At 43.1% G+C, this 70,231-nt stretch overlaps 1 protein-coding gene and 1 long non-coding RNA gene across 5 annotated transcripts; one reads left to right on the top strand and one right to left on the bottom strand.

Moving 5' to 3' along the window:
- Positions 1–25,042: 25,042 nt before the first annotated feature.
- clmna (calmin a) lies at positions 25,043–68,061 on the bottom strand. Of its 4 annotated transcripts, none has more exons than XM_024437008.2 (14): positions 68,011–68,061; positions 67,082–67,184; positions 41,710–41,771; positions 38,928–39,023; positions 38,566–38,649; positions 38,264–38,356; positions 37,966–38,159; positions 37,593–37,786; positions 37,206–37,288; positions 34,268–36,736; positions 30,755–30,954; positions 28,611–28,701; positions 28,402–28,460; positions 25,043–26,293 (listed from the first exon to the last, which is right to left on the bottom strand). In XM_024437008.2, exons 2-14 carry the CDS (start codon positions 67,170–67,172, stop codon positions 26,152–26,154), a joined length of 3,858 nt encoding a protein of 1,285 aa, XP_024292776.1. In that variant the 5' UTR covers positions 67,173–67,184; positions 68,011–68,061; the 3' UTR covers positions 25,043–26,151. The 4 variants fall into 4 exon arrangements, with proteins under 4 accessions (XP_024292776.1, XP_024292772.1, XP_024292774.1 ...); XM_024437004.1 differs by having other exon boundaries at positions 67,943–68,030; XM_024437006.1 differs by having other exon boundaries at positions 25,043–26,287; positions 67,943–68,030.
- Positions 41,440–46,086, top strand: LOC112261569. Its single transcript, XR_002955180.2, has 3 exons — positions 41,440–41,877; positions 45,435–45,637; positions 45,906–46,086. It is a non-coding gene; the product is annotated as an uncharacterized LOC112261569 (long non-coding RNA).
- Positions 68,062–70,231: the final 2,170 nt, after the last annotated feature.

Genomic DNA, 70,231 nt, shown 5'->3' with positions numbered 1-70,231 from the left:
AAAGAAAAAACAGGTTTTTGAAATGTTAGCAAATGTATTAAAACTAAAAAACAGAAAAACCTTATGTAAATAAGTATGCAGACCCTTTGCTATGAGACTCGAAATTGAGCTCAGGTGCATCCTGTTTCCATTGATCATCCTTGATTGGAGTCCACCTGTGGAAAATTCAATTGACTGAACATGATTTGGAAAATAGTCCTATAATTCCTATAATAACTACAACCTAAAACTTCTTACCTGGGAATATTGAAGACTCCTGTTAAAAGGAACCACTAGCTTTCATATGTTCTCATGTTCTGAGCAAGGAACTTAAACGTTAGCTCTCTTACATGGCACATATTTCACTTTTACTTTCTTCTCCAACACTTTGTTTTTGCATTATTTAAACCAAATTGAACATGTTTCATTATTTATTTGAGGCTAAATTGATTTTATTGATGTATTATATTAAGTTAAAATAAGTGTTCATTCAGTATTGGAACAGGATGTGAGGACGACGGTCCGATGTCAGAATGGTTCAGATAATAACTACAGAACGAAGCCAACATCAGCGTGAGCTTTGGTTGTGAATGGTATGAACTTTGAACTCTTATTCACTACAGAAGTGATACCTCCTAGCCGTTGAGTTAGCAACAGCAGCTGCAAACGAGGGTTAGGAAGGAACAGACAGAGTATACCGTCTATCACACAACAACGTTACTACAACGTATTCAATTGACAACAAGAGACATTCTTTTTATTTTATTTACCTTTATTTAACTAGGCAAGTCAGTAAAGAACAAATTCTTATTTTCAATGACGGCCTAGGAACAGTGGGTTAACTGCCTGTTCAGGGGCAGAACGACAGATTTGTACCTTGTCAGCTCGGGGATTTGAACTTGCAACCTTCCGGTTACTAGTCCAATGCTCTAACCACTAGGCTACCCTGCCTCCCCAGTGTTGGCAATTTCCGCTGTTTTTTCACTAATGGTATAATTAGGATTGGTATCGCTGCTGAGGTCAGAGATTAATCCTTTTATGGGTGGAGGTTCACTAATTAGCAGAGGAGTGGTGACCACCTTTGATAGCTTGCACATTATTAGACAGATTTACAGGAAAATGTTCCTATTCTAATTTTTTTTTCAAAGTTTGGGTTTGGAATTCATTGGAAGCTGCAAAGACAAGTTTAATCTATTTATAGATGTTGACGAACCATCAGTACCGTACCAGTAATGTGGAAGTTGGACGTGAATGAATTTGCAAAAGCAAATTGAATTAATTGATCAATGCCAATGATTAATCCTACCTGGGTAGGCTATCTGGGTATTAAACTTTAATTAACCTGAGATGTTGCTTCATCCAGGTTAATATGAGAAGTTTAAAAGTGTCTAATTTGATTTGAAGAACATTAATTAACTTCTTGACGCTTACCCATCCCTTAAGCGGGATAATTGTCATCAGCAACCGCTGAATAGCATAGCGCCACAGTCAAATAATATTACTAAAAAATATTAATATTCATGAAATCACAAGTGCAAAACACAGTTTAGCCTTTTGTCAAATCCACCTGTCATCTCAGATTTTGAAATGATGCTTTACAGCGAAAGCAATCCAAGCGTTTGTGTAAGTTTATCGATAGCATAACAAAACATTATGTACACTAAGCATTAAGTAGCTAGGTCACGAAAATCAGAAAAGCAATCAAATTAATCGTTTACCTTTGATGATCTTCGGATGTTTTCACTCACAAGACTCCCAGTTACACAACAAATTATCCTTTTGTTCCATAAAGATTATTTTTATTCCCAAATACCTCCGTTTGTTTGTCGCGTTATGTTCAGAAATCCACAGGAAAGAGTGGTCACGACAACGCAGATGAAAATTCCAAATAATATCCATAATGTCCACAGAAACATGTCAAACGTTTTTTATAATCAATCCTCAGGTTGTTTTTAAAATATATAATCGATAATATATCAACCGCAAATGTCTTTCACAGTAGGAGAGGGAAGAACAATAGCTGTACAAATTCTATTGCGCAAGCAAAACTCATGTGACCACTTGACGCGATGTTATCGTTCTGGCTCATTTTTCAAAATAAAAGCATGAAACTATGTCTGAAGACTGTTGGCACCTTGAGGAAGCGATAGGAAAAGGAATCTGGTTGATATCCCTTTAAATGGAGCAATGGGAGGCTATGGAACATGGAGTTTCAAAATAGAGGCCACTTCATGGTTTGATTTTTCTCAGGGTTTCGCCTGCAATATCAGTTCTGTTATACTCACAGACAATATTGTGACCGTTTTGGAAACTTTAGAGTGTTTTCTATCCCATTCTGTCAATTATATGCATATTCTAGCATCTGGTCCTGAGAAATAGGGAGACAAAGAGAGAGAGGGAGATGGAGTTAAAACGTGCGATTCCTAGATGTATGATCAGGGGCAACTCTATTCAAGGTAAGGGGGTTCAGAGGCGATGAAACACGCAACGGGACAGTTTTGGCAGGAGAGCATCCAGGAGAGAGAAGTCAGCATCAGGTGTCCCTTATGGGGCTCAGTAACAATCATCATCAGTTCTTATTTGTCAGATCTTATCACTTCTAGGACAAGCATAGAAAAATAAAGAGTAGAATGAGAGACAGAGAGCACCAGGGCTGTTACTCTGTGGGTAAAAAGACAGGGGAGAAGGGACATATCAAGCTGGTGTCGTGTATGTGTGTACTTACCTCACACGAGGTCTTCATTCAAGCTCAGTGAGCTCTTGGAATAATGGGACAATGTAGGGGTTAAGAACAAACAGCTGGCTTTCTCTGGGTCTGCTTGTCATGCACTTTGCCCCATCTTCAGGGCATCATCTTGGGTTGATTCAAACCTACAACATGTAGCCAATACAGTTTATGAAATCAATTGTGGCATTGAACAAATACAAATAAGACAGATAGATACACCTACTTAAAACCCTAGCTAACTAATACAACACTGCATTAGTTAGCTAGAACCGAATCACACAGGGTTGTGACAGCTAAATGGTGTCAGTACGGCATGGCGCCAGACCAAACTCGGCTAGCCCAAAAAAACAAACGAGAAACAAGCTGCAATATTACTGTTTGTCCATTTTGAGACACCGTAGCCAGTATTCACTTCCTCAAAATAGTCTGAATTAATCTAATTTAATTTATGACAGATTTCTGAGTTTTTACGTTTTTGCAGAGGAGATCTTAATCAAGCAATTTTACATCTAACTATGATGTTTGGTGCAGTATTTCTCAATGAAAAAATGTGCATGAAAACAAGTCATCTCTTGCTGAATGACAACAAAGACTTTATTGAAGAATCCCTGTTGACCAATCTTTGATGAAGGGGCTTAGACTTCGGCTTGCGTCCAGAAAATGTTATGGGTTGCCCGAACAGCCGAAAAAACCCTTGCCGAAGTCCAAAACAAACAAAAACATCGCAAAATGTCACAAAATGTTGTCATACTAAACTCAGCAAAAACATAAACGTCCTCTCACTGTAAACTGCGTTTATTTTCAGCAAACTTAACATGTGTAAATACTTGTATGAACATAACAAGATTCAACAACTGAGACATAAACTGAACAAGTTCCACAGACATGTAACTAACAGAAAAGGAATAATGTGTCCCTGAACAAACAGTCAGTATCTGGTGTGGCCACCAACTGCATTAAGTACTGCAGTGCATCTCCTCCTCATGCTTGTTCTTGCTGTGAGATGTTACCCCACTCTTCCAACAAGGCACCTACAAGTTCCCAGACATTTCTGGGGGGAATGGCCCTAGCCCTCACCCTCTGATCCAACAGGTCCCAGACGTGCTCAATGGGATTGAGATCCGGGCTCTTCGCTGGCCATGGCAGAACACTGGCATTCCTGTCTTGCAGGAAATCATGCACAGAACGAGCAGTATGGCTGGTGGCATTGTTATGCTGGAGCGTCATGCAGGAAGGGTACCACATGATGGAGGAGGATGTCTTCCCTGTAACACACAGTGTTGAGATTGCCTCCAATGACAACAAGCTCAGTCCGATGATGCTGTGACACACCACCCCAGACCATGACGGACTCTCCACCTCGATCCCGCTCCAGAGTACAGGCCTCGGTGTAACGCGCATTCCTTCGATGATAAATGCAAATCCGATCATCACCCCTGGTTAGACAAAACCGCGACTAGTCAGTGAAGAGCACTTTTTGCCAGTCCTGTCTGGCTCAGCGACGGTGGGTTTGTGCCCATTGGCGACGTTGTTGCCGGTGATGTCTGATGAGGACCTGCCTTATAACAGGCCTACAAGCCCTCAGTCCAGCCTCTCTCAGCCTATTGCGGACAGTCTGAGCACTGATGGAGGGATTGTGCATTGCTGGTATAACTCGGGCAGTTGTTTCCATCCTGTACCTGTCCGCAGGTGTGATGTTCAGATGTACCGATCCTGTGCAGGTGTTGTTACACATGGTCTGCCACTGCGAGGATGATCAGCTGTCCGTCCTGTCTCCCTGTAGCGCTGTCTTAGGCGTCTCACAGTACGGACATTGCCCTGGCCACATCTGCAGTCCTCATGCCTCCTTGCAGCATGCCTAAGGCAGGGATCCTGGGCATCTTTCTTTTGGTCTTTTTCAGAGTCAGTAGAAAAGCCTCTTTAGTGTCCTAAGTTTTCATAACTGTGACCTTAATTGCCTTCCATCTGTAAGCTGTTAGTGTCTTAACGACCGTTCCACAGGTGCATATTCATTTAATTGTTTATGGTTCATTGAACAAGCACGTGAAACAGTGTTTAAACCCTTTATAATGAAGATCTGTGAAGTTATTTGGATTTTTTTCTAATTATCTTTGAAAGACAGGGTCCTGAAAAAGGGACTTTTTTTCTGCTGAGTTTATATGCACGAACTCAGCCAAACTGTTTAGGCAGGGAAGCATGCAGACACCTTTAAGGAGGACATTGTGTCCCAGTGTTTTGCCGTTCATGCTCTCCCCATTGAGTAGACTATATCACAGTGACATCTAGATAACTACCAATATTAGTTATTTCTTGTGTAGGATGCTATTCTACTTAATAACTGGCCACATTACTAGCTATGCCGGCGTACTTCCGGCGCCGACAGACATGGCCGCCTCGCTTCGCGTTCCTAGGAAACTATGCAGTTTTTTGTTTTTTTACGTGTTATTTCTTACACTAGTACCCCAGGTCATCTTAGGTTTCTTTACATACACCCGAGAAGAACTACTGAATATAAGATCAGCGTCAACTCACCATCAGTACGACCAAGAATATGTTTTTCGCGATGCGGATCCTGAGTTCTGCCTTACAACCAGTGTAACTGAGTGGATTCCATGCAGCGACCAAAAAAAAAAAACGACTCAGAAAAAGAGGGAAACGAAGCGGTCTTCTGGTCAGACTCCGGAGACGGGCACATCGTGCACCACTCCCCAGCATTCTTCTTGCCAATGTCCAGTCTCTTGACAACAAGGTTGATGAAATCCGAGCAAGGGTAGCATTCCAGAGGGACATCAGAGACTGTAACGTTCTCTGCTTCACGGAAACATGGCTCACTGGAGAGACGCAATCCGAAGCGGTGCAGCCAGCGGGTTTCTCCACGCATCGCGCTGACAGAAACAAACATCTCTCTGGTAAGAAGACGGGCGGGGGCGTATGCCTTATGGCCAACGTGACATGGTGTGATGAAGGAAACATACAGGAACTCAAATCCTTCTGTTCACCTGATTTAGAATTCCTCACAATCAAATGTAGACCGCATTATCTACCAAGAGAATTCTCTTCGATTATAATCACAGCCGTATATATCCCCCCCAAGCAGACACATCGATGGCTCTGAACGAACTTTATTTAACTCTCTGCAAACTGGAAACGATTTATCCGGAGGCTGCATTCATTGTAGCTGGGGATTTTAACAAGGCTAATCTGAAAACAAGACTCCCTAAATTTTATCAGCATATTGATTGCGCAACCAGGGGTGGAAAGACCCTGGATCATTGTTACTCTAACTTCCGCGACGCATATAAGGCCCTGCCCCGCCCCCTTTCGGAAAAGCTGACCACGACTCCATTTTGTTGATCCCTGCCTACAGACAGAAACTAAAACAAGAAGCTCCCACGCTGAGGTCTGTCCAACGCTGGTCCGACCAAGCTGACTCCACACTCCAAGACTGCTTCCATCACGTGGACTGGGAGATGTTTCGTATTGCGTCAGACAACAACATTGACGAATACGCTGATACGGTGTGCGAGTTCATTAGAACGTGCGTTGAAGATGTCGTTCCCATAGCAACGATTAAAACATTCCCTAACCAGAAACCGTGGATTGATGGCAGCATTCGTGTGAAACTGAAGGCACGAACCACTGCTTTTAATCAGGGCAAGGTGTCTGGTAACATGACTGAATACAAACAGTGCAGCTATTCCCTCCGCAAGGCTATCAAACAAGCTAAGCGCCAGTACAGAGACAAAGTAGAATCTCAATTCAACGGCTCAGACACAAGAGGTATGTGGCAGGGTCTACAGTCAATCACGGACTACAGGAAGAAACCCAGCCCAGTCACGGACCAGGATGTCTTGCTCCCAGGCAGACTAAATAACTTTTTGCCCGCTTTGAGGACAATACAGTGCCACTGACACGGCCTGCAACGGAATCATGCGGTCTCTCCTTCACTGCAGCCGAAGTGAGTAAGACATTTAAACGTGTTAACCCTCGCAAGGCTGCAGGCCCAGACGGCATCCCCAGCCGCGCCCTCAGAGCATGCGCAGACCAGCTGGCCGGTGTGTTTACGGACATATTCAACCAATCCCTATACCAGTCTGCTGTTCCCACATGCTTCAAGAGGGCCACCATTGTTCCTGTTCCCAAGAAAGCTAAGGTAACTGAGCTAAACGACTACCGCCCGTAGCACTCACATCCGTCATCATGAAGTGCTTTGAGAGACTAGTCAAGGACCATATCACCTCCACCCTACCTGACACCCTTGACCCACTCCAATTTGCTTACCGCCCAAATAAGTCCACAGACGATGCAATCTCAACCACACTGCACACTGCCCTAACCCATCTGGACAAGAGGAATACCTATGTGAGAATGCTGTTCATCGACTACAGCTCGGCATTCAACACCATAGTACCCTCCAAGCTCGTCATCAAGCTCGAGACCCTGGGTCTCGACCCCGCCCTGTGCAACTGGGTACTGGACTTCCTGACGGGCCGCCCCCAGGTGGTGAGGGTAGGCAACAACATCTCCTCCCCGCTGATCCTCAACACTGGGGCCCCACAAGGGTGCGTTCTGAGCCCCCTCCTGTACTCCCTGTTCACCCACGACTGCGTGGCCATGCACGCCTCCAACTCAATCATCAAGTTTGCGGACGACACAACAGTGGTAGGCTTGATTACCAACAACGACGAGACGGCCTACAGGGAGGAGGTGAGGGCCCTCGGAGTGTGGTGTCAGGAAAATAACCTCACACTCAACGTCAACAAAACTAAGGAGATGATTGTGGACTTCAGGAAACAGCAGAGGGAACACCCCCATCCACATCGATGGAACAGTAGTGGAGAGGGTAGCAAGTTTTAAGTTCCTCGGCATACACATCACAGACAAACTGAATTGGTCCACTCACACAGACAGCATCGTGAGGAAGGCGCAGCAGCGCCTCTTCAACCTCAGGAGGCTGAAGAAATTCGGCTTGTCACCAAAAGCACTCACAAACTTCTACAGATGCACAATCGAGAGCATCCTGGCGGGCTGTATCACCGCCTGGTATGGCAACTGCACCGCCCTCAACCGTAAGGCTCTCCAGAGGGTAGTGAGGTCTGCACAACGCATCACCGGGGGCAAACTACCTGCCCTCCAGGACACCTACACCACCCGATGCTACAGGAAGGCCATAAAGATCATCAAGGACATCAACCACCCGAGCCACTGCCTGTTCACCCCGCTGTCATCCAGAAGGCGAGGTCAGTACAGGTGCATCAAAGCTGGGACCGAGAGACTGAAAAACAGCTTCTATCTCAAGGCCATCAGACTGTTAAACAGCCACCACTAACATTGAGTGGCTACTGCCAACACACTGTCAATGACACTGACTCTACTCCAGCCACTTTAATCATGGGAATTGATGGGAAATGATGTAAATATATCACTAGCCACTTTAAACAATGCTACCTTATATAATGTTACTTACCCTACATTGTTCATCTCATATGCATACGTTGATACTGTACTCTATATCATCGACTGCATCCTTATGTAATACATGTATCACTAGCCACTTTAACTATGCCACTTGGTTTACATACTTATCTCATATGTATATACTGTACTCGATATCATCTACTGTATCTTGCCTATGCTGCTCTGTACCATCACTCATTCATATATCCTTATGTACATATTCTTTATCCCCTTACACTGTGTATAAGACAGTAGTTTTTTTGGAATTGTTAGTTAGATTACTTGCTCGTTATTACTGCATTGTCGGAACTAGAAGCACAAGCATTTCGCTACACTCGCATTAACATCTGCTAACCATGTGTATGTGACAAATAAAATTTGATTTGATTTGATTTGATTTGACACTGAGTGTGAATAGGCTACAGCTGCCCAGTGGCACTGTACCTTCTTAAATCGGCAGGCATCTCAATAAAAATCAGTGTTCTTGTCATTCGCATTATCGGATTTAGCAGCTCGCAGCGACGTGGTTTATGTTTAATATGCGGCCCGTTAAGCCCCCCAAAAAACATTGCGCCGGTAATATCTTTTGAACTGCTATAAACATCTAATTTTCAAGTATTGGTAGCTAAAAACATAATGGTCACGAATCTGCACTTATCTTATTCTCTCTGGCACTCAGGGGCTGCGATACAGGCTATCGTAACGTCTGTTTCCAACTCACTCTCAAACACATAGATCACCTGAATACAATTCACTCTCCAGATCCCAATCACGTGAATTCTGATCACCTGGTCACACACCTACATGTCATTATCACACACTATTTAGTTCAGTTCTTTGCACCCCGTCATTGTAAGGTATTGTTTGTTTTGCGACACACTTTGGAGTGTTGCTTTTACCGTAATTTAATCCTCAGTGTATGATAGTTTTGGTCTGTCCCACTAATGACGCCTTTTGCCTATTCCCTGCCTGTACCTTAGCCAATCGGATTTCTTGTTATTAACCTATTGCCGGATCTCCCGGACGACGTTACTAGCCTTTTCCCTGCCTGTACTTTTGCCTTTTTGGACCCCCTGTGTATGACATTCTGCCTGCCCCTGGACCCAGCTACCTTCCTCCTCCTGTGGTCCTTTACAAATAAACACCTGCTGCGCCCTGCGCTTGAAAACAGCTCTGTCTCCCATCGTGTTCATTACACCTATCATCACAATAATTCATCTCTGGGTAATGTTTGGAAGCTAGCTAGCTACCAAACGTTAGCCAGATACCTAGCTAAGAAAACATGCTACTAGCAATAAACATTCTAACTTTGCTAGAAATGAAGTAACTTATAAACATGCCGAGGTACCTACCCAGCAGCTGCTGAAAATATTCTTACAGTTCACAGCCACTTTAATATATTTTACTAAAATTCTATATAAGTTCTGCTGGACATTAAGGAATGTTCTCCTAACTTTAACACCAAAACATTCTAAAAAGGTTCTCAGAAAGTTTTTGCTAACATAGGTGGAATGTTCCCATAACTAACGTAAAACTGGACACTCAAACATTACGGGGAGCATTATAAAAACGTTATCTTTCCCTAGAATTGTTAGCTGAGTATATAGTGCACTACTTTTGACCAGAACCCTACAGTATGAGTCTCGGTCAAAATAAATGTACTAAATAGAATCCCATTTGGGACATAGAGAGTAGTAAAGTTCCTACAGTATGGCCCAGGTGGAGAGCCACAGGAAGATGGTCTGGGAGGGCAACATGCGATTCATCGACCAACACAACCTGGAGGCAGCAGAGGGCAAGCACACCTACACCTTGAGAATGAAGCACCTTGGAGACATGGTAAATCCTGTATCTATGCTTATGTCCCAAATGGCACCCTATTCAATGTGTTGCACTAGTGTTGCAGTGTTGCACTAGTAAATAGCATTACCAAAAGTAGGCTCTGTTTATTGATGTGTTGGACAGGTCGTCATTGTAAATAAGAATTTGGTCTTAATTGGCATACCTGTATAAATAAAGGTGAAATAAAATTAAACAACCTAGCCAACATGGTGCTATTGGGGATGCATATCTACTTACATTATTTACCATGTAAATAAATACACAGATATTGTGCCACAATTTATAGTTGGACTTACAGTGCCTATAATAAGTATTCACCCCCTTGGATTGCTTCACTTTTTATTCTGTTATAAAGGGGGATTCAAATGTATTTAATATGTATTAAAATGTATTTAATTTAATGGCTCATATTTAACATGTTACAAATTGTAAAAAATACAGTGAAAAGTACAGGCAAATAATTAAAACATTTTAGAAATCCAACTTGGTAGGTTTGGCACTAATCTGTCATTTGTGCATGGCTACAGAAGCCTAAGGCCAGCATATCATAAACTTCACTGTAGAAAAGGTGATATGTCGATATGCTTCAGTATGCTGCCATATTTGTCTCCAGCAGTCCTAAGGCTAAAATACATTTAAAACAATTGTATATTTATGTTTACAATCGCCTTATCCAAATGGCTCACTCATTTACCTAGCTCTTATCAATAGCTCTTCTCAATTTGTAAATTACAGTGCATGGAGAATGGTGTTATTTCTATTGGAAAAAATAAAGTAGATGTTGTTCCACTTGGTACCGACAGGTAGCTCAACCTTATTCATTGTTTCATTGCACTTAAAGGTGGTGGAATTATGAGGGAATTAATTCAGAATACGATGTATCTGGATGTATTTACATGGCTCTCTTTAATTGATCTCTAATATACTGAACCATATTGTATTCTAGTGAGTCTGTCGAGAAAATACTCATTAAGTTACACCAAATTTAAAGGGATAGCTTTAGATAAATGTACTGTAAACCCCGTTCAATGAAAACTCTATGAGAAAATCTGTTGGCCAGCAAGTGGGAGGGTTTTTACAGTGTTGAATTGTATGTATTCAGCTTGCGCAAGGGAACCAAGCCTGCAAAGCCCATTACACACCTGCGTAAGGTAAGTCTGAATATCAACTACTGAGAAGTGTACAGGAAAGGCGTACGTAAGAAAGGCATACATTTCCTGTGTCTGAATCGGGCCCCAAGATCGATTCACACCTAGACTGTGCAATATTTTCCCCATTATTCTTTTCAAAATTCTTCAAGCTCTGTCAAGGTGTTGGGGATCATGGTTAGACAGCAATTTTCAAGTCTTGCGATACATTTTCAAGCAAATGTAAGTCAAAACGGTAACTTGACCACTCAGGAACATTCACTGTCTTCTTGGTAAGCAACTCCAGTGTAGATGTGTCTCAGTGTCTTGTGTAAAGCAGACTGAAGCAGGTTTTCCTCTAGGATTTTGCCAGTGCTTAGCTCCATCCCATTTCGTTTTATTTGGAAAAACTCCCGTCTTTGCCAATGTCAAGCATACCCATATCATGATGCAGCCACCACCAAAAAAAGTGTATTCCTTTGCTGTGTTTTTTTGCAGTATTACTTTAATGCCTTGTAGCAAACAGGATGCATGTTTTGGAATATTTTGTATTTTTCTATTCACTCATTTAGGTCATTATTATGGTGTCACTACAATGCTGTTGATCCATCCTCAGTTTTCTCCCATCATAGCCATTGAACTCTGTAGCTGATTTAAAATCCCCAATGGCTTAATTGGGACATCCCTCAGCAGTTTCCTTCCAGTACTGCAGCTCAGTTCAGAAGGACTGTATCTTTGATGTGTTGGTGTGGTTTAATAGATCATCCACATCGTAATTATTAACTTGACCGTGCTAAAAGAGATATTCAATGTCTGATGTGTTATTGTTACCCATCTACCAATCACTGCCCTTTTTTTTACAAGGCTTTTGAAAAGTTCTGTGGTCTTTGTAGTTTAATCTGTGCTTGAAATTCAAAACTTGACTGAGGGACCTTTACAGATGTTATATGTACAGGGGACAGAGGAAGGGGTAGTCATTCAAAAAAATCACGTGAACCCCTATTATGTAATTTATTTGATTTATTAAGGTACGGGGAGTCAACATTTAATCAGGAACAAACAGGTAACAAGACAGGCACAGCGTCGGCACACGGGTAAACAAGGACATACGGCAATCAATGCTGAAGCAGGGAACAGAGCGGGGAACCAGGCATACTGTATAGGGAAGGTAATGACAGATGTGATTGAGTCCAGGTGAGTCCAATAATCGTTGATGCGCGTGACGGGGGAAAGGCAAGTGTACGTAATGGTGGTGGCAGGAGTGCGCAATGCTGGGGAGCCTGGCGCACCCTCGATCACCAGGGGGGAAGAGCGGAAGCAGGCGTGACAATTTTGTATAGATCAATGACAAGACATCGAAATTAAATATATTTCAATCTGACTTTGTAACACAAAGTGGGACAAAAAAATGTGAAAAAAATCCAAAAGGAGTGAATACTTATGATACCCACTGTATTGTCAAAGTCGTGTCATCATGGGACTGGTATAATTACGAATATGTGACCTTAGAAGAACACAACAAATATTTCCTTAATTTCACACACAATACTTCCTTTAGTATCTCATATGTAATAGACACTGATGATGTAGCTGGAGAAAAGTGCAGCAAGGTAACCTTCCAAAACTTCATCCCCCGTATTTGCTCTTGCTTTATAGATGAGAGGGAATCGGACAATTGACACATGCTGTACAAAGCCTGCTCCCCCCCAAGGTAAAGTGTCAGAAAAGCTACACAATGGTGTCATGGTGTAGTAGTACATTATTATTTATGCATGACTAATATTCATAGGAACTTCCTTCATTTTCTTTTTTTTGTGTCAAGGGATACTAGAGATTTCCTGTTGACAACGAAAGAGCACATGTGTGACGGTCTGCACAATGTGGGCCCAGTCACTGTGCACATGAATTTAAGCTCTCAGACCTTCCAGGTGAGCATTTTCTCGATTCCTCGCATCCTCCCTCTCCTCACCTACTTCTCAAAACACATTAGAGAAGAAGGTCTGAGGGGAGGGACCTTACATTTAATGTTGGTTTTACATTTCATTGCATTGCTGAATTATAGCACAAGTGTATTAAAACAACCACAATAATTACTTTGAGGAGTCCTCTATAACCCAGCATGCTCCAAAAATTATAATCATAATGTTTTGGCTGTTGGGTATGGCAGACGCAACATTGGCTACTGAATTGTAAAGAACAGGTCAGTCACCAAAATTTAATAAAACATTACATGCAAGTGATATACACATTTTGGCCGGTTGTCAGAGTGTGAAGTTTGTTGTCATGACATCAGTATCCAAGACAGGCATGGCATGATAATGGAAACTTTATCTAATATTTTTTATCTGTATATGTTTTAAGACAACAAATTCCATGAAGTAAAATCAGCGACAAACAAATATTATTCAGGTGATTAAAGGGTAACTTCATTGTGTTGTAATTGAAAGTCTGTGTTGTCTTTACATTTCACAGCTGGGGTACCACTTGGGGAGATAAAGATATCTCCTCAAAATCAAATCAAATCAAAATGTATTTGTCACATACACATGGTTAGCAGATGTTAATGTGAGTGTAGCGAAATGCTTGTGCTTCTAATTCCGACCATTCAGTAATATCTAACAAGTAATCTAACAATTTCACAACAACTACCTTATACACACAAGTGTAAAGGAATGAATAACAATATGTACATAAAAATATATGGAACAAAAATATACATCACCAGGCGGTGATGGCCGAACGGCATAGGCAAGATGCAGTAGATGGTATAGAGTACAGTATATACATATGAGATGAGGAATGTAGCGTATGTAAATATTATATAAAGTGGCATTGTTTAAAGTGACTAGTGATACATTTATTACATCCAATTTTTTATTATTAAAGTGGCTAGAGATGAGTCAGTATGTTGGCAGAAGCCACTCAATGTTAGTGATCGCTGTTTAACAGTCTGATGGCCTTGAGATAGAAGCTGTTTTTCAGTCTCATGGTCCCAGCTTTGATGCTCCTGTACTGACCTCGCCTTCTGGATGACAGTGGGGTGAACAGGCAGTGGCTCGGGTGGTTGTTGTCCTTCATGATCTTTTTGGCTTTCCTGTGACATCGGGTGGTGTAGGTGTCCTGGAGAGCAGGTAGTTTGCCCCCGGTGATGCGTTGTGCAGACCTCACTACCTTCTGGAGAGCCTTACGGTTGTGGGCGGAGCAGTTGCCGTACCAGGCATCTGTAGAAGTTTGTGAGTGTTTTTGGTGACAAGCCTTCTTCACCATACTGTCTGTGTGGGTGGACCATTTCAGTTTGTCCGTGATGTGTACGCCGAGGAAACTTAAAACGTTCCACCTTCTCCACTACTGTCCCGTCGATGTGGATAGGGAGCTGCTCCCTCTGCTGTTTCCTGTAGTCCACGATAATATCCTTCATTTTGTTGAAATTGAGTGTGAGGTTATTTTCCTGACACCACACTCCGAGGGCCCTCACTTGCTCCCTGTAGGCCGTTGGTAATTAAGCCTACCACTGTAGTGTCGTCTGCAAACTGGATGATTGAGTTGGAGGCGTGCATGGCCATGCAGTCATGGGTGAACAGAGAGTACAGGAGAGGGCTGAGAACGCACCCTTGTGGGGACCCAGTGTTGAGGATCAGCAGATGTTGTTTCCTAACCTCACCACCTGGGGGCGGCCCAGCAGGAAGTCCAGGACCAGGTTGCATAGGGCGGGGTCGACACCCATGGTCTCGAGCTTAATGACGAGTTTGGAGGGTACTATGGTGTTAAATGCTGCGCTGTAGTCGATGAACAGCATTCTTACATAGGCATTCCTCTTGTCCAGATGGGTTAGGGCAGTGTGCAGCATGATTGCGATTGCGTCGTCTGTGGACCTATTGGGGCGGTAAGCAAATTGGAGTGGTTCTAGGGTGTCAGGTAGGGTGGAGGTGATATGGCCATTGACTAGTCTCTCAAAGCACTTCATGATGACGGAGGTGAGTGCTACGGGGCGATAGTCATTTAGCTCAGTTACCTTAGCTTTCTTGGGAACAGGAACAATGGTGGCCCTCTTGAAGCATGTGGGAACAGTAGACTGGGATAAGGATTAATTGAATATGTCCGTAAACACACCAGCCAGCTGGTCAGCGCATGCTCTGAGGACGCGGCAAGGGATGCTGTCTGGGCCGGCAGCCTTGCAAGGGTTAACACGTTTAAATGTTTTACTCACATTGGCTGAAGTGGAGGAGAGCCCGCAGGTTTTGGTAGCAGGCTGTGTCGGTGGCACTGTATTGTCCTCAAAGCGAGCAAAGAAGTTGTTTAGTTTGTCTTGGAGCAAGACATCGTGGTCCACAACGGGGCTGATTTTCTTTTTGTAGTCCGTGATTGACTGTAGACCCTGCCACATACCTCTCGTGTCTGAGCTGTTGAATTGCGACTCTACTTTGTCCCTATACTGACGCTTTGCTTGTTTGATTTTTTGATCATCGCTCGAGGATACAACCAGTGTGGAATCGCAGGCCGTTCCATCTACCCTCTTGTGTGAGACTTTCCTCTGCAGAGTTGGTGTCAATCTCATTTCTATTCTAGGCAGTTAAATAAGGCAAGGTTTTTCATCATAAGAATACAATTACATAGTTGAAGTATCTGGTAGTGGGTGGTGGCCATCAGTAAATACTATTCAAATGGTTACGTATTAACATATTTGAAAGACAACCTACCATTTTTATTTGCTCAAAGTGGTGTTACTGACAATGGAAGGTTGTCAACAATACCACTTAGGAGACAACACAAATAGACACAACAATGATTGATACTTTGATTACTATAATATACAGTACTTCATCATTGAGAAAATATTTTCTTCCTTCAGTAAGGTTGTGTCCAGTGGACTACCATAATTTTTTCTCTTGTAACAATGTGGATGGACAATTTTTATGTTTAGCTTGTTAGCATGATGTTCTCTTTAGAAAGTGACAACACCGTCATCCATTGGACACAATGTGTGAAGTGTTAATCTGTCATTAGTGACATTGAATTCCTTGCTTTCTGGATTCTTCTTATATTCCAATAAAGCAGTATTCAAAGACATCTGTGACTCATATCCTATCTACCTCCCTTATGGTTTCAAAAGGGACACTGATGCCTCTATATCAACACAATAAATTATGTAACCATAGACAAATCTAGGCTTTTCTCAAGCCTTATGATGGTTCATGACTGATGTTGTCCTTTAGATGGCAGTATGCACAAGGTAACTGAGGCAGAGTGGCCATACAGATCAACTTTGGTGGCCATATGTATCAAGCTTCTCAGAGTAGGAGTGCTGATCTAGGATCAGATCCCCACTGTCCATATATTCTTATTAATAGTGACCAAACGGCTAAATTGATCCCAAATCAGCACTTCTAATCTAAGACGCTTGACACTCGCTCTCCGTAGCCGATGTAAGACCTTTAAACAGGTTAACATTCATCAGGCCGCTGGGCCAGACAGATTACCATTACGCGTACTCGGAGTATGCGCTGAAAAGCTGGTATCTTCACTGACATGTTCAACCTCTCCCTGACCCATGCTGCAATACCTACATGTTTCAAGCAGAATACCATAGTCCTTGTGCCCAAGAACCAGTGGCAACCCATCATTCAGGGCAGGTGGGGCAGAGCTCGTTTTGCATGTTATTTTGACATTAATGCATGTCACGTATCAGTTTGCAAACAATGTAAAAAAACTGTAATATTGAGTTAATAAAGTCGCATACAAACAGGGTTTCTTTTTTACTTCTTGAGTAAGGCAGCTCCAAAATGCAGGGGTTTCAGCCTAGCTCAGTGCTTTCTGTGGTGGTGGGGCAGCCAGCGGGAAAATACGAGGTATAAGGGTTGGTAATGTTCTCTAGTTGCGCCGTCATTGGCTCAGTGTTCTGTCAGTCATGGGGAAACTACGTCACCACAAAATTTACAGGGGAGAGCTCAAATATTCAAGGCCCTTGGGTGCTGTCAAAGATTTACTCTAGAACTGCCCATATAAGAAGGCTCAAGGTCATTGGACAGGGATAAAATTACATTAAATCCCGATATATCTAGCGTATTTTTGATTGCACTGATCATGTCAACCTCATACCTTCAAAATCTTAGCTAGCAAGCTAGACAAGCAGTCATCCTCATGAATCAAGTCAAAAATCTACTGGCAAATCCTTTTCAATCCCTGTCATATGAAGATAAATTATAGATAAAACGTATTGGCGCTCATTGGACATAAACATTACGCAACAAGTTGGAAATGGCAAATTCAACAATGAGTGGTTTGGAACAAATCAGTGGCCAACTGTAAGTGTTGCAAGGCAATCATTAGCCTGCTATTCATTGGAGAGCGTATGCAGTCCAAGTGTGGGTTTAACGGTCTCTTATCCAAGCTTAATAGGATACACATTCACATGCAACACCATGGGCCAGAAAAGGGTGAAAACATTAGCCATGCAATCAGTCCATCATGACTTCTGACAAATTCAAGGCAACTAGGAACTCGGGGGGAAAAAAATGAGCAACGACTGGGAAAATAAATTTTGAACGGTCATCAAACTCGGAATTCCAAGTCTGGAATTCGGGCTTCTTTCTAGAGTGCAGACCTTGAAGATTACTGATGTTTTTCCCCTAAGTTCCCAGTTGTCTTGACAGAGCCATAAATCCAGAGAAAACCAGACATTGATGACAAAGTTTGATGAAAACATTTGCCCACAAGAAGGAGCACTGCGTCACCTTCCTGTTCAAGTGAGCACAACAAGATGAGTCCAAAAATGTATTGTGGGCTGCTGTATAAATTATGTAATATGCCAGGGAGATACTGTATGCATACTGTAGCTAAGAAGTAATATCTTGTGTAGTAAGCTGTAGCCATGTGCCTCACCCTAATACTTTGGTCCCTTTTACTCCTCTTAACTTAACCTACCTTTCTGACTTGGTGGTGCACATGTAGCCTAATGCCTGTTTGAGAGAAATGTCATCAAATATTTTAAGAGCTTTTGTTGCCTGCTTATATGCAGCCTTTATTTTCCTACAGTCCTGACTTGGTGTACGTGGATAATACTGTAAGAACAGCCCATGTTCTGAATTCTGTCGCTGTACATTTCAAAAGTGCTTAACAAATAGTTATACTGACTACATTCGTCTTAGCTCGCTCATTGATATCATAATGGAAATTACAGATTGATGCTTATCCGCTCATCGTTCCTTATGCCATAGTGTCACACCCTGGTCTGTTTCACCTGTCTTTGTGCTTGTCTCCACCCCCCTCCAAGTGTCGCCAATCTTCCCCATTATCCGCAGTGTATTTATACCTGTGTTCTCTGTTTGTCTGTTGCCAATTCATTTTGTTTCGTGAAACCTACCAGCATTTTTTCCCTTGCTCCTGTTTGTTTTAGTTCCTGTTTTCTAGTTTTTCCCGGTTTTGACCATTCTGCCTATCCTGACCCTGAGCCTACCTTCCGTTCTGTACCTTGCCACACCACACTGGATTATTGACCCCTGCCTGCTCTGACCCTGAAACTGCCTGCCGTTCTGGACTTTTTGCACCCTATCTGGATTACTGACCTCTGCCTGCCCTTGACCTGTCGTTTTGCCTGCCCTTGTACTAGTAATAAACTTTTGTTACTTCGACACTGTCTGCATCTGGGTCTTACCTGCAACATGATACAAAGTTTGTACATCTCAATTGTCAGTAGAAACCACATTTGTTCAAGCATGTCAGCCATATCAGCTATCTTTTTTTTTTAAAAGACAGTAAATGACACTGAATTAACTGTTTCCCTGCCAGACAAGGCTCCGCTGATAGCCAGATGTAGCAGTGGTAAGGATTCACTCCATGGTGTGGAGAAAAAAAGCTCTGGTGTTGGGACAGTTTAATGTACTCCTGAACAGTTTGTGGGAACCGTTTGTCGCCGTTATAGTACAATTAATGTATTGTTTACTGTTGTGTAGTGGCTTTGCTGGCATGCATCCCATATTTTCTTTTATTGTTTGCCCCACCAAGGTTTACATGCTAAAATTGCCACGGCCAAGAACGCCAAGGTAACCTGTCTAAATGACTACCTCCCTGTAGCTCTCACATCTGTAGCCACTAAATTCTTTGAAAGGCTGGTCATGGCTCACATCAACACCATCATCCCAGACACCCTGGACCAACTCCAATTCACATACCGCCCCAACAGATCCACAGATCTCTGTTGCACTCCACACTGCCCTCTCCCACCTGGACAAGAGGAAAACCTATGTGAGAATGCTTTTCATTGCCTACAGCTCAGCGTTCAACACCATAGTGCCCTCTAAACTCATCACTAAGCTCAGGTCCCTGGGACTGAACACCTCCCTCTGCAACTGGATTCTGAACTTCCTGACGGGCCGCACACAGGTGGTGGGTGTAGGCAACAACACATCCCCCACGCTGAGCCTCAAAACTGGGGCCCCTCAGGAGTGGGTGCTTAGTCCCCTCCTGTACTCCCTACACCCACAACTGTGTGGTTGCTTGCGACTCCAACAACTTTAATTTTCAAGACATGTGCAAGACAAAGGAGATGATTTTGGACTACAGGAAAAGGAGGACTGAGCACGCCCCCATTCTCATCGACAGGGCTATAGTGGAGCGGGTTGAGAGCTTCAAGTTCCATGGTGTCCACATCACCAACAAACTATCATGATCCAAACACACCAAGACAGTCGTGGAGAAGGCACGACAAAAGCTATTCCCCCTCAGAGACTAAAAGATTTGGCATGGGTCCTCAGATCATCAAAAAGTTATACAGTTGCACCATCGAGAGCATCCTGACTGGTTGCATCACTGCCTGGTATGGCAACTGCTCAGCCTCTGACCGCAAAGCACTACAGAGGGTACGGAGTACGACCTAGTACATCACTGGGGCAGAGCCCCCTGCCACTCAGGACCTCTATACCTGGCAGTGTCAGAGGAAGGCCCTAAAAATTGTCAAAGACTCCAGCCACCCAAGTCATAGACTGTTCTCTCTGCTACCGCACGGTAAGCAGGACTGATGCACCAAGTCTGGAACCAACAGGATCTTGAACAGCTCCCAGGGTCCTTGATCACGTTGAGGGAGAGGATGTTGTCCTGGCACCACACGGCCAGGTCTCTGACCTCCTCCCTATAAGCTGTCTCATCATTGTCGGGGATTAGGCCTACGCCCAAGCTATAAAACTGCTAAATAGTTAACTAAATACAGTTGAAGTCGGAAGTTTACATACACTTAGGTTGGAGTCAATAAAATTTGGAGTGGTTGAAAAACCACTCCACACATTTCTTGATAACAAACTATAGTTTTGGCAAGTCGGTTAGGACATCTACTTTGTGCATGACACAAGTCATTTATCCAAACATTGTTTACAGACAGATTATTTCACTTATAATTCACTGTATCACAATTCTAGTGGGTCAGAAGTTTACATACACTAAGTTGACTGTGCCTTTAAACAGCTTGGAAAATTCCATAAAATGATGTCATGGCTTTAGAAGCTTCTGATAGGCTAATTGACATAATTTAAGTCAATTGGAGTTGTACTTGTTGATGTATTTCAAGGCCTACCTTCAAACTCAGTGCCTCTTTGCTTGACATCATGGGAAATTGCAAAGACATCAGCCAAATCTCAGAAAAAAAATTGTAGACCTCCAGAAGTCTGGTTCTTCCTTGGGAGCAATTTCCAAACACCTGAAGGCATGACGTTCATCTGTACAAACAATAGTACGCAAGTATAAACACCATGGGACCACGTAGCCGTCATACCGCTCAGGAAGAAGACGCACTCTGTCTCCTAGAGATGAACGTACTTTGGTGCGAAAAGTGCAAATCAACCCCAGAACAACAGCAAAGGACCTTGTGAAGATGCTGGGGGAAACAGGTACAAAAGTATCTATATCCACAGTAAAAGGAGTCTTATATCAACATAACCTGAAAGACCGCTCAGCAAGGAAGAAGCCACTGCTCCAATTACGGTATGGAACCGCACATGGGGACAAAGATCGTACTTTTTGGAGAAATGTCCTCTGGTCTGATGAAACAAAAATAGAACTGTTTGACCATAATGACCATTGTTATGTTTTGGAGGAAAAAGGGGGAGGCAAAGTTGTGGCAAAATGGCTTAAGGACAACAAAGTCAAGGTATTGGAGTGGCCATCACAAAGCCCTAACCTCAATCCCATATGACATTTGTGGGCAGAACGGAAAAAGCGTGTGCAAGCAAGGAGGCCTACAAACCTGACTCAGTTACACTCAGTTCACCCAACTTATTGTAGGAAGCTTGTGGAAGGCTACCCGAAACGTTTGACCCAAGTTAAACAATTTAAAGGCAATGCTACCAAATACTAATTGAGTGTATGTAAACTTCTGATTCACTGGGAATGTGATGAAAGAAATAAAATCTGAAATAAGTCATTCTCTCAACTATTATTCTGACATTTCACATTCTTAAAATAAAGTGGTGATCCTAACTGACGTAAAACAGGGAATTCTTACTAGGATTAAATGTCAGGAATTGTGAAAAACTGAGTTTAAATGTACTTGGCTAAACTGTATGTAAACTTCCGACTACAAGTGTTGCTACCTGGAATATCCACATTGACCCCCTTTTACACTAACTAAATCACATACACTGCCACTACTGTTTATTATCAATTATGTTGCCTAATCACCTTACCTATATATTCATACAGTATCTACCTCCATTACCTCATACTCCTGCACATCAAGTCAGTAATGGCACCCCGTGTACAGTATACAGCCAAGTTGTCATTACTCATTGTGTATTTATTCCTCATGTTGTTATTTTTCTATATTTCACTCTGCAATGTTGAGAAGGGCCCGTAAGTAAGCATTTCACTGTTAGTCTACACCCGTTGTTTATGAAGCATGTGACAAATACAATTGGATTAGATTATTATGGCCCTGGGTCATTTCCTGCAACCGGGGCATTCAGTAGACTATGGCATTTTGGCAATTTATCTTACAACATTAGTATGAACCGAAAATGATTGATAAATCATCCCAGATTAACTCTGACTATAGTTGCTAACAAAAAGGACTCAGGAAATGTGCTATTTGCTTCCAAGGGAAGGCACTAGGCACTGTATGGTACTTGTCATTTTACCCAGTCAGTTTTATAATATTTCTTACTTCTGGGGCTATAATGTTTATAATGTTTCCCAAACCATATCTCCAAATGGGAATACTCACCATAAACTAGAAGAAAATGCTGTGAGTTGAAACTAATACTCATGCATCAGGCATGAAATCAATCTGGATTAACCAATCAAATAATTGATACAACAAAGGGCAAAACATGTCATTTCACCAATTCAGTGCCATTTGAGAAGTGTAAGTTCCTCAAAAAGTAACTTTAGATTTGACCTAATTTGAACATTCTGTCATAGAGCTTCATAAGAAAAGTTTTCCTATCTCAAGAGGTTGAATTAAAAAAAACGACTATATTAAGTGCCTATTAAGTGCCAAATAAAGTAACAGGGTTGACTAACAGAGTTGACGATACATCCCCTTGTGACAGGGAGAATAGAAGCTACAGGGAGTGACAATTGAATGCAAGCATCACAAAAACATGTTTAATTCTTAAAACATTTTTAGCCTGTCTATCTATGGGTAACAGGGTTGAAGTTTCATGCTCAACCCACTCAGTTTTCCACCACAAAACAACAGAAACTGTCCAGAAAGAGTAGAACTAGCTCATCTGCTTTTACACTATGATTTCACTATTAGGTGTTTAATGTTTCTTTAGATTTTTATTTTATGAATAGTTTCACCATATTAAAATGAGAGTTCACAATTTCTACTTAAAATATCAAAGGGAAGCAAAAGGCACTCTTTTTGTGGAATGACCCGTTGCACTTGACTGGTGCTTTTGAACAGAATGGGTTCCAATACAAAAGCAAGGTGACCTCTCCGAGGCCGTACTAGGTCACTTCATTCACAATTAGATAGGCAGTATGTTTTGTGTCCCTTGGGCATAATCATGCAGACCTCCACACAGCCCATATAGATCTCATTAACATATGCAGTGTCTGTATAGGCAATCTATTTAAACAGAATTCATATGAACAGCTGCTGGACATGAAGTCATGTAAAAGTATGGCTTTTGCACATAACTACACACACTTTATACAGTGGGGCAAAAAAGTATTTAGTCAGCCACCAATTGTGCAAGTTCGCCCACTTAAAAATATGATAGAGGCCTGTAATTGTCATCATAGGTACACTTCAACTATGACAGACGAAATGCGGAAAAGAAATCCAGAAAATCACATTGTAGGATTTTTAATGAATTTATTTGCAAATTATGGAAAATAAGTATTTGGTCACCTACAAACAAGCAAGATTTCTGGCTCTCACAGACCTGTAACTTCTTTAAGAGGCTCCTCTGTCCTCCACTCGTTACCTGTATTAATGGCACCTGTTTGAACTTGTTATCAGTATAAAAGACACCTGTCCACAACCTCAAACAGTCACACTCCAAACTCCACTATGGCCAAGATCAAAGAGCTGTCAAAAGACACCAGAAACAAAATTGTAGACCTGCACCAGGCTGGGAAGACTGAATCTGCAATAGATAAGCAGCTTGGTTTGAAGAAATCAACTGTGAGAACAATTATTAGGAAATGGAAGACATACAAGACCACTGATAATCTCGCTCGATCTGGGGCTCCACGCAAGATCTCACCCCATGGGGTCAAAATGATGACAAGAACGGTGAGCAAAAATCCCAGAACCACATGGGGGGACCTAGTGAATGACCTGCAGACAGCTGGGACCAAAGTAACAAAGCCTACCATCAGTAACACACTACGCCGCCAGGGACTCAAATCCTGCAGTGCCAGACGTGTCCCCCTGCTTAAGCCAGTACATGTCCAGGCCCGTCTGAAGTTTGCTAGAGCATTTGGATGATACAGAATAAGATTGGGAGAATGTCACATGGTCAGATGAAACCAAAATATAACTTCTTGGTAAAAACTCAACTCGTCGTGTTTGGAGGACAAAGAATGCTGAGTTGCATCCAAAGAACACCATACCTACTGTGAAGCATGGGGGTGGAAACATCATGCTTTGGGGCTGTTTTTCTGCAAAGGGACCAGGATGACTGATCCGTGTAAAGGAAAGATTGAATGGGGCCATGTATCGTGAGATTTTGAGTGAAAACCTCCTTCCATCAGCAAGGGAGATGAAACATGGCTGGGTCTTTCAGCATGATAATGATCCCAAATACACCGCCCGGGCAATGAAGGAGTGGCTTCGTAAGAAGCATTTCAAGGTCCTGGAGTGGCCTAGCCAGTCTCCAGATCTCAACCACATAGAAAATCTTTGGAGGGAGTTGAAAGTGCGTGTTGCCCAGCAACAGCCCCAAAACATCACTGCTCTAGAGATCTGCATGGAGGAATGGGCCAAAATACCAGCAACAGTGTGTGAAAACCTTGTGAAGACTTACAGAAAACATTTGACCTCTGTCATTGCCAACAAAGGGTATATAACAAAGTTTTGAGATAAACTTTTGTTATTGACCAAATACTTATTTTCCACCATAATTTGCAAATAAATTCATGAAAAATCCTACAATGTGATTTTCTGGATTTTATTTTCTTATTTTGTCTGTCATAGTTGAAGTGTACCTATGATGACAATTACAGGCCTCTCTCATCTTTAAGTGGGAGAACTTGCACAATTGATGGCTGACTAAATACTTTTTTGCCCCACTGTAAATCCAGTTTGGTTTATCCATGTGTAGGAATTCTGTGCTTGTTGTTAGGGGAATTATGGCTGTAAACTAAGCTGATTAAAATGATTAAAAACGCAACAGCAAAAAATGATGATAGTACTGTACTTAATTACAGATGTTGTTTAAAAATAAAAGGTATTTTATAAATAAACATTTAATCATAAAGCATTCTCTTTTTATTGAAAGGCTCTAACAAGTTCAAGCACGGCTGAATCAATAACAGCAGTTTAAAAAAAACAACCCACAGGCATACAAACATAGCATTTAATAAAGGAATTAATAATCACACTGTAAAAATCCATTCATATACTGTATTTTCAACTGATCCATAGACATTTACTCCAGCATTCTTAAAATATTCTTAAAATAAAACCAACATTATTAGTAAATCAGTATTGTCACTTCAAAACTATTTCAACTGTGTTACACTTATATTTCATACTTTGCTAATGGTGAGTTTGTTTTGTATTTTCTATCCAGCATTCCAAACACTGTATCTTTGGCAGTTCACATACTCTGGTTCAAAAGTGCAACTGACACTCCCAAGCCTGTACAGAATCCACTGAGCTTGTAAGACAAGTACCTTCAAGAGAATGCAGGACCTTAATAAGTTAAATCGCTCAATGTTGTGCATTATCTTAAATGTGTAAATATTTCTGCATAACTCATTGGCCACACTTTTTCTTATCAAATTCCATGTAAATTCAAAAAGGACATTGGGGACGTTTCTGAAACATACATGTTATTCCACTCACCAAATTGCCATTTATGTAAATGGGCCACTGCAACGCTTCATGGACTGTAATACCTACAAAAACATTTTTTATAATTGTGCACCGTGCAATCCTACATTCTTAGGGCTGGATTCAATCCGTATTGCCAAAGTATCGCTGACGATCCGCGTACATATGCAGCATTTACCGTGAATGCAGTCTCCGCGACCGCGGGAACATTGACTTTAATTGTCAATCTCGCTATATAGAGGATCTTCAGCGCTACGGATTTAAATAGCCCTCAGTGTGCTTCTTTCTTTGTGCATCAATAAACTCAGAAAAACATACAAAGTTATAGGTTTGTCTTTACAATTTAAGCATATCAATGCAAGCCACATTAAAAGCCAAAGAGCAGAATCTCTAAACAGCTTTATAAATTATTCTGGAAAAAAAAAAACGTGTTGTGTGTACATGCGTGTGTATGTGTCGTGTGTGTGTGACATGTTTGTTATGTGTGTATCAGTATGTACATGTGTCGCAGTATGTGTGTGTATTCATTTTTCCAGGTTGAGCAGAAGGCTTGGCAGGTTCCTGTAGTCGATCTGTGGCAACACCAACAGGCAGTAGAGGAGCAGCCACAGCAGTAGGAGAATGTAGTACTCTGTCAATGAAGTAGGAGTCCTCATCTCCCTCCAGCTACACACACACACACACACACACACACACACACACACACACACACACACAGAGAGAGAGAAAACCGGGTTCAGCAGAAGGTCGACAGAACCAAACAGACTTTAAACCCAGCTAACACATTTGGTTCCTTGGAAATTGTGTGAATGTACATTTTTGGTTTCCACTTTGCCTGTTCTGAGAACTTGAATTTTTAGGTTGCAGGGAGGTTCTGAAAACGTTCTACTATGGTTCTCTGAAAGTTTTCCTAGGAGGTTTACTAACCTTCTGAGAACGGAAATAATAGGTTATTTGAAGGCAATTAAATAATGTTCTGAGAACATGTTTCAATAAGACTTTTAATAATACTGACAGCTTAGGTTAACTGTTTGGAACTCCAACACAGATATGACACCTGGAAATTCATTTGCTTAGGCATTAATCATGCAAACACATGTATTTGTTTTATTGTGCCATGGCATCAGTGAGATTCTGAACCTATGATCTTATGTTCTATATCAATGGAATTAGTTCACTGCGCCACCAGGATGGAGCTAGCGTGCCATGTTTTTTTTAAAACTCATACAAAGCTGTTCATTGTAGTCTATTCAAGCAGACCCCATTTTCCATCCAAGGAAATAAACACTCATTAAGATTATGTGTGGCCAATTAGTGGGCACGGCCAACACACCTGAACACACTTAATTAACAAGATAGGCTAAAGAGAGTATTGTTGATGCTGCGAACGGAATGTATATGTTTTTAAATAACATTCTTAGAACGTTCTTTGAATGTTACTACTGTTTTGGAAAGTTTTCTTAACATTCTGAGAACATGACTTTAAATAGAACCATGAGATAAGGTGCAGAATACGCTATGCTGAAGTACTGAAATCCCCACAGAAGAACATTGTTTCTTAACATTCTCTGAACGTTCTGAGAACATTATATAGAACCATGAGTAAACCAGTGGGAAACGTTAGGCTTAGGTACTGAAATTCCCACCTAAGAAACATATGGTTCTCAGAATGTTATGCGCTAGCTGGCTATCCTGCAACATTCCCAGAATGTTGTGAGAAGGTTAGATGCAAAATAATCATTAGGACAACCATGCTCTCACCAAGCTCTATGAAACATATGGTTCTGAGAACATTATGTGCTAGCTGGGAAGAGATAATGTCAACATAAACTGCAGAGCTACAATTCAGGGTAAAATGGGTCAAAGGTTGAATAAAAATGTAGAATACAAAAAACTGTTATATGTTAGGCTTTTCTAATGACACCAAAACAAAAGCCCAGAATGGATTTCATTTATCCAGACTGAAGAGTTATTTTCATGTTGAATAGCTTTCTGATACTAATAATTTAACTATGTCTGGGATAGGCTGAATGCCAGTCTGCTTGTGCTATAATGCCAACTCCTTGTCATTCATTGTCATGAGCAATGGAGTTTGCAAGAGCAAAAAGAGATATGGGACAAGGTTAGTCTCATACTAATACTGTAACTAGGTACGGGAGTTTTGACACGACCAGGAAAAACTATGGGCCCTAGTTATACCCTTCATACAACTAGCACCTGATGTTGTTCTTGGTCAGATTTCCTCCTGGTCCTCCTAATAACTACTAAGACAACATCTTTGGTCCTGAGCTACAGACAGCTGTGTTCCTTTATCTCTACGGCTGTGACCTAAATGGCACCCTATTATGGGTCCTGGTCAAAAGTAGTGTACTATAAAGGGAGATAGGGTGTCATTTAGGACACAGCCTATCTGTATGGCATCTCCCTCCCCAGAGGGCTGTAGATGATGTAATGACGTAAATGTTTCACACAATTACAACACCAGCCAAGCTGTGCCCCATAGGAGTGATGGTATCAGTCGAATATTGTGTGTCTCTGATTCCCACGATGCCTCACCTCAACACTCATACAGGAGGGTTGTCATGGCAACTACACGATAGCCCCACCCAGTGACTTACGCTCAGACAAGTGAGCAAGAGCGCTCAGACAAGTGAGTAAGAGAGAAACAGTTCGTGCAACAAACCTCTGTTTTGAACATAATAAGCTATAAATGTATAACAGTTATGCTGCACCCTGCCCTTTGGTGCTAGAGGCCAACTGACTCATATTCTTACCTGGTGTCAGACTTGGTACTGTGAGTTCGGCTGGATGCTCCATTCTTCTGATTGTCCTTCTACGGGACAGAGGGATAGGTATTACAATCCCAGAAACATGAGTGATGATGATAAAAGCACAGGTATTGTTTGTAGGCTCATCTTATGGTAAAATACTTACATAGGAAATAATTATATTTCCTAAATATCTGAAATGTTTTGCAGCAAACCTCATTAGAGCCAGCCACCTTCCTCTGGTGGAGTGGTGTAGAACACATAGAACACTGTTCATCTGTGGTTCCATCACTGTCAGCTTCCCTCCTGTTCAAAGAGAGAGAAAGAGAGACAGAGAGAGAGCGCTATATTTATGTTTCTACTAGATATAAAATGTACAAACAATATCATTCAGAACAAAGAAAATATCTTGTTAGCTATTATTTACACAGTGACTAACATACTGTTCATCTTACTCATTAAAGCAGAGAGAAAAAAGCCACTATTATTGCAATAAAACATTTCGGAATCAGTCATCAGCGTAGATTATATAATTGAATTACAGTGCATTCAGAAAGTATTCAGACCCCTTGACTTTTTCCACAGTTTGTTATGTTACAGCCTTATTCTAAAATGTATTAAATTATATTTTTTCCTCGTCAATCTACAGCCAATACCCCATAATGACAAAACAAAAACTGGTTTTTAGACATTTTTGGAAAAAAACAGAAATACCTTACATAAGTATTCAGACCCTTTGCTATGAGACTTGAAATTGAGCACAGGTGCATCCTGTTTCCATTGATCATCCTTGAGATGTTTGTACAACTTGATTGGGGTCCATCTGTGGTAAATTCAATTGACTGGACAGGATTTGGAAAGGCACACACCAGTTTATATAAGGTCCCACAGTTGACAGTGTATGTCAGAGCAAAAACCAAAAGCCATGATGTCAAAGGAATTGTGTGTAGAGCTCCATGACAGGATTGTGTCGAGGCACAGATCTGGGGAAGGGTACCAAAACATGTCTGCAGCATTGAAGGTCCCCAAGAACACAGTGGCATCAATCATTCTAAAATGGTGAGCTATAGAGCTGGCCGTCTGGCCAAACTGAGCAATCAGGGGAGAAGGGCCTTGGTCAGGGAGGTGACCAAGAACCTGATGGTCACTCTGGCAGAGCTCCAGAGTGGAGCATCTGTGGAGATGGAGGGACCTTCCAGAAGGACAAACATCTCTGCAGCAATCAGGCCTTTATGGTAGAGTGGCCATACGGAAGACACTCTTCAGAAAAAGGCACATGACAGCCTGCTTGGAGTTTTCCAAAAGGCACCTAAAGACTCTCAGACCATGAAAAACAATATTCTCTGGTCTGATGAAACCAATCCCTACGGTGAAGCATGGTGGTGGCATCATTATGCTGGTTGGATGTTTTTAAGCGGCAGAGACTGGGAGACTAGTAAGGATCGAGGGAAAAATTAACAGAGCAAAGTACAGAGAGATCCTTGATGAAAACCTGCTGCAGAGCCCTCAGGACCTCAGACTGGGGTGAAGGTTCACCTTCCAACAGGACAATGACCCTAAGCACACAGCCAAGACAATGCAAGAGTGGTTTCTGGAAAAGTCTCTCAATGTCCTTGAGTGGCCCAGCCAGAGCCCGGACTCTGGAGAGACCTGAAAATAGCTGTGCAGGGACGCTCCCCATCCAACTTGACAGAGCTTGAGAGAATCTGCAGAGAAGAATGGGAGAAACTCCCAAAATAAAGGTGTGTCAAGTTCGTAGCGTCATACCCAAGAACACTTGAGGCTGTAATCGCTGCCAAAGGCGCTTCAACAAAGTCTGAATACTTATGTACATTTGATATTTCCATTTTTATTTTTTATACATTTGCTAAAATGTCCAAAAAACTGTTTTTGCCTTGTCATTATGGGTTATTGTGTGTAGATGGATGAGGGGGAAAAAAATCATTTTATTCATGTTAGAATAAGGCTGTAAAGTAACAAAATGTGGAAAAAGTTTCCGAATGCACTAATGTCATTATGTCATTTGAATTGCTTAGAGCTTCTTAATGTTAGTGGAGAGGAAATTAGCTTCCAAGTTCAATGACTAGCCAGATCTAAACACATTTCATTGAGTAAATTTAAGACATTTTGCTCTATCAAACTGGGAGGCCCAGTTCTGAAGTCATGTTTTTCGCTGCTTAACATTGCCCCAAAAATAATTTTCTGTGCTGTGTTTCTCAAGCGGCGTCCCAAATGGTACCCTTTTCCCTATACAGTGCACTACTTTTGACCAGAGCCCATAGTAGTGCACTATAAAGGGAATAGGGTGCCATTTTGGACACAGGCCAGCTGTACCAGGGACCTAAGAATAGTATCCTACCTCATGGTCTCATTGTTTTCTCTGGCAGCAGAGGCAGACTTCTCATCATCAGTCCTGGTGAGATCACTGCTCTCAGCAGCTCCACGGTGGGTCTCCATCTCTGTCTCCACCACACCCCCATCTCCCTCCGTCTGCTCACCCAGCACGGAGCACCATTCCTGTGGGCCCGATAGCCTGGAGCCCCCTCTCACTTCAACCTCCTGGGCACACATGGGGTGGGAGAAGACTACTTTAGAGTGTAAGGGGAAGGTGGAGGTTGTTGGATAAGATAATAGGGTATGGATGTAGTGGGTGTGGGGGTAAAGGGTTACTGGCTAGTCATCAGTGATGGGGGAAAATCGCTACAGTTACATATCACAATATTATATAGATACTTTGACTCTAACTATTGATTTGTAAAAAAATGTGTATATATATATTTATATATATCTACAGTGGGGCAAAAAAAGTATTTAGTCAGCCACCAATTGTGCAAGTTCTCCCACTTAAAAATATGAGAGAGGCCTGTAGTTTTCATCATAGGTACACTTCAACTATGACAGACAAAATGAGAGAAAAAAAATCCAGAAAATCACATTGTAGGATTTTTCATGAATTTATTTGCAAATTATGGTGGAAAATAAGTATTTGGTCACCTACAAACAAGCAAGATTTCTGGCTCTCACAGACCTGTAACTTCTTTAAGAGGCTCCTCTGTCCTCCACTCGTTACCTGTATTAATGACACCTGTTTGAACTTGTTATCAGTATAAAAGACACCTGTCCACAACCTCAAACAGTCACACTCCAAACTCTACTATGGCCAAGACCAAAGAGCTGTCAAAGGACACCAGAAACAAAATTGTAGACCTGCACCAGGCTGGGAAGACTGAATCTGCAATAGGTAAGCAGCTTGGTTTGAAGAAATCAACTGTGGGAGCAATTATTAGGAAATGGAAGACATACAAGACCACTGATAATCTCCCTCGATCTGGGGCTCTGCGCAAGATCTCACCCTGTGGGGTCAAAATGATCACAAGAACGGTGAGCAAAAATCACAGAACCACACGGGGGGGACCTAGTGAATGACCTGCAGACAGCTGGGACCAAAGTAACAAAGCCTACCATCAGTAACACACTACGCCGCCAGGGACTCAAATCCTGCAGTGGCAGACGTGTCCCCCTGCTTAAGCCAGTACATGTCCAGGCCCATCTGAAGTTTGCTAGAGAGCATTTGGATGATCCAGAAGAAGATTGTGAGAATGTCATATGGTCAGATGAAACCAAAATAGCACTTTTTGGTAAAAACTCAACTCGTCGTGTTTGGAGGACAAAGAATGCTGAGTTGCATCCAAAGAACACCATACCTACTGTGAAGCATGGGGGTGGAAACATCATGCTTTGGGGCTGTTTTTCTGCAAAGGGACCAGGACGACTGATCCGTGTAAAGGAAAGAATGAATGGGGCCATGTATCGTGAGATTTTGAGTGAAAACCTCCTTCCATCAGCAAGGGCATTGAAGACGAAACGTGGCTGGGTCTTTCAGCATGACAATGATCCCAAACACACCGCCCGGGCAACGAAGGAGTGGCTTCGTAAGAAGCATTTCAAGGTCCTGGAGTGGCCTAGCCAGTCTCCAGATCTCAACCCCATAGAAAATCTTTGGAGGGAGTTGAAAGTCTGTGTTGCCCAGCAACAGCCCCAAAACATCACTGCTCTAGAGAAGATCTGCATGGAGGAATGGGCCAAAATACCAGCAACAGTGTGTGAAAACCTTGTGAAGACTTACAGAAAACGTTTGACCTCTGTTATATACCCTTTGTTGGCAATGACAAAGTATTGAGAAACTTTTGTTATTGACCAAATACTTATTTTCCACCATAATTTGCAAATAAATTCATTAAAAATCCTACAATGTGATTTTCTGGATTTTTTTTCTCATTTTGTCTGTCACAGTTGAAGTGTACCTATGATGAAAATTACAGGCCTCTCTCATCTTTTTAAGTGGGAGAACTTGCACAATTGGTGGCTGACTAAATACTTTTTTGCCCCACTGTATATGTATGTATGTATGTATGTATGTATGTATATATATACACTACCGGTCCAACATTTTAGAACACCTACTCATTCAAGGATTTTTCTTTATTTGTACAATTTTTTTTACATTATAGAATAATAGTTTAAGACATCAAAACTATGAAATAACATATGGAATCATGTTGTAACAGAAAAAGTGTTAAACAAATCAAAATATATTTTATATTTGAGATTCTTCAAATATGACAGCTTTGCACACTCTTGGCATTCTCTCAATCAGCTTGCTGATGTAGTCACCTGGAATGCATTTCAATTAACAGGTGTGCCTTCTTAAAAGTGAATTTGTGGAATTTTAATGGTTTGGGAATTGAAATGGTTTGGGATGAGTTGGACCGCAGAGTGAAGGAAAAGCAGCCAACAAGTGCTCAGCATATGTGGGAACTCCTTCAAGACTGTTGGAAAAGCATTCCAGGTGAAGCTGGCTAAGAGAATACCAAGAGTGTGCAAAGCTGTCATCAAGGCAATGAAGAATCTCAAATATAAAATATATTTAGATTTATTTGACACTTTTTGGTTGCTACAAGATCCCATATGTGTTATTTCATAGTTTTGATGTCTTCACTGTTATAGAAAATAGTAAAAATAAAGAAAAACCCTTGAATGAGTAGGTGTTCTAAAACTTTTGACCGTTAGTATATAAATTTGTATATATATGTTTTTGTTTGTTTCTTTGTTTTTGCTACGTAGCATTAGCTAACGCTGGTCAGGTGTGCCTGTGCCAAAACTATTTTTCATCCTATAGCTTGTTCTTCATCTTCTTTTTAAATAGTGAGCCAACATGTTTTCATGACTTTTATGTCCATAACTGATCAAAACTAATTTATCATGCTCCCTCCGGTCTCTGCAGAAGACATATAGTGAGAAATACCTATAGAATCGTGAGAATCGCAATACATATCACAACGGCACCTAAGTTTTGCGATAATATCGAATCATGACATCCCTTTCAATTCCCAGCCTTTAGTAGTCATATAGAGTAGAATAAAGCACTTGATAAAAAATATCACTCTTTCTTTTTAACGGTCTTGAACATTAGCTCCAATGTCCCTCCTTTAAATCATGGGGTAACGTTCTCATGATTGATTCATGGTTGGTCAACACAGCTTATGAAATGACTTCCAAATCAGACTTGGTATGCAGAACATCTAGCACACCAAAACAATGCATATATTATCAGACGCCCAGACAGACACGTCAGATAGAACCAGAGAAAAGGATGACAGATAATAACACATGCAGACAGATTATTGCACGTAATGAGACAGTGATATTGTCCTATGTGTATGTGTGAAATGTCACGTCCCTCTGATGTGGTCTGGTGTTGTTTGGATCACCTTGTACACACACACACACACACACACACACAGGAGGCGTGCATACATGCACACACACACATACGCAGATCTGTCCTTGTTGTCCATACATACTGGCTTACCTTATCATACTTCTGCATGGTTGACTCCTCTCTGAGAGCTTCTTGATCCAGTTGGCTTTTTATGTGTGAGTCTGGAATGCTGTGTGCGTGTGTCTCTGTATGAGTCTCTCCCTGGCTATGTGCGTGCGAGTCTGTGTGTGTCTCTGGTTCTGGTTCTGAGGACGGTGCTGGTTGTAGCGCTGCAACACTAAAGGTTGAGGGCCAGGTCTCTACTGACTTGCTGAAGGAAGAGGACCACGGCGTGGTCTCCACGTCGTTCTCTGGTTCCTCTCCAGGAGCACAGTCATCTGTATCCGGGTAGAACAGGTCCATGGGTTCCAGAGTCTCACTCAATGTCATTGTCTGATCAAGGGCCCCACTCATGTCCGCTTGGAACAAGTCCATTGGTTCACTTTCAGGCTTCTCCATTGCACTGCTCCTCTCACTGTCTGTATAGGCCACATTGACACTCTTGGTTTCAGTCTTTTCTGTGTCTGACATTTTGTCCCCTGTCTCTTCAACAGTAGAGGCCTCTGTCTCGCTATGACTGCCCTCAGTATGATCCTCTGCATCCTTTTCTATGTCTCTCTCTTGACCAGGCAGTAGGGATAAAGACTGGTTCTTGGTGTGTGTGTCTGAGGGAGGAGAGAGAGGAACCGGCTCAGTGAGGACCAGTCCAGGGTTAGGCTCCACGAAGGCCTCAATGACATGGGAGATGGGGACATCATAGTGGGGGTAGTACACCATGTCCAAGGGGATAATGGACACTGGTGTGCACTGATGGGGGACCTCCACTACTGTTTCTCTGTTGTCTATTGCTCCAGACCCAGTAGCATCCACCCTGTCATGGCCATTTTCTGCCCCTCTCTTCTTCTCAGGAACTACAACATTCACATTAGCATCTCCACCACAAGGGGCTGTCTCGCTCTTTTCAACCAAGCCACCTCCAGGGGGCTCACACAGGTCTGGGTCTTCATCCCCAACCTCTGTCTCTCTCTCTGGGCTCTGGGTCCTATCCTCTCTGTCCTCTGCTGGGAGTGTGGAGCTCTGCCGATTGTCTGTGCAAGACAGAGATTCCGGGTCCTTTTGCCCAGTATGGCTCTCCTCTTCTGGTTCTGAGGATCCCCCCTGGATAGTCTGAGTCTGGTCCATCTCCATATACGGTTGTGACTGCTCTGTGACCTCCTGAGTCGTAGTGTTCTCCTGTGATTCTATGTGGCCGTTCAGAACGTCCTTTATCTTCTTTTGTGTTTCTGACTCTTCTGTGACCTGCTTGTGCCTTTCCTCTGCTTGACCCTCTGCTATATCAGAACGTTCCATAGCTAACCCCTCCTCTGGGTTTCCAGCCTTTCTGGAATCTGTAGATGGTTCCACTGTTTCCTTCTTGGCACATTCTGATGCGCTGTCTGTCTTCTCCAGAACACCGTCCTGCTGATTTGGCTTTTCATGCAGGTCAGGGGTCTCCTGCTGTGAATGGCTGGTATCCTTGTGTTGAGGAGAACACACAGCTCCACCTATCTCACCCTCACACACACTCTCACCCTCACACACACTCTCCCTTTTCCTGTCAGAGTCAGTCTGCTGAGGCTTGTCAGAGAACTCTAAAGATGGCCGCCCCTGCTCCTTGTTGACGCCATTACTCTGACGTGTATGTGTGTCTATTCCTTCTGAGTCACTTTCTGTTCTCTCTGTTATGTTCTTTCCTTCTCTTTGATCAGGCTTCTGCTTGGCTGCCTTGTCCTCACTCAGTTCCAGAATGTAGCTATACGCCTCCTCCTCGTCTTCCTTCTCTTTCTTCTCCCTTCCCTCCCCATCCTCTTCTAGTTGTGTATTGGCCCTGTAGTGTGTGCTCTCCACTGAGCTAAAAGAGTAGTTCCCCTCGTCGATAAACAGCTCTGGCATCACTTCCTGTTCCTCATCCTGAGGCTTTCCTGCCTTTGGCCCCATAACCGACGGCAACAGATCCTCCAGATCAGGTGTGACCCCATGGGGTGTGGAGGGAGGGATGTCCCAGGATACCCCGCTGTCACATAGCGACCCATCGCTACGGCTCTCCACAGACCTGTCTGGCGTCACTGCCTCGCTCGGCAGGCGCTCCCAACAGGAGTCTGGCGAACTGATCACAGAGTCACTGATTGGGGAGTCACAGGACACAGAGCCGATGACGGAGTTGACAAATGAGGGCTGCGGAGAGCTGGAAGTGGAGACGGTGAAGACAGGGCTGGGTGTGGTCCCTACCGTCGAGCCTTCATTGACCGGGGAGCGCTCCACCACGGGCGGTGATATGGGGGACTTGAGCTCCTCGGAGATAGAGGAGATTAAGATTTTGGGCGGGTGCTGGACTAAGTCTCTCCGGACCACAAAGGGCCTCTCTCGGTCCCGACTCCGGTGAACGCCATTCCTCAGGTCGTGGGAGGAGTCGTTGACACGACAGCTGAGTCTACCTGACGACACACTCCTCTGTATCACATCAGATACATTCTCCTGGGGCTGAGAGAGAGAAAGAGTGGTTTGTGTATCTAGTGCAGGGGTGCCAAATAACTAGCCCACGAGCCTAATAAAATTTAAAAAACGATCTTAATCAATATTGAAATGACTAAAACCAAATCAAAGCTGTGTAGAAATCATAATAGACCGACATTTATAGTCTCTTCACTCTGTCCAGCCTGCTAATAGCCATTGAAACGAAAGCTACACAATCAGGGAAACGAAAAGCGAAGGATAAAGGAACATTTTGGGGAAATATAGATTTTAAGGGCGTCCCTCCAGACCTCAGTGAAGACCGAATGCGGCCCGCGGGGTAACATTTGTTTGACACCCCTGATCTAGTGGTTTGTTTAAACTACTGTATATATCATATATTGATCATGAGATAAATATTATGCAGCCAAATGGCACCCGCATTCCCTATATAATGCACTAGTTTTGACCTGAGCCCTTGGGATGCAGTCTCTCTCACCTCTTCCATCCCGGGGAAGTGCTCCAGGAACTGGGACACGTAGGTCATGATGGACTGCTCATCTGGAGGGTTGATGGTCACGTCTGCGGAGATGGAAATGCGGGAATGATAACAGAGGGACTTAAGATCGACTAGTGGTAAATCGTCTAATACACTCTGATTGTACAGCCTAATTGTAGCCCATTCCCAGATCTCTTTATGCTGTCTTGTCAACTGCTATGGCCGTTGTCATGTCAACTATTTTGGCAAGACAACGTCCATAGCAGTTGGCTATACAGCCCTAACAGATCTGGGATCAGGCTGGCATAATTGCCCCTTGTGGCAATGAATAAAGTCTCAATTCATTGAATTGGTTTGAATTTAACTGAATTGAATTGAATAATTTACCCTCTGGTTCCAGTAGTCTGGGTATGCCCAGGCTATAGTGGGCTGTCCTGAAGGCATCCTCTAGGTTCTCCCTGGCTGTCCTCAGCAGAGCTCTCCTCATGTCCACCAGGCTGGGGTCAATAGACTTAATGACGGCCAGGAAGGCCAGCCCACTGGTCCAGCTCTTCCCAAAGTCCTGCACTGCCACACCATACCTGACAAGACAAGACTCGGCAAGTCAGCAACATCTAACACTTGAACATGATTGCAGTCAAACTTTCAAACTTGTGTGTATGTATTACTGAATTTTCACAGGTTCATCAAATACCATATCCTATTTGTGAGTTTGTCTCTTATGAATTTGACATATGATTGCTGTCCAATCACAACTCACTTCCTGGTGCGTCTCTGGACCCACTGCAGGAGCGTCTTGATGGCTTTCCCATGATCCCTCATGGCGATGGAGCGTGGCCTCTCATCGGAGGGCGTGCTGGAGTGGGAGGTGTCGGAGTCGGAGCTGGTGGGGAGCGAAGAGAGGCTGGAGGACGAGGGGAACTGGCTCTTAATGTTCCCTGTCAGCTCCTTGATCTGAGAGAAGGAGGAAGACTCGGCACTTATTTCATTACTTAATATCTGAGAGAGAGAGGACGGGGGGAGAGAGAGAAGAAAGACAGTATAGAGAGAGATTTTACCTGGAAAAACAGGATAATATTCCAGATGAGTCCGAGAACAATGGAAGAGTTGCCATCGGCGACATCTGCAGCGTCAATACTGACCAGCTTCACCTGTGCAGGTAATCACACCCAGGTAAACAATCCAACCAATCAACAGGATATTTAGACAGTGGTGTGCTGGTGCTCCTCCCAATATGAAAAACATTGCTTCAGCTATAAATATCATTGAAGGGAATAAAGCTGAACCTTCTTCTATAATTTCAGGGTGTTTATTAGACACTTCCCTAAATAGGTGATTGGTGATTGGCTGTGATACTCACATTTCTTTCCTCTAGGAAGGTGAGGACCTTTGCGATGTTGTTCAGTCTGAAGATACGATGTGAGGACTGTTTCCATCCATGAAGCTGGAGGACACCGACCATACAATAAACAGCTGGGTGAATTGTTAGCCACCAAAATCGAACTCAAACACAATCTTTAACACATAACTTCTCCATATCTAGCATAGCCATGGGCTGCCTCCCAAATGGCACCGTATCCCTTACATTGTGCACTACTTTTGGCCAGGGCCTTTTGACTAGGGAATAGGGTGTCATTTGTGACGCAAGCGAATGAATCAACAAAGCCTCACTAACATCTGAATACTGTGTGGATGGTGTAATATTGTTGGTGGAAATCTCACCAGCTTGCATCCGGACAGTTCCTCCAGCAAGGCCATGAGTATTCTTCCATCCTGGATATCTCTGAACAGGTCGTTTACCTCCATCGGAGGAGTGCACTGAAGACAGGAGGAGAGGAGAGTTAATCTTTCAACAGACCTGACGATGTTAAAAACACATTTCAGTCTTCCTTTGATGATGCTATTGCGCTGCAACCGCTAAAAGTGGGTGTGTCTGATGTCTGACTTAAGTGCACATGTAGCATAAGCAGTGGAGTAAAACGACCATTGACATTTCTCTGGTGTTGGTTTTATGCTGGCTGATAGGACTGCCAATAACTGTCAAAAGATGGATCTTATCAGTATAATGAGCAGTCCGTCAAAACAGCTATTAAGTAATAGCTATGACATCGAACCATGCATGAACCAATCTCTCTACATCTGAACGCTTACTTGAGAGAGGGAGTGAGCAAAACTTTCCATCGAAACCCAGCAGACAAATGTATGATTGTCGATTAGTGGGTCAGAGATTTGATGTAACGCCAGACAGTGTGTCAGAGAAGAGAGGTTCATTGTGTGAGAGAAACAAAGACTTAATCACTATTTGGACCCTCTCTCTCTGTCAGCTTCATGGCTCTGCTCTGTTATCATCTCATCTCTCTGTCGCCTGAAACCTTAGAAGCACAAAACAGCCTTGCCAATGCAAACAATGGTGTAAGGCTAGAGTAGTGAAACTCACTGAATGACTAATGGCAGAGGTGTGTGTGTGTGTGTGTGTGACTTTGTGAGCGAGAGAGAGCAGAGGAGGTGGGGGTGAAGGGAGGGAAAGATAAAAAAAATATGTAAACAATTTGTAAGCACAAGTGTATGTGTGCTTGAGAGTGGAGGGAACACAGAACGGCTGAGGGTACATGTGGGTTAGCAGACAAAGAGAACGTATATGGGGGCCTTTTCACCATAGTTCCTTGGTAATTTGTTCAGGAATGCTATTCATGTAAATAAAGCAGTTCTTCAAATTACACAATGCAATCTGAGAAGAAAGGAGGGGGAAAAAAGTACAAAAAAGGCCTATGGCGATTATTCCATGCCAGCATGTCCCAAAAATATTTTTGCATCTCAGATTGTTCTGGCAATTCTCACATAAAAACTTAATTGGGAGAAAGGATGTTTGATTATGCTAATTACTTTTGTAACAAACCATTTTTTATCCCGATAAAAGGAGCCATGTTAGGCACTCTTCAGACCTATACATGCCCCCTATAAGACCCAATAATCAGGGAACCGTACATGATACAGACAACACCTTAGGGTCATTATATCTCCTAATACTGTGCTATAAAATATGGAGTATCGCTACATTCTGAAATACAATTTAACACGTTAATTTATTCAACATTAAAACGATTAATATTATTATCTCAAAAATACCCTATTAGATTTTGTTCATTTTTAAACATATTATTTTAAACAATATACTCTACACGTATGTCAAATTTACAGAGTGGGCTCTCTCCTACTTTTAAAGTCATGAGCAATTTTATGAGCGCCACCAAAACAGTGAATGGGAAAATGGATTTAAAGGGAACTCCCTCTGCTGGTGATTTGCTGAATGTGCAATCCTACAGGAGGGTTGTGATTGGTTAATGATCTATAATGTCAATTTGTACATATAAAATGTATAATTTCTTCAAAGTACCAGAGAACCCACTCTGGAAATCTGATGTCTTTAAAGAGTATATTGTTCCAAATAATATGTCTAAAAATAAATAAGAATTTGTTCTTAACTGACTTGCGTAGTTAAAAAAAATAAAAAATAATATGGTTCAATCAAGCCAAATGTCAACAAACCTTTTCCCTCGTCAGTGCAGTTTCACGACAAATTGGACAAAATCATAGCATGTTGCCATGCAAAATGTGAGAATTGCCTCCGCAAAATCCTGGAGGGACTGATAATGACACCAAGATGTTGTCTGTGCCATGTACGGTTCACGGATCATAGGGTCTTACAGGAGGCATGTATAGGTCTAAAAAGGGCCTATAGAAATTGCCACTTTCATCACAATTTTCCAAAAAATACAAAATGTAATAAAAATGTTCAACGTCCTTCCTCCCAATGAAGATTTTAATGTGAATTGCCAGAAAAATCTGTGATACCAGAACTATTTTTGGGCCATGCTGACATGGAATCGCCCTATTACATCTAATCTAGCACTATTTGCATATACAGTCTGCTCCACTATTCCCTATATAGTGCACTACTTTTGACCAAAGACCTATGGGCACTATATAAGAAAAAGGGTGCAATTTGAGATGCAGTCCCACAGTACCACCTGTACATCATTAAGTAGAAGTAAATCTACTCTAGGGCAGACAGATAGCATCTACACATTCTATCAGATTAGCATTTACCGACAATTTTTTTTTTTTTTTTACACGGTCTCTCTGCATTAGCAGTCTCCATTTATCATTTATAGGGTAGAGGGAGAGGCTACAACTCAGTTTGTGTGAGGGACAGACTCAGTGTAAATTGAAATGAGATGCTTCGGAAATGTAAAATAACCCAGGTTTAGGAATAAGTCTATACATACTCCAGTTTGTGGTGTTGGGTAAGATACGCTTATTTTGAGGGATGGATTTTTTGGGGGGGGAACTGTTGCAGGGTTGGGGTCCATTCCATTTCAATTCAGTCAATTCAGGAAGTAAACAAACAAAAAAAAACAATTCTCATAGAGCTCTGAGGAAAATAGGAATTTCATTTTCAATTAAAATGGAATTGACACAAACCCTGATCTGTAGACTGACTTACCTTCTCTAAATGCAGATTCATCCATCGTGTAAACGTCCTCTTCTGAACGACCTCTCTTTCAACTGCAAGAGAAAAGCAACAGAAACACAGAGGAGGATGTGAATATGGTGGCTGTGAATAAAAGATGGGAATACAGAGAAGAGACCAGCAGCATCAATACTGACTCATGTAAGACAACAGCCTCATCTACTACCAGGTAGCATCCCAAATAGCCCCGTTCCCTATATAGTGCGCTACTTTTGACCAGGGTCCATAGGGCTTTGGTCAAAAGTAGTGTACTACATAGGGAATAGGTTGCCATTTGTGACACACCCCAGTCGTTAATCAGCAAGACCTCTACCCTGCAGTCATGACCTGTCAACACACCATAGCAACCAGGAGGTGCACTTAGCGTGCAAACACACACATGCAACCCTCGCATGTGAACCTTTGCATGAACATACAACATCACACATCTACATGCTCACATGCATACACCACACACACACACACACACACACACACCAATTTATATCCAATCATATTTTATTTCACCTTTATTTAACCAGGTAGGCAAGTTGAGAACAAGTTCTCATTTACAATTGCGACCTGGCCAAGATAAAGCAAAGCAGTTCGACACATACAACGACACAGAGTTACACATCGAGTAAAACAAACATACAGTCAATAATACAGTATAAACAAGTCTATATACGATGTGATATATTGTATTGATTTCCATACACAATACGGTGAAGCTAGTTGGTGAATCATGGTCATATCTTGCATGCTCACTCCTTGGCTATTTTTAAAAACCTCTTAACCTGTGTGTCGTTGTGCATTAAATGTCTCACTGGAGTACCATCCAACAACCTCATGAATATCTTTCCTCATTTCCTAGCCAGAGGAGTGTGATTCTACGGCTATTTCTCTTGGATTGAAACTTTGGTACTAGGATGTAAATATGCAGACTTAACACCCGGAGTTGTCTGTATTGCGAAACTGCCGATCATTATGTGGCTACCTGTCCATTAAAAGGACTAGGCTCATCAGTAGGTACGAGTACTCTGGTGTAACAGAGAATTTCTCTTCTCCCCTTACTCGCACCCCTCTACATGCCATCCTGCTCTGGGGCGACCAATCAAAATCTCTTTTGCCTCTGGGGCCGACGAGAGTTTCATGGATGCCACCCTGGTGTCTGAGCTGGGCATCCCCACTCAGCCCCTCTCCATTCCTATGGACGTTAGAGCACCGAATGGGCACTCTATGGGCAGGGTCACCCACAATACCACTCCTATCCACCCGTGTGTGTCTGGGAACCACAGTAAGTCTATACAGTTTATGCTCATCAAGTCTCCTCAGGTTTCCATGGTATTGGGGTTTTCTTGGCTCCAGTGCCACAACTCCTTATCAACTGGACTGCTGGTACTATTATGGGCTGGAGCCCGTTCTGCTATGCCCATTGCCTGAAGTCCGCGGAGTACCAGGAGGTTTTCAGCAAGGCCCGGGCCACTTCGCTTCCTCTGCATCGACCCTATGACTGCGGGATCGACCTTCTCCTGGACACTACACCACCCTGGGGACGCCTGTATTCACTGTCAGGTCTGGAAACCAAGGTTATGGAGACGTACATCGAGGACTCCCTGGCTGCAGGGGTTATCTGTCCTTCTGCCTCCCCGCCGGCGAAGGGTTCTTCTTTGTGGAGAAGAAGGACAAAACCATGCGCCTGTGCATCGACTACAGGGGCCTCAATGACATCACGGTTAAGAACCGCTACCCGCTACCACTCATCGCCTCGGCTTTCAATCCGCTCCAGGGGGCCACTACCTCTCCAAGTTGGACCTCTGGATCGTCCACCACCTGGTACGGATACGGGAAGGTGACGAGAGGAAGACAGCCTTCAACACTGCTAGAGGACACTATGAATACCTGGTGATGCCATTCGGTCTGATCAATGCTCCTGCTGTGTTCCAGGTCCTGGTTAATGACATTATCCGCAACATGTTGAACCAGTTCGTGTTCGTCTACCTTGACGACATCCTCGTCTTTTCCAGCTTGGCTCAAGAACACGTTCTCCACGTCCAACAGGTCCTCCAGCTTTATGTCAAACCCAAAAAATGTGAATTCCATCACTCCACAATCTCCTTCCTTGGTTACATCATAGCTGCTGGGAATGTGCAGATGGATCCCGGAAAGGTAAGAGCGGTGGTGGATTGGCCTCAACCCACATCCAGAGTGCAGCTGCAACGCTTCTTAGGGTTCGCCCATTTCTATCGCCGTTTTATCCGGGGTTACAGCACCCTGGCTTTCCCCCTGTCAGTACTCACCTCACCAGCTGCTGACCGGGTGTTCCTGGACCTTAAGCACCGCTTCACCACGGCTCCAATATTGATCTATCCGGACCCATCCAGTCAGTTTGTGGGGGAGGTAGACGCGTCGGATGTCAGAATGGGAGCCATCCTGTCCCAGGGCTCTGCCCTGGACCTTAAGCTGCCTCCCTGCGCCTTCTCTTCCCATCGTCTTAACGGAGCGGAATCATGATGTGGGGAATCGAGAACTACTTGCAGTGAAGATGGCATTGGAGGAGTGGAGACACTGGTTAGAGGGGGCGGAACTTCCATATATAATGTGGACGGATCACAGGAACCTGTAATATCTCCGCACCGCCAAGCGTCTCAGCTCCAGCCAAGCTCAATGGGCCCTGTTGTTCACCTGGTTCAACTTCACCATCTCCTACCGCCCAGGGTCTAAGAATGTTAAGCCAGACATGCTTTCACGCTGCTATAGCCCTGCATCTACACCCTCGGACCCTCAAACCATCCTTCCGACATCGTGCTTGGTGGCTACCCTCGTCTGGGGTATAGAACCAGGTCCGTGAGGTGCAGCATTCCCAGCTGGACCCTGGAGGGGCTCTGGCTAACCAGATGTTTGTCCCAGACACTGCCTGTACTGTCTGTAGTCAGAACAAGACTCCTCGGCAAGCTCCGGCTTGCCTCCTTCAACCTCTTCCTGTCCCTCACCTGCCCTGAACACATATATCCCACCACTATCCTCACAGCGGTGGACAGGTTTTCCAAAGCCGCCCATTTCATTCCCCTCCCCAAGCTACTTTCTGCCAAGGAGACGGCCCAGCTCTTAGTGCAGCACGTCTTCCGGATCCATGGACTTCCGGTGGAAATGGTCTTTGACCAGGGTCCTCAATTTTCGTCCCGGTTCTGGAAGGCATTCTGCACACTCATTGGGTCGTTGGCCAGTCTGTCCTCCAGGTTTCATCACCCACACAGCAATTTGTGTGGGTGGAGTATGCCCGGAACACCCTTCCCTGCTTGACCACTGGGCTCTCAACCCACGGAGCACTCGAAGGGCATCAGCCCCCACTCTACTCAGAGATAGAGGAAAAGGTCAACATACCCTCGACCCAGATGTTCATCTGCCGCTGTCGGCGTACCTGGAAGAGAGATTGGTCCGCTCTTCTCAAGACCACCTCCAGGTGTCGTTGACAGGCGGACCGCCATCGGACGCCGGCTCCCTGCTATTGTCTTGGGCAGAGGGTATGGCTGTCGACTCGGGATCTGCCCCTCTGGGTACAGTCCCACAAACTTTCCCCTCGTTTTATCGGACCTTTCCCCATCGCCAAGATCCTTAGCCCCTCTGCTGTTTGCCCCGCACCCTCTGTACATACATCCCACGTTTTATGTATCAAGGATTAAACCTCTGTCTCACAGCCTTCTGTCTCCACTTTCCAGGCCCACCCCTTCCCCCCCAGTCTCATCGATGGCCATCCGGCATACACGGTGAGGTGTCTCCTGAGTGTTCGACCTCGGGGCAGGGGATCCCATGTTTGATTGGGAGGGTTATGGTCCAGAGGAGAGGTGCTCGATCCCCGCTAGGAACATCCTGGACCCAGCCCTAATCGCTGAATTCCACCGCCGGCACCCCGGTTAACCAGGTACGTGCCCTGGTAGGACGCCAGGTAGCATCCCCAGAGGGGGGGTAATGTCACACCCTGATCTGTTTCACCTGTCTTGTGCTTGTCTCCACCCCTCTCCATTTTCCCAATTATCCCCTGTGCACTTATACCTGTGTTTTCTGTTTGTCTGTTGCCAGTTTGTCTTGTCAAGCCTACCAGCGTGTTTTTTTTCCCATACTCATGTTTCTCGTTAGTTCCTGTTTTCTAGTTCCCCCATTTTTTGACTATTCTGCCTGCCCTGACCCAGAGCCTGCCTGCCGTTCTGTACCTCTTGACACTGCCCTGGATTACTGACCCCTGCCTGCCTGCCCTGACCCTGAGCCTGCCCGCCATTCTGTACTTTACAGACTCTGCCCTGGATTACTGACTTCTGCCCGTCCCTGACCGGTCTTTTGCCTGCCCCCTGGTTTGTAAATAAACATTTGTTATTTCGAACTGTCTGCATCTGGGTCTTATCCTGAGGTCTGATAGACATAGGGAAAAGACAGACAGTCATACTGTGAGTAGTAATTAGACAAAAGGAGAGACAATCAATAATGTCCCAACCTGGTCCCAGATCTGTTTGTGCTCTTGCCTACTCTATTTTCAAACCAAACATGATAATTGCATAAGGAGTTGGCAAGAGAGCAGAAACAGACTGGCAACCAGGCTAATAACGTGCCATATTAAGAAAAAAATTGCCAGCAGCAATGAAATCGTCATCCTTATTCATTCTCGAAATACCATTCGTGTTCATGACAACCTCATTTGCCATGACCAGCCACCAGGCAATTCTCAGTATGGGGTCATCTGTTCATTCCTCTGGTGTGTGTTTGTTCTAAAATGAGGCATTTACTCACAGATGTAGGAGTTCCTTCACCCCATTCAGCAAAACACAAACAGCTGACTCCAGCTGAGACACAGAAGTACTGCTAGTCCTCATATCCAAACAAAGTTTCATCTGGAGTTTGGACACTGTTCTTTGCTGCTCTCACTGGGCCCTGAGTAGGCCTCACTCTCAGCCTTGGCAATGTGCGCTCTCTCTCTCTCTCTTTCTCCCTTGCTCGCTCCCTCTCTTTCTCTCTCTCCCTATTTTTCACAGCTGAGTGCTCAAAGCCGTCACCCAGCCCCAGCCCCTGGCCCAGACCAGAGCAGCTAGGCTCTTTGTGTCTTTATGGTTGCTGGCTGGTTGCTGGCGCTGGAGCTCTGGGAAATGGCCCCCTTATTATAGCGACATGCCCTATACACACACAGACGGACACAATAACAGACACACAGCCACACCTACACGTAAACTTAGACACACACAGAGACACTCCACACACACTATCAGGCAGAGACATGCAGACACAGAAAAAAAAGTGACACACACACACAGAGAAGTAAAAGCAGGCTCCTGCTCTTACTCTGAGAAAGAGCTTCAGTCAGGAGAAACCCAAGAGATGAACAATGTACTCCATGTATTTCTGTTTGTAGTATCACACTATGCTTATAAGACTATTAGTCATCATAAACGAATGTTTACATTCTATGAGACTGTTCTATTCTATTGTATCCTCTTTGTTCATAGTTTATGAAAATGTTGAGATGCCTCATAGGCAGAGGCCTTCTAGGCAGAGTTGCAAAGAAAAAAAAAACATTTCTCAGACTGGCCAATAAAAAGAAAAGATTAAAAGGGGCAAAAGAACACAAACACTGGACAGAGGAACTCTGCGTAGACGGCCAGCATCCCGGAGTCACCTCTTCACTGTTGACATTGAGACTGGTGTTTTGCGGGTACTATTTAAAGAAGCTGCCAGTTGAGGACTTGTGAGGCATCTGTTTCTCAAACTAGACACTGAAATGTACTTGTCCCCTTACTCAGTTGTGCACCGGGGCCTACCCACTCCTCTTTCTATTCTGGTTAGAGCCCGTTTGCGCTGTTCTGTGAAGGGAGTAGTACACAGATCTTCAGTTCCTTGGCAATTTCTCGCATGGAATAGCCTTTTTCAGAACAAGAATAGACTGATGAGTTTCTGAAGAAAGTTCTTTGTTTCTGGCCATTTTGAGCCTGTAATCGAACCCACAAATGCTGATGCTCCAGATACTCAACTAGTCTAAAGAAGGCCCGTTTTATTGCTTCTTTAATTAGAACAGTTTCCAGCTGTGCTAACATACTTGCAAAAGGGTTTTCTAATGATCAATTTGCCTTTTAAAATGATAAACTTGGATTAGCTAACACAATGTTCCATTGGAACTCAGGAGTGAAGGTTGCTGATAATGGGCCTCTGTACGCCTATGTAAATATTCCATTTTAAAAAATCTGCTGTTTCCAGCAACAATTGTCATTTACAACATGTCTACACTGTATTTCAGATCAATTTTATGTTATTTTAAAATGGACAAAAAAAATTTGCTTTTCTTTCAAAAACAAGGACATCTCTAAGTGACCCCAAACTTTTGAACGGTAGTGTACATGACATGTACACCTCCCCTGTGATGAGAAGTGTCATTTCTGTAGTCAATTAGCCAACGTGAGAAAATGCCCACGTCATGAAAGGCTAGTTAAATAAAAAACACACCAAAAACGTCTGAAAACCCAACTGCCCACTGGAAATATTAATAACTGTGGCCATCCATAACTGTTGATCTAATTTTCCAGGTACATTATCCAAAACGCTGCACTGGTTTCTCTTAGGAATAACAGAGCCTGGGCCAAATAGAAAGGTGCACGTATCGTCAGATCTGAGGGCTCTACAGAGAGACTTACTATGGCACGATGCATCCGGACCCACTCGGATACCTCAGTCTGTTGGAGTGTGTGTGCTGCTGTGAATGTCTACCATTGTGCGCTGGTGGTGATTTATAGCATGTGTGTGGCTGTGCGCCTAGAATTCCTAACCAGACCGTTTGTTTGTTTTTCCGTCCCCACAAATGTGTGGACAGCACAGTGCTGAATGACGGGAATGACACCTAACGTCTAGGCAATGAGAGACAGGCCTACATGGAAAAGAATGAACCCTATTTTCTCTCTCTCTCGCGCTCTGTCACAGCGCTGTGTCTGATTCAGATTCCTACGACACAAAAGGTGACTTCTTGAATACGAACAAGTGCCGCGCCGGAGAGGAGTCCGGGGGAGTGTGGACTCGGCTGGTTGAAACATTGCCTGTTAGGGACAGTCTGGGGACAATCTGTCAAAAGGCTTGTATAAATCAGGCCCTATTCTCCAGGGAATCTGTCTGTTAGCCCACCAACATGTGTCAACTCCAGATGTCTTCCATTCAATGAAAGCCTCCACCAGTCCACAGGCAAACATGGACACGGCCTTCCAAGAGCCATGTGTTCAGGAGCCCCTGACATTTGAACTCAGGGGTGGAAATAGAGGAATTTACGATTATGTTGTTTCTTCTCCCACGACACCGTACTGTGAAATAACGCTGTAAAGCCAGAGCATGGGTTTAGTAAGTCAGTTAAGTGTTGAGGTCAGGTTCTGTACTGGGAAAAATGCAAGATGCTGAGCCGAAGCTTTTTTTCCCCCCTGAAAGAGCAGCGTTAACAGTCAGTTCTGATGAGGTGTTTTCTATTATACACACAGTACAACACAGAAGTTTACATTTCTTGGAAGGCCTTGATGGGGTCTGTCCTTAGAACAGCAGTCACCTGGAAGGTCCCCAGGTAACTGAGCTAAATGACTACCGCCCCGTAGCACTCACATCCGTCATCATGAAGTGCTTTGAGAGACTAGTCAAGGACCATATCACCTCCACCCTACCGGACACCCTTGACCCACTCCAATTTGCTTACCGCCCAAATAGGTCCACAGACGATGCAATCTCAACCACACTGCACACTGCCCTAACCCATCTGGACAAGAGGAATACCTATGTGAGAATGCTGTTCAGCGACTACAGCTCGGCATTCAACACCATAGTACCCTCCAAGCTCGTCATCAAGCTCGAGACCCTGGGTCTCGACCCCGCCCTGTGCAACTGGGTACTGGACTTCCTGACGGGCCGCCCCCAGGTGGTGAGGGTAGGCAATAACATCTCCTCCCCGCTGATCCTCAACACTGGGGCCCCACAAGGGTGCGTTCTGAGCCCTCTCCTGTACTCCCTGTTCACCCACGACTGCGTGGCCATGCACGCCTCCAACTCAATCATCAAGTTTGCGGACGACACAACAGTGGTAGGCTTGATTACCAACAACGACGAGACGGCCTACAGGGAGGAGGTGAGGGCCCTCGGAGTGTGGTGTCAGGAAAATAACCTCACACTCAACGTCAACAAAACTAAGGAGATGATTGTGGACTTCAGGAAACAGCAGAGGGAACACCCCCATCCACATCGATGGAACAGTAGTGGAGAGGGTAGCAAGTTTTAAGTTCCTCGGCATACACATCACAGACAAACTGAATTGGTCCACTCACACAGACAGCATCGTGAGGAAGGCGCAGCAGCGCCTCTTCAACCTCAGGAGGCTGAAGAAATTCGGCTTGTCACCAAAAGCACTCACAAACTTCTACAGATGCACAATCGAGAGCATCCTGGCGGGCTGTATCACCGCCTGGTATGGCAACTGCACCGCCCTCAACCGTAAGGCTCTCCAGAGGGTAGTGAGGTCTGCACAACGCATCACCGGGGGCAAACTACCTGCCCTCCAGGACACCTACACCACCCGATGCTACAGGAAGGCCATAAAGATCATCAAGGACATCAACCACCCGAGCCACTGCCTGTTCACCCCGCTGTCATCCAGAAGGCGAGGTCAGTACAGGTGCATCAAAGCTGGGACCGAGAGACTGAAAAACAGCTTCTATCTCAAGGCCATCAGACTGTTAAACAGCCACCACTAACATTGAGTGGCTACTGCCAACACACTGTCAATGACACTGACTCTACTCCAGCCACTTTAATCATGGGAATTGATGGGAAATGATGTAAATATATCACTAGCCACTTTAAACAATGCTACCTTATATAATGTTACTTACCCTACATTGTTCTTCTCATATGCATACGTTGATACTGTACTCTATATCATCGACTGCATCCTTATGTAATACATGTATCACTAGCCACTTTAACTATGCCACTTGGTTTACATACTTATCTCATATGTATATACTGTACTCGATATCATCTACTGTATCTTGCCTATGCTGCTCTGTACCATCACTCATTCATATATCCTTATGTACATATTCTTTATCCCCTTACACTGTGTATAAGACAGTAGTTTTTTTGGAATTGTTAGTTAGATTATTTGCTCGTTATTACTGCATTGTCGGAACTAGAAGCACAAGCATTTCGCTACACTCACATTAACATCTGCTAACCATGTGTATGTGACAAATAAAATTTGATTTGATTTGATTTGATTCTAGTATGGTAAGGGGCGGGGGGAGTGTTATTAAAATATTACCTTTATTTGACTGAGAACACTTTTTTTTTTACAGCAGCAACCTGGGTAATAGTTACAGGGGAGAAGAGAGGGGATGAATGAGCCAATTTGAAGCTGGGGATGATTAGGTGGTCATGATGGTATGGGCCAGATTGGGAATGTATCCGGGACATCGGGGTTAACACCCACAGAGAGTCCAACTCTAACCTTAATCCATAGACTAGCAATAGTTTACGTGAACACAATGTTCTCAGTGGTTTTGTTTTGGTTTTCCCTCTCTGTCTCAGAAGGTAAGAGCACAATGAATAGGATACATACTGTATACATGGATGATCACATCCTGAGTAACACAGGTGAATGCAGAGCGGTGTCATTATTTCAGCTCTCTAGCTGCACTGCCATTAAAGATGAGGTCATTCTCTGTGTGGAAATAAGGCCAGACTGACTGACATGAGGGATACATCCAAAATGACACCCTATTCCCTATATAGTGCACTATTTTTCCTCTGTAGAAAGTAGTGCACTATGTAGGGAATAATGTGTCATTTGGGACACTGCCAAGGACCGGTACCTCTTGTCTGACTGGCATGTTGAACACAAGCTTACAGTGAATGTTGACGTGTCAATGTGTACAGTGTGACAAGCAATTCTCTATGCACGCTATCTTCCCTAATCTTATCTAGGCTACTGTTAGTTTCGAAGGCGGATCAAACATTACTACATATTGCTGCTGTTGCCGTTGATACTCATTTCTATTGTTAGGATTGATCGGATTTAACTCAGTATAGAGGGGAAACTGAAGCAACACTGTCTGGAGAAGCAGAGAAAATCATATGATTGCAATCTAATAATCCTAAATTATCATATAACGAAATGGGATATAGTAAGTTGTCAACCAGACGTACATATTCTATTCTATAACCCCTTTCCCTCTCTTTTGTCTCAGTGTGGTGGGACTGGCTCTAGACAAGATCCCAGACTCGGTGGGAGCAATGGGGTAGCTCTCCTTTACTCGCCATGCAAAGAGTGGGGGTTAACTGGGATGTGAATGATCTGATTAACATTGCAACAGCGTCCCAAACGGCACACTCTTCCATACATAACACACTACTTTTCACCGGGGCCCGTAGGTCTCTAGTCAAAAGTAGTGCACTATGCAGGAAATAGGGTGCCATTTGGTACGCAGTCATAATGTTACTCTTTCATGCAATCGCAGAGAGTTGAACAGAGAAGGGACAACCCTGTAGGACTGAACAAATATCATTAGGAGGCAATTAACTCAGTGCTTTTGTTGAACACAGATCTGTACATGCTAGATGTGTATAATGACACTGACACAGATCTGTATATACTAGCTGTGTGCTGATAAAGGCACTTCTTCTAGGCCTTTTAGTTAGTGTCTCTTTGGAGTGTAAATTCACCTACTGTTCATGTGATTATCCACTCATTTAAAGGAACAAACAGTAGATGTGAGAGCTGAGAGTCGACGAAACTCTGGATGTAAACATATCAAAATAATCTGCAGATATTCCGTAGGGAAGTGTGCAAAAACAAGTGTAAGAGACGAAGGCTGGGAGTCAATCCGATCGCACTTTGTCGGCGATGCAGCTTTGTTCCCTCATTCATGGTAAATGCTGCATATGATTGCTAAACTGGGAATTAACTCGAAATGGTGAATTGTCGATCGTCGATCGGATTGAATCCCGGCCTAAGAGAAAAGTATCTGATCCAATACTGACATCCTTTTTCAGCAACATAACTCCCTTCACTGACCATTGGAGTGTGTAAAATAGATACACCAACAACAACACCACCAACAAAGTACACAATATGACAAACAGTCCCATTCCTCCATCTGAGAATAATTACCACTAATAAACAAAACAAAGTCTGATTGGGGGCAATTCTGTGGGCAGCTAGCACCTCTCCAGAGTTCTGCCTCACTGCCAGCCAATTAGAGGCTGTGAAGAGGAAAAACACAGGGAGGAGGGGGTACAGGAATCTTCCTCCCTGGGTAACAGAATGTCTCCAGATGTCCTGGGGCGCATCTCAAACCAAAATGGCACCCTATTCCCTATATAGTGCACTGCATATGGACAGAGCCCTATGGGGGCATAGGGGGAATAGGGTGCCATGTCGGAAGAAGCCATGATTGACTGCCTGCCTGGCACCACCTCCTACGCACCTCAGAACACTCGGAAGGAACAGAAAGTGCAGAATCCTTTTGAAAGTAGGTGAGAAAGATGAAATAAATGTGCTGGATAAATCTACAGAAAGAAGGATGAAATTAAATACGCTGAACGGATGGGTGCTGGGTTCACCCTCCCTCAATATATCCCTGTTGTTGATTCATGTTGCTTTGCATTAAGATGAGGTCCCCTCTGGGCAAAAACGGCTTGAATCAACCTTGTTTCCACATCATTTCAACAACAAAAATTCAATGTGATGACGTTGAAACAACATGGAAAACTGATTGGATTTGCAAAAAGTCATCAACATAAAGGGGATTTCGTATTTGCTTTTCACCCAACTTTCACCCTAAATCCAATGAGACTGAAATATTTTGCCGATTTCAAATGTAAAACCAAAACGATGAACCGAACTCTGTGCCCAGTGGGTTGGCTTGGTTCATCACATTACTGCCGTTGCGTTCTGCATTGTGTAGAGTAACAATACAACTGTGCTACACAAAGTGGAGCTCATCTTATATTAAAATATTAAAACAAAAACTGCCATGATAGGGGATTCCCTAAAGACACTGCTGCTGGTGTCTTACTCTTAACCAAAGGGGTTGTATAACTAGAAGAGTTGCTGGGGTGTATAATATCAATTCTCTTTAGTTCACATTTTAGAGTGCCTTTCCTGGTTCTATATAGGCCTCACCATCCACGTCGAATTGAAAAATGACTTTGTCTTATTCTACATGTTTGGGATTAGCCAATATAAATGCAGCGTATGTATTTTTCTGTAAGAAGATAATGGGATACAAATAACTATTCCCAACAGCGTATGATTACAATAGAAACAGTCCCGTGTCATAATAATTACCTCAGCTCACACCTTAAAAGGGGGGTCTCGGATTCGAAAAGCAACAAAGCGGTCACTCGAGTCAATAGCTATACAGCATTAATTTAAAAGTCCAAAAATTGATGTACTGTACCAATCCCGGATGGCCCCTTTAGAAGAAAGGAACATGACTCAAAAAGGAAGTGTTCATTTGTTGTCTGCACGCCTCCACTGGGGAAAATTAGCGAACAGAAAAGAAGAATATTTTGATTCTTTCCCAGCGTGACTCAACATGATTTGACAGGTAACCAATAGTTCAGACAGAGGTTTGTGAAATCAATATCCTTATATAGTTTCTGCATATATTGTGTGAATTAATGCTGCCTTTGCTTGCATAACTGACAGCCAGGAAATCAACATTTAGCCTACTTCATCTGAAGAATAACTACATCTTCTGAACTACAATCACTAATACAGCAAACTAATGAGCAGTAAGTGTGGGATACATTCATTGTGATTCTTGGTGCAGATTCATTGTCACAGAGCCAAGATCAATCAGGTTATTTTTGGCCCTATAAACTCAGCCATTCACACCATTATAAAAGGAGAGAGGGGTGTAGTGATTCGATCACCAATTATTAGCTGGGTGAGACAGAGACCTGTGAACCTGAACTATACCTGAACTAAAAAAGTCTGTTCACTCCTTCCTTCACCTTATCTAGTATTTGCTTATGTTTCACAATCACTCTTCATACCAGAAAGGCATGCGTTGTTCCTTGAGGTAGCTGGTCCAACATGGTTGACTAGCTGAAAGCATGGGTCCCACTACTTTTGAAGTACAGACCTGTAGCTTCTTAAACTCCATAGCCCAATAATTAATTCTAAGACCCCCCCCCCCTCCCATCCAACAGAACTACAGGTTTGCATGGCATTGTAAGGGAATTGCATTTAAATTACTAAACATTCTGTAGTTGAAGGTCATTCCTGACAGGAAAGGAAGGGACATTTATAATGTGGGTTAAGTGAGTTTGTCGGTGTCTCAAAAGGCACCGTATTCCCCTATGTAGTACACATCTAGTAGGGTGCCATTTGGGACACAACCTCTGTTCAAACTTTACGTAAATGCGAGTGCCGGGAATCCAACATGGACAATACCGGGAAACCAAAACACTCTCATGGAAGCATTTCCATATGCAAACAATTCCAGGATTTTGTATTCAATCTAAATGACTCCCATTTGGGTCTCAGCCAGTGTGTTTGTGAGGTCAAAGCTACACACCCCCCAAAAATGGTTCTAAATATTGTAGTACCAGGTAAGGGTTCTTTGGCTTGTTGTTACCATGGCGAAACCTTTTTTGGTGCTATATTGAACCCTTTTTTTGAAGGATCTGTAAAGAACCATGCTCATAAGGTTCTAAATTGTATCTATATGGCACTATAAAAGAACCCTTCCCTAAGGGTCTATAAAGAAACACCAAAAAAGGGTTCTACTATGGATACAACCCTTTTTGGAGCTATGTAGAACCCTTTATGTTTTTCTATAGAAACTATTCTGGTCAGCCATATTATATTGTAAAATTCCATAGCTGTTATTATTGTGTTAATTGACTAGTGGAATCAGGTGTGGCAGCTCTGGAACAGCTGGGGGGTCCCTGAGGAGAGAGCCACTGACTGATTTAGTCAACCGTTCTCAATTGACACAAGCCCATACATGAGTCTTGCACAAGACTTACTACGTAATGGCATACCACAACACATTAGACAAACTGGAATAACACTCACTCACAGTTTCACAATAAGAGCTGTGCGCAAACCATTTGAATGATCACAAATAGAGCAAAAAATGATTTTGTGAACTGTAAAGGACCATTGAAGAGCTCAAAAGGGTACTTTGAGTCATTATGGTCCCACATAGAACCATCGTCCTTCACAAAGAACCCTTGAGGAACCCACATTTTTGGTGTGTAATTTGTTTGAAGTGCAGGTAGGTTCCTTTCACAGAGATCAGGGTTAAAAGTGTGGGCTCTACCTCTCCGTGCTTTGGGCGACGACAGAAAGACTGCCAAGGAGAACAGAGGCAACAATGTGCTGGTTGATTCTTCAAATCACAGAGGTCTTTTTTTGACAGTGGCATTATCTTGAAGAACAAGATGATTGTTCCCAAAGACGATTGAGTTAAAGAAAATGTTAGCCACACCGGCAATTGAATAGCTCGAGAAGATAAAGAAAATATGTGCTGATGTCACAGGCTGCATCTTCCTCATTCCAAACAGACTAAATATCTAAACAAGATGAGTACAGTCACAAAGATACAAAAGACAAGCTTCCACTAAACTAGACCAAAAAGATACAAATCTAGTCCACATTTTGAACAAAAACCAACGTGGCCTATGCTTATTGTATGCACTGTGCTGTTTGCTCGTATACAGATCAGTTAGTGTGAATTTGGGTACAAATGTTAAATATATACAGTACCAGTCAAAAGTTTGGACACACTTACTCATTCAAGGGTACACACTATCCTCTGTAGCGCCTTGCGGTTGGATGCCAAGCAGTTGCCATACCAGGCGGTGATGCAGCCGGTCAAGATGCTCTCACTGGTGCAGCTGTATAACTTTTTGAGGATCTGAGGGCCCATGCTAAATCTTTGCCTCATCAGTAATTATGTAGTAATGACATTCATGTAACCTACATGAAAAGTGAAGTTCAAATCATGAATAACTTCGAGTGATCAGGTGGAAGGAGTCATCTTTGGTTAAAAAAAAGGGGGGAAAATATTTGTTTTGTCTTCCCAAATATAGTGCACTATAGATCAGTAATGCTTTAAAAGTGAAGTTCAAATCAGATCATATCAAGGAGAGCATAACTTGGTGAAAAGGAGGAAGGAAAAAGAGCCTTTGTGTGTTTGTTTTTCATACCTACTCACTAGCTAGGTTTCCATGCAATTAGTGACAGACTTTCATGCGAATATTTTTAAAAATTATGTATATATATATATATATATATATATAAATAAAAAATTAAAATCGGCATAAAAACAATATGCGCATTTTCCCATCAGAGATGTGTTTCCATCCAATTGAATAGTTGGGATAAAAGACTGTGTGATGACGTAGTGTACATAAAAAAAAATCTAATGGAATGGTTAAACCACCCCCCCCAAATTACAAATACAAAGTGAAATGGGTTTCCATCGCATTTTCTACTCGCATTTTCAACTGTAGCCAACAGCTCACAGATACAGTGTGGGTATAGCCTACATGATGAGATTCTTTGTCGCGTCTACTCCCGCTCCTCCCCTCCGGCGTTCGAAGTCGCCGGTTTACTAACCACCGATCCTGGGAACCATCATTACTTGCACCTGGCATTTATCATTACACGCACCTGCGCTTTATCATTAGGCACACCCGGACTCTATTACCTCACTCATTACCACCCCTTTATCTGGCACTCCCTTAGGTTCTTTCCCCGGGCAGTAGCGTTTCTGTTGTTCATGTCTAGACGCTACTCCTACATTGTATCGTTCCATGTTACTTGTTATATTAATTAAACTTACCACCTGCGACTGCTTCTCGACTCCCAGCGTCTATGTTACATTATTATAGACAAAAGAGCGATAATATTTTTATTTGTCAAACTGCAGACAAGCATCAATGATCATGCCACCAGAATAAGACCCTCAGTATTTATTGCAAAGGGAGCATGGAGCTCATCACCTGGCACTTTCACCACCCTGCAAAGTACATCATAAATTATTGAATCTGCACCCTAATAAATTGCAAGCGTTCCTCACGAGTCGTAGTGGGAGGACCACACAACATGCGTAAAAGCATTTCCATGGATATTTCTTGAATTATACATTTCACAGACACAAAAAGATCCCATCTTGTCTAGCGTATTTAGTTCCGTCGACATTTGAAAGTTTACCGACAAATGTTCTGTTTCCATCCGTCCTGTCATCACATTTTCTTCCCCACATGTACTTTAAATCGCATAAAAAGGTTGGATAGAAACCTGGTTACTCATTACCTTCCCCTGACAGCTACAGGTCAACCTGAGAACAACAATCATTGCTTTTTTAGAAAAACAGAGCTGTAGGCAGAGAGAGCACGGCCCTGATTTGTCATCATCACTGCAATCCATGAGAGTTACTTATTCAAAGTTCTGTTGGACCGTTTCTTTCTTCAGCCCATTGGTAGAAACACCTGCATCTAATAAAACAGGCACTTATACAGACCTCAGACAAAGAGTAAACCCACCCCGTGTACGTCACTCTCTCTCTCCGCAGGTTTATTTGACAATATAACCGTTGACCTTTTAAAATGCGCCATGGTATTTTTAGAGTGGAAAATGGGCCTCCTACAAAAGGAGTGCTTTTTGAAGCATATACCGTAACTTTAGACTTATCATCACTCAAGATAAAATAAGAACAGTTGACTTGGACCGACCATCATCCTGGAACTGTTGGTCTGGCCCTAGCAATATCTCTGCCCATTAGAAAACCACCGCTATGAGGACAGTGTTGTCCACATTATACTTGCTTCTTCAAAGATACGGACACCATTCAGTTGAGTTTATTCACTATTCAGTTCACAATAACATTGTTCCCCTTCTTGCATGTCAACTGAGACTTTGCAATAGTGATGCAATCGTCCATATTTGATACACTCCACATTCACTGTCTGGCTGCTACAGTGACAGTATGTTACTGAACCTCTGTACTACACACACATGCGCTAGGGCCGGGACGATAACAGTATTGCAATATCTTTTCCATGGCATAAATGAAAACACGAAGCAGATCTAACTCGTTGGCCCTTTAAAACACCTTCTGTATGTAAAATATTGTGTGCTATAGTTGGAAAATGAATCCATGTGAATTCGCTTCGCGTTTTGTTTCCTTGCCACAATACTAACGAGTATCGCGATACTGGTATCAACCCAGCCCTAGATGCGCACACACACACATTACACACACACGCTTAGTATATGTCAGCAACAGCATGCTCCTGTATCCAGATATGACAGGGTTAACACGGCTTACATAATAGCTCTGCTGCGCAGGCTTCTAGCTCTCAGCTGCATATTTTTCAACACACTACACACACTTGGTACGTGTCAGGGAAGTCAGCCCCTCATGCATGCTACTCAGAGAAAGTGGTAAATAGACTAAATATAGACATCAGAACTCAGAAGTCCACTGCTGTACATCTACGGCCTCCCGGAACCTCGCTACATCAGTGATGCTCTGGAGAACCGTGCAGCGAGGCAATCCTCGAATAACGAGCAGGTGGAGGAGGAGCAGGGGAGGATGAAAGTGGTTCTTTCTCCTGTGCTTACAAGAACTGCATTGTAAGAGAGAGAGAGAGAGCACATGACCTTAATTCTGATTTTCTTTTACCCACCGCGGATCCCACGGTTTTACATAGAGGCTCAGAGTGGATGGGAGCGAGAGACCGAGAAAAGGAGAGAAAGAGATGAGGAGGCGAAGGCAGCAGCAGAACCGTCTAAGCAAATGAATACTGCATGATAATGTCTGAATACTGTATGAACTTCACTCTGTACAGGCAGACAGGATAGGCTGCAATAATACAGAGCAATAACAAAATCCTCCGCACTAGAGGTCGACCGTTTAAATCGGAATGGCCGATTAATTAGGGCCGATTTCAAGTTTTCATAACAATCGGAAATCGATATTTTTGGACACCGATTTGGCTGATTTTAAAAAAACATGTTTTTTACACCTTTATTTAACTAGGCAAGTCAGTTAAGAACACATTCTTATTGTCAATGACGGCCTAGGAACGGTGGGTTAACTGCCTTGTTCAGGGCAGAACGACAGATTTTTACCTTGTCAGCTCGAGGATTCAATCTTGCAACCTTACGGTTAACTAGTCCAGCGCCCTAACCACCTGCCTCTCATTGCACTCCACGAGGAGCCTGCCTGTTACGCGAATGCAGTAAGAAGCCAAGGTAAGTTGCTAGCTAGCATTAAACTTATCTTATAAAAAACAATCAATCATAATCACTAGTTAACTACACATGGTTGATGATATTACTAGTCTATCTAGCGTGTCCTACGTTGCATATAATCGATGCGGTGCACATTCGCAACGGTCGTTGCTCCAACGTGTACCTAACCATAAACATCAATGCCCTTCTTAAAATCAATACACAAGTATATACTTTTAAACCTGCATATTTAGTTAATATTGCCTGCTAACATGAATTTATTTGTGTCACTTCTCTTGCAACAGAGTCAGGGTATATGCAGCAGTTTGGGCCGCCTGGCTCGTGGCGAACTGTGTGAAGACTATTTCTTCCTAACAAAGACAGCAAACTTCGCCAAACGGGAGATGATTTATTAATGACCTAAGGCTCGTATTTCTGTGTGTTATCATGTTATAACTAAGTCTATGATTTGATAGAGCAGTCTGGCTGAGTGGTGGTAGGCAGCAGCAGGCTCGTAAGCATTCATTCAAACAGCAATTTTGTGCGTTTTGACAGAAGCTCTTCGCAATACTTCAAGCATTGAGCTGTTTATGACTTCAAGCCTATCAACTCCCGAGATTAGGCTGGTGTAACCGATGTGAAATGGCTAGCAAAGTTAGCGGGGTGCGCGCTAATAGCGTTTCAAACGTCACTCGCTCTGAGACTTGGAGTAGTTGTTCCCCTTGCTCTGCATGGGTAACGCTGCTTCGAGGGTGGCTGTTGTCGATGTGTTCCTGGTTCGAGCCCAGGTAGGAGCAAGGAGAGGGACAGAAGCTATATTGTTACACTGGCAATACTAAAGTGCCTATAAGAACATCCAATAGTCAAAAGGTATATGAAATACAAAATTGTACAGAGAGAAACAGTCCTATAATTCCAAATAATAACTATACCTAAAACTTCTTACCTGGGAATATTGAAGACTCATGTTAAAAGGAACCACCAGTTTTCATATGTTCTCATGTTCTGAGCAAGGAACTTAAGCGTTAGCTTTCTTACAAGGCACATATTGCACTTTTACTTTCTTCTCCAACACCTTGTTTTTGCATTATTTAAACCAAATTGAACAGGTTTCATTATTTATTTGAGGCTAAATTGATTTTATTGATGTATTATATTAAGTTAAAGTAAGTGTTCATTCAGTATTGTTGTAATTGTAATTATTATAAATAAATAAAATAAAAAAATTGGCCGATTAATCGCAATCTGCCTTTTTTGGTGCTCCAATAATCGGTATCGGCGTTGAAAAATCATAATCGGTCGACCTCTACTATGCACTGATTTAATCTGAGTTGGTTCCCTTTTTACACTGCAATATAATGGCTCTGTCCAAGAGAAAACCAAGCTGAAGGTCAGTGATGGTCATGCACACAACATAAGGAAACCAAACGGTACCCTATTCCATAGATAGTGCACTACTTTCGACCAGAGCCGTATGGGCCCCGGTCAAAAGTAGTGCATTATATAGTGAATAGGGTTCCATTTGGAACACAACAAATAATGTAAGGTTGTACTGCTGTTAGGTTATCCAAACACTGCGATGGATGGCGTGCATTGATAGTGCGTTTCGTGTGTCTCACCAACGATTTCAGTATAGTTGAATAAACATGGGGGGCTTCAGGGGGAGAATCAAAGGGACACTGAATTTGTTCTGAATCAAGAGGACATCTGAGTTCGTTTACTTGCCTTGCCTGAGTACCAACACAGAATTTAGGAGGAACAAAAATGATAATAAGCCAGGGGGTGAGTGAAAGAGAAGAGACCATTGTCCTTTAGCCTCCACCCCCATCTCTCTCTCTATACCCTACCCTCCTCAAACTCATACCAGAATGTGAGGGAAGCAGCACTGTGTGTGCTCAGCCTTTCCCCCTTAGTCACTCTGTGTTGAAAAAGTGTTGAGATGTGGGGGACTCGACTGGCCTGGTGAGCGTTCAAGAACATCACATTCAAACAAGCAGTTCCTCGCCCCACACATCGTATGAAAATGTGTTCCGTCACTGGGCTTTAGAAGAAAAGCCTTCTCTCTCTCTGAGTAGAAAGTCAAGTCCACCGCAGCAGTGACTGCAGACTTTCACTCTGGCTCAGCGGCTCTAGCTTGTCTGAGCGTTTTGTGAGGTACTGTATGGCATCAGCAGAAGGCTCCGTTCAGTGGAGGACGGTCATAAACTATTTCAACAGATGTCCAGTCCCTAAAGGTAGAGTGTACACACTGCTGTTGCTGGCTGGTCTCTCTACTTAGCAGCAGGTGTGTCCACGTACACAAAACAGACACACACATGCACTCCTGAGCCGTGCTAGTGACCTAAAGCTCAGCTACTACGATCTTTGTCAAGCACAACATGGCCGATATTGATTAACTCTTTTATGCATCATTTATTCATGCTGAGCTCAGAGACACATCCCCCCCCTCCATCCACTGTCTGCATCCCAAATGGCACCCTATTCCCGATATACTGTAGGCAGTTGAGATGTTTCAATAGTCATTCTTCTCTGTAAACTAGTGATGAGTGGAGTGTTTCAAATGAAAGATGCTTCAGGTCAGTACAGAGATACCCACCAGCTCAGAAAGAGGTCCATGGGCATCTCAATGAGCTGGGAGCCTCTCAGGGTCAAATCAAATCAAATTGTTTTTGTCACATGCTTTGTAAACAGGTGTAGAATAACAGTGAAATGCTTACTAATGGGCCCTTCCCAACAATGCAGAGAGAAAGAAAACAAGAAATACCAGAAAAGTAAAATAATAAATAATGAATCTAAAAACATAATAATAAAAGTAATAATAAATACAGAATGAGTAATGATAACTTGGCTATATACACGGGGTACCTGTAACGAGTTGATGTGCAGGAGTATGAGGTAATTGAGGTAGATACAGTTGACGTCGGAAGTTTACATACACCTTGGCCAAATACATATCAACTTAGCTTTTCACAATTCCTGACATTTAATCATAGTTAAAATTCCCTGTCTTAGATCCGTTAGGATCACCACTTTATTTTAAGAATGCGAAATTGCAGAATAATAGTAGAGAGAGTGATTTATTTCAGCTCTTATTTCTTTCATCACATTCCCAGTGGGTCAGAAGTTTACATACACTTAATTAGTATTTGGTAGCATTGCCTTGAAATTGTTTAACTTGGGTCAAACATTTTGGGTAGCCTTCCACAAGCTTCCCACAATAAGTTGGGTGAATTTTGGCCCATTCCTCCTGACAGGGCTGGTGTAACTGAGTCAGGTTTGTAGGCCTCCTTGCTCGCACACACGTTTTCAGTTGTGCCCACAAATGTTCTGTAGGACTGAGGTCAGGGCTTGTGATGGCCACTCCAATACCTTGGCTTTGTTGTCCTTAAGCCATTTTGCCACAACTTTGGAAGTATGCTTGGGGTCATTGTCCATTTGGAAGACCCATTTGCGACCAAGCTTTAACTTCCTGAATGATGTCTTGACATGTTGCTTCAATATATCCACATAATTTCCCTTTCTCATGATGCCATCTACGTTGTAAAGTGCACCAGTCCCTCCTGCAGCAAAGCACCCCCACGACATGAGACTGACACCACTGTGCTTCACGGTTGAGATGGTGTTCTTCGGCTTGCAAGCCTCCCCAAACATAACGATGGTTATTATGGCCAAACAGTTCTATTTTTGTTTCATCAGACCAGAGGCCATTTCTCCAAAATTATGTGCAGTTGCAAATCGTAGTCTGGTTTTTTGATGCCGGTTTTGGAGCAGTGGCTTCTTCCTTGCTGAGTGGCCTTTCAGGTTATGTTGATATAGGACTTGTTTTACTGTGGATATAGATACTGTTGTACCTGTTTCTTCCAGCATCTTCACAAGATCCTTTGCTGTTGTTCTGGGATTGATTTGCAATTTTCGCACCAGAGTACGTTCATCTCTAGGAGACAGAACGAGTCTCCTTCCTGAGCGGTCTGATGGCTGCGTGGTCCCATGGTGTTTATACTTGCGTACTATTGTTTGTACAGATGAACGTGGTACCCTCAGGTGTTTGGAAATTGCTCCCAAGGATGAACCAGACTTGGGGAGGTCTACAATTATTTTTCTGAGGTCTTTTTCCAATTGACTCAAATGATGTCAATTAGCCTATCAGAAGCTTCTAAAGCCATGACATAATTTTCTCGAATTTTCCAAGCTGTTTAAAGGCACATACAACTTAGTGTGTGTAAACTTCTGACCCACTGGAATTGGGATAAGTGAAATAATCTGTCTGTAAACAATTGTTTGAAAAATGACCTGTGGTAAGTGGATGTCATAACCAACTTGCCAAAACATAGTTTGTTAACAAGAAATGTGTGTAGTGGTTGAAAAACGAGTTTTAATGACACCAACCTAAGTGTATGTAAACTTCTGACTTTAAATGTATGTACATACAACTAGGAATAAAGTGACAGATAATGAACAGTAGGAGCAGCATATGTGATGAATCAATAAAGTGACTTGGCTGGCCAGAGTCTTTGACAATTGTTAGTCTTTGACAACACTGCCTGGTATAGAGGTTCTGGATGGCAGGGACCTTGGCCCCAGTGATGAACTGGGCCATACGCACCACCCTCTGTAGCGCCTTGCGGTCCACTGCCAAGCAGTGTCCATACCAAGCAGTGTCCATACCAAGCTGTGAAGCAGACAGTTAAGATGTTCTCAATGGTGCAGCTGTAGAACTTTTTGAGCCCATGCCAAATCTTTTCAGTCTCCTGAGGGGGAAGAGGCGTGTCGTGCCCTCTTCATGACTGTGTTGGTGTGTGTGGACCATGGTAGATCCTTAGTGAATGAGTGAGTGAGTGAGTGAGTGAGTGAGTACTGTGTGGGAATGTACAGTTCTGAGATTTCAGCGCTCTAATGCAGACACAGAAAGAGAGGGGGGACATTGCTCTTTTCTCTGATGGGTGAGAGAGTATTAGTTATATAAGGCCCTTCAGAGCATTTTTTTAATGCACTGGGTTCTCCTCAGTATGTTTTCTTCCAACCACAAAGCCTCCAGGGCCAGCTAGTCATCAGATGGAAGTGTCAAACCAGTTGGTGTTATGAGAGGGACGGAGAGAGGGAGGAAGAGAGAAAGTGGGGAAGATAAAACGACAGAGAGCTGGGGGGGGAGCAACCCCAGATGCTTGACAGAGCAGAACAGTAACAGGTACCTCTCCTCATGTACCATTTCACACTTCAAATGTCAAGAGCATGTCTTAGGTTCTTCTTCATGGATATGCATAGGCCTATAACGTGTGCATTACACACACACACAAACAATCCAACATGTCTTACATATCTTATGCATTATCAGACCGTTTTACATTTATTTAAATTGCACTACTAGGTGAACCACAGAGACAGACATAATGTTTGTTGTAGTGGATGGCTCAATCTGGCTACAGTGAAAAGCATTTGGCAGGCTATAGCAGCCACAAAGTGTGTTTGATGGCTCATATGTCCGTCTGGAGAAATGTGCGTGTGTGTGTATCCATTGCGGAGGCCTCAGTTAATGTGTGTGATCCGTCCTCTTGAGACTGAGACAAAGCTCTCATTCTCAACACTCATTAAATATATTTTTTCCACTTTGCTGCCCAATTCTTGTTTATTCACTGCACATAGTCTGTAATGACTAGTAATGGCTATGCTACCGTAGGGCAGGCTATAGGCTACCGACTCAGACTGACACCACAGGGAAACTGTCAGAAACAACAGGGCGAAGAGAAGTAACAATGTCACATGCAACAATGTGAGCAAGACAAAGGAGCTGATCATGGACGACAGGAAAAGGAGGGCTGAACACACCCCCATTCACATCGCCGGGGCTGTAGTTCCTTGGTGTCCACATCACCAACAAACTATCATGGTCCAAACACAGTCCTGAAGAGGGCACAACAACACCTTTTCCCCCTCAGCAGACGGAAAAGATTTGGCATGGGTCCCCAGATCCTCAAAAGGTTCTACAGCTGCACCATCGAGAGCATCCTGACCGGTTGCATCACCGCCTGGTATGACAACTGCTCGGCATCAGACTGTAAGGCGCTACAGAGGGTAGTGCGTATGGCCCAGTTCATCACTGGGGCCAAGCTTCCTGCCATCCAGGACCTATATACTAGGCGGTGTCAGAGGAAGGACTAAAAATGTGTCAAAGACTCCAGTCACTCAAGTCATAGACTGTTCTCTCTGTTACGCAAGATAAGCGGTACCGGAGCGCCAAGTCTAGGTCCAAAAGGCTCCTTAACATCTTCTACCCCGAAGCCATAACACTGCTGAACAATGAATCAAATGGCCACCTGGACTACTTACATTGACCAACCCCACCGTTTGCTTTTCCACTTTACCGCTACCTACATGTACAAATTACCTCGACTAAACTGTACCCCCCCCCGCACATTGACTCGGTACCACCTGTATATAGCCTCGGTATTGTTATTTTTTGTGTTACTTTTTATTTCATTTTTTACTTTATTTTATTTAGTAAATATTTTCTTAACTATTTCTTGAACTACATAGTGGTTAATTAAGGTCTTGTAAGTAAGCATTTCAAGGTAATGTCTACACCTGTTGTATTCGGCGCATGTGACAAAAACAATTTGATTTGACGTGCAACTTTGTAGCTCTAGAAGTTTTACAGACACGCAGCTGTGAATTAGAAATCAAATATTGTCTGCCCCCTCATTGAAAGTGTATTGTCTGCTATAAAAGAAAACATGGTCTCCCTGTCTTTGAGGTTTCTAGTGGTGCATAGCCGTCTTCAGTTTTTCACCATTGTCACCCTTTCATTTTCAGATTCCTACACGTCGCGAACTGATTTGATGAAATTAGATGAGATATGAGATCAACCATAGCCGCGGACGGAGTGAGGTAAAATACAAACCCCAAAAAGTTCAAACTTCAGCCGTCTGTGCATGGCACCGGTAGAATGTTTACAAACCATTTTTTACAACCATGAAAGGTATTCGGATGAGGTTGACTTACTATGGGTCCCCCGATTCAATCTAATCAACCAATGCAAAGCTTTAACATAAAGCCTAATGAACGCAGTGGTTCCATTCTATTTCACATGGTAGCCACCGTTGCCCCACATACCTTGAAGATTCTGCACTCGGATGTCGCTGATCTGTCCGATAAATTCCTCCCGTTCGAACCAGTCCTTATACTCCCACTCGTGTCCAGCCATCAGGACGGTACCCTGGGGAAAGTTGCAGACTGGACTTCGATATATATATTAAAAAAACAGACTAAGCTACATCCAGTCCCGTGTGATCTGGAGGCGATTGAGATTGCAACCCTATTTATCCCCCTTCGTTCTACCCTTGTCTAGCTGGCTATTGTGGCGGTCGCCGGACGCTGAGCCACGAGTGGGGTAGGCTATAGCATAGAGAAGGTCTAATCTACTCTAATGCTATTCCGTAGATACGGTTTCTGGCGAAGGATCATTGTTTTCGTTGAGTTTCCCCCTGGTGACGTAGAAAGCACCCACATAGCACTACGGCGCAAAGCGAGGACGCGGAAAATGGCACAGATGACCAAACTACAAGGAAAGAGGAAGGGAATTATTAACAGCACCTGGATAATATTTTCGAGGTGGGCTGTTGTATCTTACAGTATATACTCACCATCCCGCCACTGTATATTCAAGGAAAGGAGAGCCAGTCTCAGCTCAGAAAGAGAGCGAGAAAATGACTGATATGGTTCTCAGAATGGCTATGAATAGTACCATAGATAGACCGTTTCCGCTATAAACATAATTGCATTATGTTAGAATTGCACGGCGCGTTAGTATGATTCCCTGCCCGAGATAATAATAAACATTTTCTTCTGCCGGTAGACTACGTTTATGTTACAAAAAAACTGATGGACCACAACGCTACAGTTATATAGCGCATCAGCACTAAACGAGCATGGGCGCCACCCGTATGGTACTGCATTATATCCTGTACTCAATACCTCTCTCATTCAAACAACTACTTCTCATTTTCATTTCACTCGCCATCAAGGAAAATGTAAAGTAGAACCTGCTATTCACACATCAACATTTGTCAAGAGGAGAGAGAGAGTTCCAGGGGGCACTATAAAGGAAATGTCCAACAGGTGTAAGGAATGTTGGCCAATTAAGTAACCCTTGAGCCTACTACTGTAGCCCATACAAACTAGTACAGGAACACATGTAGGCCTACTGTAGCCTATGTCGGTGGCTTGCAATACATTACAGGACTACTGACTGTACCACTGTTGGTTTAATCTTCATGCCCCCTTTGATCAAGCTATGAGGAAAATAGAAATATGAAGCCACATGAGGAGCTTATGAACATTCTGAAATGTAAAAAAAATAACCTTTATCCCACCTTGAGGGGAGGAAATAGTCCACTACATTCAGTGGTCATTTGGACTCACCCTCACCCTATTTCTTACACAGTGCACTACTTTTGACAAGAACCCAGAAGGCTTTGGTACAAAAAAAGTATAGCACTTTGTAGGAAATGGGGTGCCATTTGGGACGTCCCCAGGTCTCTGTGGGTAGCTGGCCCATATAACCTGGCTCCTGTGTAGGGCCACGTCATTAGAATGGCCTTATGATGTGTGCTCTGTATGCTAGCAGGCGTTATTAAAGTTACAAACAGTGATTAAAGCCCTGGTAATTATAAACTTCAACCAGGATTATGCACTGTAAGATATTCTAAAATTGCAGGTCTCGTCTCTATGTCCAGTCCATAGGAACTTCAAGCACAGAAGAAACCGTAGACCTACTTTGTAATAAAATGTAGATGGAAGTCAACTTGTGACAATGGTTAACGACAAAAAGAGCAAAATATTTAAAGAAACCCATGAAAGCCCTTCTTGTATGACTGATATGAACTTGCATGCCATTTTCAGCTCTTTCTAAACCCTCTGTCAAAACGTTACACATGCCTTCAGTTGAGACGTACCACTAACACTTGCATTGACACCTGCCTTCACCTGAATTATGTACAACCAACACCTGTTAGTATAATGTTTTACGGTATTTGAGATCTGTATCTAACAACCCTCTAAATGGCTAGTGTGCAGTGTTCATAGTGGGTGTTTTCTTACAGTAAGGATGATTGACCTCTATAGTGTAAAATACAAAAAGTAAACCCATTAGAAAATATGAAACTGCTGGAGCAAATATATAACGTTGCTACTAGGGTTGCAAGCATATTTAGTATTTTTTACATTTTATAACCAGGATACATACAGCTCAAGATGTATGCTTAGATATCCAGAAAAAAAGCCATCCTCACATATTTGGTGCCCCCTCAGAGTTTTGGGATGCATGACGCCCCTGCACACGTATGCACGCGCACACACACACACATGCACGCACGTACACACACACACACGCACACACAGTTTACACACACTGAACAATCCTATACCTTGCAGGTGGTTCATCTATTTTAGATTAAAAGCCCTTACATGGAGATGAGCTCTCCCACAGGGAGCATGGACATATTCTATTATACGTTTTTATAGTAGCACTAGCACTTGGTTACTTAATTAAACAAGCACTCACAGAATGTATTTGAATCTCTTCTCTGTTCACATGTTTTGTAATGGTACTGTATAAATAAGCAACATTTTGTCAGCTATGGATATTCAATTCGGTTGGTCTCTCCTTCCAGGACTGAAGTCATATGAAGCCTTAACGGTGGTGTCTGTCTGGCTTGTACAGTACTGTGCTGTGCTTTGCCTCTCAGGAAATGTGAATCAATAATTAGTGAAGCGAGTGTTTATGCAGCACGATGCAGGGCAGGGTAGTTCCGAGGACAGATATTTCGATGTCTACAGTACTATACAGCCTATTCCATTTCTGACACATAGTCGGAGGAGGAGGAGGAGACAGAAGCTCAAGTACTGCAGTTGATAAGAAACAGGTGTCCGAGTGTTTTTGGTAAGAAACGGTACATTTGATTGCTTTCAAGACACACTACAGCTCATACTGTGCTCCAGTGTAGCACTCATGCCATGTGTGTGTGAAATGTTAGGATTGCTTTTATGAAGCAATTGTTTGTCAGCAAGAGAGGAATAACACGTCTTTTTTCAACATCCGTGAAAGAAAGTTCAGGAGAACTCAGGAGAGCATGTCAAAGGGGTGCAGTAGAAATGGATTTACAGTATGACTCTATAGCATTGTTTGTTTGTTTGTTGACAAACTCGTTGCCAGCTAGGTCCCATCTGGGCAGTAGAAGGCACAGCTTAAGGCGGGGCACCAGC

The sequence above is a fragment of the Oncorhynchus tshawytscha genome, linkage group LG11 (genome assembly GCF_018296145.1).
Source record: "Oncorhynchus tshawytscha isolate Ot180627B linkage group LG11, Otsh_v2.0, whole genome shotgun sequence".
NCBI classification, from domain to species: domain Eukaryota; kingdom Metazoa; phylum Chordata; class Actinopteri; order Salmoniformes; family Salmonidae; genus Oncorhynchus; species Oncorhynchus tshawytscha.
This window is presented reverse-complemented; position numbering and strand designations above follow the sequence as displayed.

Bases quoted from the DNA above. Each gene is read 5' to 3' on its own strand.
- clmna (XM_024437004.1), bottom strand. The intron at 28,461-28,610 runs GTTTGCTGCAAA...TCTGTCCCGTAG, and splicing joins AGGTGGCTGGCTCTAATGAG to AAGGACAATCAGAAGAATGG. The intron at 26,294-28,401 runs GTAAGAATATGA...GTGTGTGTGTAG, and splicing joins AGTACCAAGTCTGACACCAG to CTGGAGGGAGATGAGGACTC.